The sequence below is a fragment of the Taudactylus pleione genome, unplaced genomic scaffold (genome assembly GCF_031769625.1).
Source record: "Taudactylus pleione unplaced genomic scaffold, aTauple2 ptg000191l, whole genome shotgun sequence".
Lineage (NCBI taxonomy): Eukaryota > Metazoa > Chordata > Amphibia > Anura > Myobatrachidae > Taudactylus > Taudactylus pleione.
In genome coordinates, this window is record NW_028284593.1 from 1,775,935 (window position 1) to 1,836,882 (window position 60,948).

At 40.9% G+C, this 60,948-nt stretch overlaps 1 protein-coding gene across 2 annotated transcripts; it reads right to left on the reverse strand.

Annotated features, from left to right (window-relative positions):
• Window positions 1–10,886: 10,886 nt before the first annotated feature.
• On the reverse strand, window positions 10,887–44,500 carry GNB1L (G protein subunit beta 1 like). 2 transcript variants are annotated; one of them, XM_088476665.1, is made up of 6 exons: window positions 44,051–44,500; window positions 42,404–42,529; window positions 28,663–28,819; window positions 23,127–23,222; window positions 17,086–17,301; window positions 10,887–14,779 (listed from the first exon to the last, which is right to left on the reverse strand). In XM_088476665.1, exons 1-6 carry the CDS (start codon window positions 44,206–44,208, stop codon window positions 14,513–14,515), a joined length of 1,020 nt encoding a protein of 339 aa, XP_088332791.1. In that variant the 5' UTR covers window positions 44,209–44,500; the 3' UTR covers window positions 10,887–14,512. The 2 variants fall into 2 exon arrangements, with proteins under 2 accessions (XP_088332791.1, XP_088332792.1); XM_088476666.1 differs by lacking the exon at window positions 10,887–14,779 and adding an exon at window positions 14,845–15,254.
• Window positions 44,501–60,948: the final 16,448 nt, after the last annotated feature.

Below are 60,948 nucleotides of genomic sequence, written 5' to 3' on the forward strand. Positions count from 1 at the left end.
AACAAAAATCCGTCCAAGCCATTTTAGAATATATTTGGGCAGTGAGTATTTGTTAAACTCTTTTCAGAGTTTTTTTACTTTATTCTATGATATAGCAAAGGCATGCAGGTATAAATGAGACAATAGCTTATAATATCATCACTTTTCAGCATGAAATAGATCAATAGATCTTTTAAGAGTGTAATGATTAGCTATTTTGCCATCATTATTGTACTTATATGTAAGTTGATTAACTGTAGTCCTTTTGTTAGTGACACAAGCTTTCATAATTCATTAGCTCCTTTCATCAATGTTTTTTTTTCTTTCTTGGAGACAGAACTGCTGCTGACTGGTTGGTATGGGGTGGTGGCACACTTAACATTATTGTGTATGAAAACATAAACAGTGTTGCTATTCCTAATAAACTTATACCAATAAAGTTGATTCTGATAAGTATACAAATATATACAAGGAATTGGACTCCGGTAGCTAGTGGCCAAGTACTCACTTCGCACATCAGACATACACACAATATACAAAACCATAATAATTTACACAATAAAAACATTTAAATAGACCAATATTGCACAGTATGACCTTAGATTTTATAATTAGAAATTTAGCAGCTAAATCGCCTGTGGAAAAAAAACTCGAGATGTCTGGGGGTCTTAAGAGGACGTGATCTATATTGCCTTCACGACTGGAGCAGTTGAAACAGATCATGACCAGGATGAGCTTCATCCACCACAATGTTAGCATTTTAATTATTTTACATTTCATTAACACTTATTGATTTATCTTTACACATCTATCCTTTTACACTTCACCATCACCTTTTTTCCCCTTTTCGTGTGATGCTCTGGGGATGGTCCTTGGCTGGAATTTTTTGGGGTGCCTTGCTTCTCGGACGTGAACCCCTTAATGTTAGGGACGCTGATATAGAGGAGCCTTGACGTCGGCCCAGCGCTTATTCATATATTTGCAAATGTATGTAATCCAATACCTCTGAATTTCTATTATCATGTAGGATTCAAGTATTTTTGATTTATCTGCAGTGTGCTGGGGGGCAATTTTCTTTTCTTTTTTCTGTGTCCACCACAATGTTACCAGACCGCTTCCTAACCCTAGACAGCATAAACTTATGCAAGCTATATTGAGCTTGCCAACATAACATTTCTCTTTAAAAAATGTCTCCATTCTATCACTGAATTATGTTTATACAATTCACTGGTATCTGCCTACCTGCTTTAAATAGCAGTATAGATACACAATTATAATTATCCTTTATTTATTTGGCGCCACAAGGTTTCTCCAGCACCTTACAAAGTACATGAACAAGTGAGCGAACAAGAAAACAGTGACTAACAGTACAAAACAGTGCAGGACAAGGACATGGTTTATAAACATTGCTGCAGTAGCGATCATAATACTCAACAAGCAGCAGGGTTTAAGCAACCAAGTGTTAGGTGCCCATGTGGGGAGTTAATAGTAGATTGTAATATGAGTAAGGGAAGGAGAAGCACATGAGGGAAGAGGGTCATGCTCATCCGAGCTTACATTCTAAACGGGAGGGGCAGATAGACAGGGGTGACACAGATGGGTAGACAGCGAGCAAGGACCATACAGCAGGGGGTTAGGATGAGAGTAATTAGTCTTGAGAGCCTGATTGAAGATTTGTAGAGAGGTGGCGTCTGATAGGAAGAGAGTTCCAGAGGTAGGGAGTAGCATGGGCAAAATCTTGGAGACGGGAGTGGGAGGAAGTATCAGGTGGCAGGAGAGGCGACGACCGATTGTTGAGTGAAGTGGGCGGGCAAAACTGTGAAGGGAGATGAGTTCTGAGATGTAAAAGGGAGAGGATAGGGTGAGGGCTTCGTAAGTGAGTGTAAGAACCTTGGTGAGGCAAATGTAGAAATTTTAGAGGAAGATGAGCCAAGCAGCAGCATTGAAGACAGATTGGAGTGGCGAGAGGGGGGAATCGAGGAGGCCAGATAGGAGGTGGTTACAGTAGTCCAATCTGGAGATAACTAGAGAGTGGATGAGGGTCTTAGTGGCATCCAGGGTGAGAAAGGGTCTGATCCTGGAAATATTTTTGAGATGGAAATGGCAGAGATGAGAGAGGTACTGAATGTGTGGCTGTGCCGTCAATAGATAATGAAAATGTGGGAAGTGAGGAAATGAGCGTGAGAAGATGATCACCTCAAACTTAGACATGTTAAGTTTCTGAAAGCGCTGGAACTTACAGGAAGAGATGGCAGAGAGACAGTTGGAGATATGGGTGAGGAGAGTGGAAGATCTGAGTATCAGCAGCATATTGGAGGCCAAAAGAGCTGATGAATTCACCTAAAGATGATTCATAGAGGGAGAATAGAAGAGGTCCAAGAACAAAACCGTGGGGAACACCTACCTTTAGTGGAAGTGAGGGGGAAGAAGAGTCATGAGAGGAGACAGAGAAGGAATAGTCAGAGAGGTTGGAGGTCAGGCAGGAGAGGACAGTATCACGTAGACAAGGAAGTTAAGGATTTGCAGGAGGAGAGGGTGGTCCACAGTAGTGGAGTGGGGAGAATGAAAACCAAACTGAAATGGGTCAAGCAGGAAGTGGGAGGAAAGAAAGGCAGTTGCAAACAATACACTCAAGGAATTTAAAGGCAAAAAGGGAGGAGAGAGACAGGACGGTAGTTGGAAAAAGTGTTAGGATCAAGGGTGGATTTTTTTAAGAATGGGAGAGACAAGAGCATGCTTGAATTCAGAAGGGACAATACTGTCACAGTCTGAGTATTCTGTAGAGTCGGTTCGGGACCCTTGGACTGAACGGAGGTGCAGACAAAACGAGGAGGCTTAATGTAACTCTTACTCACGAGTATAACCAGGAATACAGATACACTAGTGCCAGTGTAGGAACCACAGACTTGTGATATGCACTGGGCAACCCCTTGTCTAGTGACCTGTGAAGGCCAGCAAGACCAGGCATATACTCCAGTGATAAGGGTGACCCCGGAACTCAGAATTGCATAGTACTGGTAGATAGAAACTCAGAACTCAATCAAGGAATCAGAGTCTTATGTATTCAGAATACAACTTGAGGAAGTTGCGACCCTGGTACAGATCTGACACAATATCTAGAACTGGAACCAGTGAGGGACTCAAAACTGTGAGTAAGGATAGGTAATACAGCTAATGAACACCTCAGTGTACAGACTGTATATTGCACACTGAACCATAGCCCTGGAACCAGCACCCTCCTCTGAACCAGCCCAAGACAATAGCACACAGTGAAGGGAAGCCAATACAAAACAGCACAATAGTATAACCTTATGACCTGGACAACCATTCAGCATAGAGTATAACAGCATAAGAAACTTACATACAATGTCCCAGCGGTATGATGGAATGAGACCGCAACTGAGAACACCGGCTCAGTACTGATAGATGATGAGACAAGGGCAAATGGAAGTGATATACTTGCGAGCTGAGATGAGATGGCAATGCAGACTTGTATGCAGTATAGGCACTGCAGTGCTGACAGGTAACAATACACAGTGGCAGATGGAACTCAGGGCTTGATTCAAACCCGCTCGCTAGATGCATATGCAAATTCGGCAAGGCAAGCAATCGCACGCCAAGGCATTAGAATGCCCACTATGTCTTAGCGTTTGATCGGATTGTGTATGCAGATACCCACCAGCCTGTCTTAAGATGCCCACTTGCGCACGTCATCTCCAGGAAGTGTATGCAACCATCGGTAACATCGAGTACCATCGGAACCGATTGCAGCACTTGTGGTTGACCATACCCTGCTGCAAGCACTGCGAGAGCTTCAGTGTAGATTTCAGCCAAGTGACATGTACTATGACGCTGCCTCTTAATTATGCACGCCTCTGTTTCTAGCGGCCAGCTCATCACCACCCACAAACGGCTTCTCCTGTCACTCATCCAGCTGGGCTGTCTATGCGCAGCGAGAGAACGCTTCCCGAACATTCGCACTGGTTCACGCACGCACATTGCGATGCGCACGTATGCGCAGAATGCAATCGGCTGGCTGCGTGCGAACGCATCCTAGCGAGCGGGTCTGAATCAAGCCCTCAGGTCGGTAAGCAGTGTAAATGCTGAGACACTGACAGGTAATGAAAACACAGCGGCAGATGGAACTCTGTATGAACGATAGCATAGATTGTGAATAGCCAGAACCCACAAAGTAGCAACGAAGTCACGGAGCACACAAATGCAGAATACAAAGTAAGCCTGGAGCCTTGAACTCTCCGAGGTAGGAACACATTGTTCAGGCAATAGGTTGAACACAGGAACTGGTTTAAATAGGGTGTGGTGAATAGTCATTGGTCTGGCTGACCAGGTGAGCACACAGGTGCACCAGGTAATTGCCAAGGAATGTTTCTGCACAGACATGGATACAGCAAGGAAGGAGTTTGTGACAAATACCTCATGAGGGGGAGAGACTGAGGAGGTGGGCAAGATGGGAACAGGCAGAAGAAAAGTGGTGGAGGAGGCCATGACTTCTTCTCATACGTGGGACAGAAACTTCAGAGTTTGTAAAATGGATGGGTGGTGGTCAGGGAAAGGAGGGGGGGGATGCTGAGGGTCTGTTGGGCTACAATATCCTGACCAATGGTTTCAATATTAGATGTGACGTAGGTGGCAAAGTCAAGGGCAGAGACTGAGTAGGGGAGGCAAAGTGGGGATTGGCAGAGTAGAGAGTTGGAAATGGTGAAATGAGGCTCGGGGTTTGAGGACTGGGAGGACATGAGATTCTTAAAATATGACTGTTTAGAGAGGGAAAGGGCAGCACTGTAGGATGAGAGAATAAACTTAAAATGGAGGAAGTCTGCTTTAGAGCAAGATTTCCTTTACTGTTGCTTGGTGATACGTAAACATTTTTGTAGGTATTTGGTGCATTTGGAATAGCAGGGTTGAGGTGTGGGTCTGTGAGGGTGAGTATTGATTGTCGGAGCAACAGAATCAAGAGCAGAAGAAAGTCCGGCATTGTATAGGGAACCGGCTTGTCCGGGGTAGGAGAGAGCATAGGGGAGAGAAGCGAGTCATGCTGTTGTAACTGACTGAGCAGAAAATAACATTGGAAAAGCAGCTGAACCCAATCAACTGATCATTTAATGTATATAGCTACATTTTCCATAACATACATCAAACTTGGGGATATCCATGTGTTTTTTTCAGGTAAATAAAAATTAAAGTGACAATTCACAACAATAATAATAATAATAATTATTATTATCTGTGCAATGATTGCCTAAGTAAAGGTATTGTTACTAATAGTTATTTAATTCTATGCTCAGCCACCTAGCATGGTTTAAGTTTCAAATTTGTCACTAGCACAAAACTCTACTGTGGCATTTAATTTTTTAAGTGAGTAAGTATTTCAGTGATTAAATCTTTAGAAAATTAAAGATGAACCTAGCATGGGTGCAATAAGAGCATTACAACAGTTAGTCCATGTGGGTTTGCAATGCATAGTAGTACACAAATCACCAACTGTAAAACAAACAAAAAACACAGCAAAAAGAAAACCACTGGACACAAAAAATATCAACAGCAAGACTTAGTCACAAATCTGTAGCTGATGACCTAATGGTTAAATATTAAAAATAATCTATTCCTTTAAAATGTCTTTTTACAAAATATGAAATCAAGCTAGAAAATAAGTGTAATTTATAAAATATTGCATAACTCATATGAACACTTTTTCTAGTCAGTTTTTAGAGATGCAAAAATGTAATTTATTTATGAATTTGAGTACTACAAAGTAGTAGTCATTTACATCAGTTTAACATCATTAAAATAAAACTAACTATACATAGATATATGTAAATGCATGTGTCATTTTTAAAGTATTTACAATATTCAGCTTCCTGTGTTAGTGGATGATGGGAAGGCACCCTCTACAGGGCATTTATATATATCACAGCTTTCTATAATATTTCATATCATTTTGCACTACTATTAAATAAATTAAATGAAAAATGAATCTATTTCACTTAAAATGGTTATATTACAAGGTTTATAACAAATAACCATATTAACAGACTGATAACATCTTAAAATGGTTTCAGTAAAAAGTGTGTTGACTATGTTTGTAAATACTTTTCTTAAATACATTTCTTATGAAGCAACGGTATACAAGTAAGCACATACATACTTGTTTTACAAAGGTCTGAAGAATTACTTAAATGTTAGATTTCTGTTTAGACAACATGGTAAAAATACTTGATTATAACGTTAAATATAAGATTAGTTAGGGCATGTAAACACATTAATGAATACTCCAGAGAATTGACTCTTCCTTGTTGATAAATGTCCTGACTATAATTACTGTATTGTCATCTAGGTGGTAATATTTTGTCTACAACCCTCACTGGAAAAGCAATTTATTAAAAGGAAATTATAAACAATCAGTAGAACTATCATAGCTATATGTGTAAAGTTGCATTCATTTTAAATATACTAAATATCTTTATATCAATTGACTCTGCAAAAGACAATGAAAATATGCAATATTTTTACAAACATTAGTGCCAATACATACATAAATTGTGCCACACTTTTTTACCTAGATCTTGGTCGTTCAAAGTGAATAGTTACACTGAGAATACATTCTAAAAGCTGTAGCACTCTTCATAGATTAACATGCCAAAATCCATACACAAATATCAAAATCCTATTGAAAATGAATTGTGGAGGCCTGTGGTTCTCAAACTCAGTACAGGTCAAGTTTTAAGGATATCCATGGCTGAGCACAGACGTTTAAATCAAACTGACCAAGGTACTAATTAAGCCACTTGTACTCAAGAATGGATATCCTTAAAACTTGGACTGTTGGAATGTGTTGAGGACCTCGTTTGGGTACCACTAGGGTAGTAGGCCATTTACAAATCAAAATATAAGGGAGTATCGATTCTTCTGCCAATGTGTGACCAGTGTGCGGTAGAGAAGATCTCAAAACACGTGCAAAAATGGTCTCCGAGAGCTTTTTCTTTATAAACATGCAGCTATTCTCTGCTACTGGGCCTCTACATTTACTATTACAGTTACCTGTGCTAAAACAATACACGTGATTTTTTTTTCATTTTCTGATCAATTAATATAGCAAATATAATTGCAATAGTAGTTTAAAAGGAAAATTCAGGAGCAAAACATTTTGCACCCATCGGAAGGGTTCGTATCGAAGGGTTTGTTAAATATTGTTTATCAAGGCTCACAAGTCTCAGCAAAAGAAGAGGCAAGCGGCATTATGTAAGGAAACATTAAGACACTGCCATATACTGGCACTCGCTCACACGTTTCTTTTATTTCAGCACAAAATTTCTAAATTCAATTCCCTTTCCTGCTCATTGGAGAATGATAGTTCAAAACAGATGCACTCTTGAGATAACACAGGCACAATTCAATGTCTTCATTTAGTGTGATGCCAAGTCTGCATGTCATCAAAACCCATGGAAAAAGGCTTCATCTGGGATCAGAACAGGACAAAGGGCAGTATTCTGAAAGTAGTCTAGATGAAGATGAGCCGTTCAATATAGAGAGAAATTAATTGTTTAGATAATCAGAAATCTGAATTACTTGATATGACAGGAACGTCAAATTCAAACCCTGGATAGTTTGACATGATCCTACTTCAAATTACCATCAAAGTACCAAATGAACATCAAAATTGATCGTATACTGTATGAACCATGAACGTAAAATGCATTATTGTTTTGTGTTAACCAACATTCAACTGCAGCACTATAAAAGGTGGAGTGTTACCTCACCACTACATCAGACAGATAAAGCTCCTCCCACAATTTCAAGTTTCCTAATGTGATCTGGAACAGTCTAAAAAAATAGTGTAGTTATCTGAGCAACTTTGACATCACTGCCCTGCTCCTCTGTATGAATCAAACAATGCATGCAGCGCATTACTGCCAAACTGTCAGTTCTTCTATAATAGAAGTACTTACCTCCTATAATGACAAGCTGCTGCAGTAGATTGCATGAGGAAGTTACTCTTTTAAAAGAGGAAAAAATATATAAAATAATTATGGTAGATCAAATAGCCAATGGATTAAAAATAGAATGCAAACATTAAGGCTTCCGTATTAGGTAGGCATAGAAAAGCAAATTAGAAATCGTATGAAAAATAATTCTAATTTATAGAATGACCATATAATGAAAAATATATCATTAAAGATACACCAGTCACCTCTGTACCACATGCACTATTCTCAGCAGATCTGTACTTGTATGAATTAAACATACAGTATAGAACCATATCATACAATTATTTTCATAAATGGTGTTCCATATTTAGTATTGCTGAGTTGTGAGCAGATCAGCACAGATATATTTTATCAATGAGACAATTATATGAATGAAGCTTAGAATATGTTATACAAACAAGTAGTTTTTTTTTCTTTTATTCTATATGCTAATAGTTTATATCAATGTATAAAATAGGATTGAATGAGAACCAGCAGTTCACATGTTAATGTGGCTGTTCCCAATGCATGAAAGTTATTTAGTGATTCTTTATATTATGGGGAATATTCAATTTGGTGCGAAAAGGCCGTTTCTGCGGAAAAGTATCGCCGGTGACGTCATTTCACCAGGCGAAAACTTATCCCCGTATTCAATTCCAAAGACTTTTCGCCAGTGCGTAAAAGACAATGCATTGGAATAGGCGAAAAAGATTTGCCTATGAAAGCTGTCAAAAAAAAGTGCAGAATTGGGGTTTTGGGGTGCAAACTTGCGGGAACCACCCTGCTCCCTTGGGACAGCCCCCCAAAAGGTAAACTGTCAAAAAAAGGTTTAAAAAAACCACCCAAAAAATTATTTTGAAAAAGGGGGCGAAAAAGTCCAAAGTTGGGGGACAAATTTAAAAACTAGCGAAATAGACTCTAGGTGGGTCCCCAAGTATGCCTCAGGTGTTTGTTTTAAGTTTTTTAAAAGTTCATTTTAGCCACTTCAAAATATGCTAGCACCCATTTTCATGAACCCCAAATTTGCTGGGACTAGTTATTTTCTGCAAAAAATACTGCTAAATGCTATTCTTCAACACTTCTGCAAAGACGCTAATCAGTAACTATTGAGATCATTTAAGTACCCCAAATAGTTTCAGCAGGCCTATTCGGGGGGATCTGTAGTTATCCCCAATGTTAGTGTATCTTTTGGGGGGTGTCAGGCTGATTTCCCCAAATCTGACAGTGCTTTTCGCATGTTACAGTTTTGCCAGGTCGTTTTAGCTGATTTCTAATTGAATATGGGGATAAGTGGGGACGAGCGCAAAACTTTTTCACAAAGAAAACCAGCGATGCCGCCAAAAAGACCGGCATGCGAAAAGTACGGGACTTTTCGCTCCAAATTGAATATTCCCCTATGTCTCAGTTAACATAATATCAATCTTCTCATGTATGAAAGAAAGACAAAATTATTTTTTTTCATAATCAATGAGATTATAGGGGATTAGACAACCCCTGGCTATTCACTTAAAGTTCCCATTCTGCCACTTCTACATTTACACTTTGACCTGTTTGTATGTATATGTTATATATTAGCACAGCATATATCTAAGCTGAGCTTTACCAATACTGTTTAACATTGATGCACTTCCTTTCTAAACTAGGTTTTGTGCTATACTGTTGTTTTTATATCTTCCCAAGTGTGTTTGCGTCACCCTTTCTCTGTGCAAAAGGAATAGGTTTGCATAGGACAGGAACCCTTAGAACAGTGGTTCTCATCCTTTCTTGATATCACAGCGCCCTAGAGTATCAGCATTTTTCTTTACAGCACCCTTAGGCCATACATTTCTTAAAGACAAATTTAGACAAAAAAAAAACCCATTAAAGTACATTTTGCTTACATATCATCCTTAGGTTCAGCCAGGTGGTGGTGGGCAGGGTTGTGCTTCTGCTTATCCACATATGCTATGATTGGCAGCCAGCAGCACAGGTTTTGCCCATCATGTAATTAGATTTGGTCCTGGACCACCAACTAGAGGCACCTCTGCAAGTGCCCTGAGGCACCCAGTTTGGGAACCACTGCCTTAGAAGCAGTTCCTAACTGCTAGGTCACCCACAAGATTTACTGATTTACTATTAGGAAAGAGCATTTGTAGGTCTAATACGCATTTTACCATAATTCACAGTGCACTTAATATTTGTGCATGTGCCAACATTATGCCAGATCTCCCATGGAAAGCCCTGGTTTTCCTATACTCATGGAAATCTTTAATGACATCACTCCCGTGAAGCTGCAGGATTTTGTTTCATCAATGCAGAATTGTCGGTATCTGCTCTGAACTGTACATAGTGTTCATATTAGACAGTGGTCTCTTCAGTTGGGAGCAGCAATAGCTAAATACTAACAGGCATTAATAGCGCTGCAATGAGAGCATAGTTATTCTAACACTTGGGTGTGTCATATATATATATATATATATATATATATATATATATATAGATAGATAGATAGATAGATATAAGGTAATACAGTTTTCAGTCCCCCTACAGCAATTAAAACAGGTTATGCACTGTGTGGCTCCAAATTAACCGTAATGCCTAATTATGACCTGCCTAAAATCAACCTCATCATTATCAGTCAATCATGTCCAGAAGATGATCACTACTGGTTTGTGTAAGCAGTCATCTCCAGAGAGATCACTATGTGGCCCAGAAGTAGTTGAACCCTACTTCTGGGCCATATAATATAGATCTGACAGATTGCCATTTTGCGATAATTCTTATTTATGGTTATGTAATAGCCATCAGCGATGGGGCGCTAAAGCATTCTACAACAGTAAGGTTAACGCAGTGGAAATTAAGTGTGTTCAAAAGATGTATTCCACATAAAGCCAAATAAAACACCATCCAGCAAGTATATTTAATTAAAAAGTGATACAATTTATAAACCGAGCAAGGCCAGCCAAATGTTTTGGAAGCAAATGTACGCTCCTTCTCAGTAGCTCAGCAGAGCAAGTTTGCAGTTCACAAAGGAATATTGATGTTGCCATCTGGTCTGGGAACTGCACACTGCTTGGTTGGCAGTACGCCCAAAGAACTGGAGTTTTATACACAGATTACATTTTTTTACACTTGGTTTCCAAGGACCTATTTTACCTTGTTATTGGTCTTGGAAAAGGAAAGCAGCTGAAAATGGCCTCTGAGCAAAAAGAGAGAAAAGTAAATAAATATATAGCACATAATTTGTTGATGGTAACGCAGGAGTGAATCCCTGTGAAAGCTGTAACATTGACCAAAAAAATCCCACATACTAGTAACAAGCACACCATCGCTGGCCACAATGATACAAACATTGTTTTAGATTTATGGTGCTCCCTTCTGAAATCCAACTAACGCATAAGGCTTCTTCACAGATATCATTTGCAACATCCCATAAATGTTCAAAGACGACCAACATGAGAGAGACCGTCACAGAATGATCCTGGAAAAATGTTAGTAAAATGAGACCAGGCTGATACATAAAGCACAGATGATGCTTCCTCTCAGCAGATAGATCAGAATCCATTTTTGGCTATCCCTTACGGTCATATTTAAAAGCTTCACAGGAACCTCTTGATTTCCAATATAGATTTTCAATAAACAGGAACATTGTCCATCTGAAACTTGGCGGCAGAGGTAGGTGACTTGTATAAACAGCAGGGAAGAAATACTGCTAATGCATTTACAGAGGATGAAACTACTGGTCAATTCAAAACATTGGTAGCTTTTAATGTTGAAGATTTGAAGCAAAATTATCTAAATTAACTTAAATCATTAAGATTGGCAGATATATCATATAATATATAATTTCCTGCAACGCTTTATAAAATGTAGGAAAGCTTTTATATCTTTAGAAATATGACATTATATTCACTAAGACTGCCATGGAGAAGTAATTTTACATCACCCATCAAAAGGTTTCAATGCTGTGTATTTTCTTATCACATCAACAAGGGAAAAGTCAGGCATTATATTTAGTTTTTTACATATCCTATCAAGTTTTGGAAAGTTTTTAAAATGTTAACATTTTAGAAAAAAAAAAACATGTCTTTCCAACATTAACACCTCATTATTTTATACCTGGGAGCTTCAAGTATACAGAAAAGTAACTAAAAGTACATGGTCACTTCATACAAAAGTATGTAACAATTATGGACATAATAAACAAAAATTCATTACTTCTTTATTTGCACATTACTTGGAGAGCCCAACTTGTGTTGTTTATAGGCTATATTGTATAGGTGTGTTTTGCGCCTCTTTTATTTTGCAAATTGGCAGTCCAATATCTCATGCCTCCTTATAGTTGGCTTTGTAAACATGCAGACTATGGTATTTGCTTATATAATATATAGGTATCTTCACAAAGCTTATGAGGAAAATTGGATCTTTGCTGATGTCCATTTTTCAGCTACAATGATACTGAAGTTTCAAAGTAACATCTTGAATAATCACAGATCATAAATCTGCTCAAGTTCTCAATAATTTTTAATTATTTTTTTTAGAATAATTATTTTGACTTTTAGAAAGAGGAATGTGTTGTACAAATCATGATTTTATTTTGAAAGGCAACATTAAACCACTGGAAAGAAGTCTGGCCAAGCTTACATAATATTGTAATTTCAGAAATACTCCTTGAAAATATAATTACAAAACAAGATTTTATTAAAAATGTGCTATCTTAAAACAAATTATTGAAAAGTATGTTATTCAATAAAAAAGTATATCCTCTGCAGCGAATGACGAGCATGACATATATACAGTAGTTTGTGATGTATTATGAATGATGTCAGAGTATGTTGACAGCTTTAATTTAAAGTGTGCTTTGTCCACTAAAACTAACTTTAAAGAGAACAGACATCAATTAAAATATATCATTATGTACGTTGGCTTATGAGGGGAACTCTCTAAACTTTAAAAATAGACATCACTAAGGGAAGAATTCAATTAGCCCCTGATAACTTACCAGATGTAAAATAGAGTGAAATAGAGTGGTAGCCTCGGGCTTTAACGCCCACAACTATTCTATTAGAGCCCCTTTTTCTCGCCCATTAAATTAACTGGGAGAGACATTAACAAATAGAATCCAGTATAAGTTCCCGGACCTATGCGTTAACATGGTTGCTGCACCCAAAAACAGGATATTTATCAGGCATTCTTTTCAATCCTGAGCTTGAAAAAAAAATCCCTGTTAACTGCAGCCTGTTGGCTGCCTTCAGGGCTAATTGAAGAGTCCTGGGGATCAATTAGCCCACAGTAAATAACTGCGGCTAATTGAAATCCCCCAGAAATCTGACGGGTGTGGATTAAAAGATAGACCGTAAAAACGTTGACAGTCAATAGGCCGATAGGGACAAAAGGTAGATACACTAAAGGGCAGGTCGACATTTACTAATGGTCGACATGGTCAAAAGGTCGACACAAAAATTGGTCAACATGTTTTTTTGTTTTCTAACCCTAATCTTCACCCTAACCCTCCCAACCATAACCGTCCCTTCTAGTGTCTAACCCGAACCCTCCCTCCTGGTGCCTAACCGTAACCGTCGGGTAAGTGCCTAACCCTAACTGTCTGGGAAAGTGGTTAAACCTAACCCTAAAAAAATGTCGACCTATTGACTGGTGTCTATCTAGACATTGTAGACCTTTTTACCATCTATCTATAGGCCAGATCCCAAATCTGACATATTATCTCACTTGTTCAAATAATCTGTGGAAAGATATCACTAGAACTAGGAGAGCCAATCTATGCTATAAATTGTAAAATGGCAGAACCATGCATGATTCTTAGTGCCATTGAAAAGAAAAAAAAAAACTCAATGACAAAAGTTGCCATACCATACTTTGCCATATACTGTATGTCATTTTTTTTCAACCAGCAGTCACTTCTTTAAAGATAACTTTAGCCTTAGATCTGTAATTTTTAAAATATAAATTTAGCCTACAGGAGAATGCAGTATTTCTATAGAGCTTGTGAGACTATAGTTATATGGAGTCTGTAAAATCATTGAGGCCTGTAAATATTTCAGAGCATGTGGACCTGAAACCTGCAGACTGGTGGTAACAGATTGGTTTAATGAGCTTTCCTCTAATATCACTTCCTTTGTGTATGTTGGCTGAGTAATCATGGTAAGTATGCATACACAGAAGCAATGTGAACTCCTCAGTGTGTGACAAAATGTAAAAAGTTAAAGGCAGACTGACATGTGCACAGTTTGATAGCAGTTGGAGCAGACACACACGGTACTGACACCTGACACTCTACATGCTGTCACGTACAGGGATGAATGAGAGAAGTTCTACACATTTCTTACATACAGTTAAAAACACAAGAGGCAAGCTGGCATGAATGTCCCTGTTTAATCTTGACAGGGTTCTCAAAGCAGTTGCAAAGATTTGGAGATTGCATTTGTAACTGCTGCTTGCTTTAATAAAGTTGATTTTTCTTCCTAGTTTAAAAAAAAAAACATGTAGATTTGTAAAAAAAAAAAAAAATTAAAACCAACAAATTATTTTGTGTTAAAACAGCTGCTTTTCTAGGTTTGTGGATATATTGACCATAAGCTAATTCGTTGATCTTTAGATCCAGCAGCCAGCAATCTTTCTTCAGGAATAATGTGATCTGAAAAGCACACACAGTGCACAGATGCAGAATGGTATTGTAGGACTGCTAATGGTTTCATCTTCTTCCACCCAAACACACGAACACGATAGTCCCAGCCACCTGTAGCCAAAATCTTCTTGTCCTGCCGTATTGTGACGTCAGCAATCCCTGGGTTGACCAGCTCTTGTACTTTGTAATTCTCAAGAAATAGAACAAAACCATTAGACTCAAACTTCATCCCAATGATATTGTTTCTAAATGGAGAGTGTTTTGTGTTACCTCTAACCAATACAGAAAAGTAAAACATGTATTCTGTCAGATCTTACAGCTATTGACAGATGCTCTAGTTAACATTAACAATACAATTCCAGAGCCTTATTATGTTTATCATTTATCTCATATGCAACTACATTAAATTTAATACATTATTTACACAAGCCTACAAGCTTAGCAGCACATCAACTTCTATTTTTTTATAACTCTTTAACGTGTTACTTAGTAATTACAATAGCATGCTCTGAAAACTGACCTGTGCAGAAAAGTGATCTATACATAACACAGATAAGCAGATGCTGTCAGTATATCCTGATGCATTGTCGTCTTATTGCTTGCTGGAACTGCAATTGAACTGAAGCCCAGGGTTCTACTATCGGAGAAACTGCACAAAACCTTGCCTATTGGAACAGAAGACTAGCAAGCCACTGTGTTCATTTCTACATGATGTCATTAGCTCAGGTACCTGGAATGTAGCATTCCCACATCTGCTTTGAATTATTAATGGATGAGTGGGAAAGGAAAACTGAAATCATTCACTATCCCTATCATTTATGTGGGAGGCACATATATTTATTTTATTAATGCTCACTAAAAACCATTTAAAAAACCTGCATGGAATTGATCAAATGGAAAGAATTGTCTTATAAATGAGTTGAAGTACACTTCTTACAGGACTGAATAGATCTGCTGCTAACGTCTTGGTGCCAGATACCACAGGACACCTTCAGAGGTCTTATGGAGTCCATGCATCAATGGGTTAGTGCTGTTTTGGTGGCACAAGGGAAACCTACACAATATTAGGCAGGTGGTTTTAATATTAAGGCTGATTGGTGTATATCTATGGCCGACGACCAATTATTGTGCAATATGTCAATTCTTTTTAATGCAACTTTTAAAAGCAGATTATATTTAAAAGTTGTATTAAAAGGCTATATATAGTGCACAATGATTAGCTGTGGGCCTTATTTTTTGGGTGCATCTGGTTGAAGGGTAAACCTACAGGTGCACTGGCTCACATCATTAATGAGGAACCGAGACCCACTGAGGACATAGGGCCTGATTCAGAGTTGTACTTAATGCCGATGTTTACGCAGTTGAGTGATCAGTAAAACGCGCATGCGTCTAATGCTGGGCATAACTTATACTGTACTGTGTGTGCGGTTGACCGATGCTAAAATAGCGATTGGTCGGGCATGACTGATCGTTCAGCATGTTCTTCCAATGCAATATTTTGTAAGTTAAAAGTCTGCCGCATTGGGCAGTGTATGCCCAGTATAAGTCGCACAGTGCATGCATCAAGATACATCGCCATGGTCGCTCACAGCAACAATTTACTCGCAGTGTGATTGACAGTCAGGCAACGTTTGGGGGAGGTAATTGGGAGTGGCGGCAAAGAAGGCTGGCGTGTTGCGACCATTTCGGGGGCATGCCATATCTTGCGACCCTGTACGCAATATGGCTCCGGCGTCTTAGTTATCACGACCATTCTGTGGGACCTATAAGCTTACTCAGGACTGCTACAATCAAATGACCGATGCTGCAACATGTTACTCAGATGCCTGGATTTGCAAAGCCACAGGTGGGCGTCTCAATACATCCCTCGGCGGATGCGACATTTGCATATTTTCGCATAGCAGCTGCGTACACATACTAATCTCAAAAGTGATCTACTACACAGCATAAGCACCCTTTTGGTGTTTTGTTCGCATGGGATTCATTGTCGGATCGGATAGGCAGCGGCATACACCAGAGGGAGCAGCTGTGTCATAATCAAACTAATATTCTCAAACAAGGACATTTTTTATAAATCTTTAGCACTGAATAAGTGTTTACGTTTGTCATATACACACTTATTGTATATCTATATTAAACACACGCACACACTTCGATGGAGTGATGTACAAACATCAAAGCAGAGGAAGCCTGTGTCCTACAGAGTGTTGTATATAAACATAATCAGTGCAGTAGTTACACTGGTGACAATGGAATGGTGATTTTTGCACTGGAAACTATGAAATGTATGTAAATTTCCTAGAGAGCCAATGCTTACACATTACATGGGAGTTTAATGAATAACTAAAAGCAGACATAATCCAGATAGAAAACTCTGCCATACACCAAGGAACTCATCCCTGGCCCTTACTATGCTTGCTATAATTTCTTTTCAAGCTCCAGAACAGCTAATGCAAAAGCTGAATGGGAAAGCTAGAAGGGGTTGGAGTTTCTTACCTTGAGGTTCTGCTGTTCATCAAGATTCCAGGCACTCAATATTTTCTCAGCAGATCCCGAGACCCCTCTGTCGTTCACGCAGTCAAAGTCAAGGCTTATAACAGGTTCCTTGTGGCACAGGAGCCTACTCATCATTCTGTGCTCTAAGACATTCCACAGGGCCACTGACCCATCCTCATAGCCAACAATAAGCAAAGGACTAGATCCTGATTTAGGCTGTCAAGAGGAAAAAAAAGACATTCTCAAACCTGCATAGGAAACAATAAAACAAATGTCTTACACATGGAAATGAAGGAGGCGCATGCATTTATTTGGTTAATGGTCAAAAAAGACCATTAAGGTAATTTATGACAGATAAATTGAGTGGAACTGATCAATAGTCAGTTCTACCTTAAAAATATAAATACATATACAATTAGAGGAGAGGAGACAGGACATATACTTTCATAAACTTACTTCTAAGAAGAACCATCCATTAAATAAGTTAAAAAAGCACAAAGTAAGAATTTGAACATAATAAAAATATCAGTGACTTAATTGAAGAACTACAAAAACAGTAAAAGCTAATTTCAAATGAAATACTGGTAATAAACCATCTATTACAGAGAGCTACATTTATATTGTTACTGCACTAATTAAAGTTGTAGAATTGCATGCTCTGAAGTATAGAACGACACCAATATATACCCACCAAGACTATTTTAACATCATCTTTCCAAAATTTGGATTGTTTGTGCATTTAATGTTAAGTAATAATTTTATTTTAAATACATGCTTGTATTTAAGAATGACCATAGTCTGACCATTACTGTAACCAATCAGATATTCTTTGATTAATGATGCCAGAGGTCAAAGGGTATGACACTCTGACCAGACACCTCATTTATTTTAGCCTCTGAAATAACTCAGAGGAGATGGAACTTCAGTGGATAATGTGTCACTTTTCAGAGAAAGGATTCATCATCTCACCAGAGTGAATTATAGTAACCAGTCAGACAGGAACCAGTCAACCCAGGATAAATATCCCAGGGGAATGTCAGGTTTAAAGCCGTAGCGTGTTATGTTGTAGACATCGTGCACGCAGTAAAACGACTAAATGAATTTGTTCTCTTGATGCATAAATGCTGTTGTCATTCTTTTACTATGCTATAAATACAAAATAAATGGAAAATGTCTAAGCATTCACGTGCCACAGTGTCCAACTGGAAACATCTCACTTATAAAATAACAAAGCTTGTGAAATCAAGGTTTGAATCTACGTTTCAGTGCTCACAAGTAGGAGAGATTGTGAAAAAGAAAAAAGGTTGAGAAGGAAATTGATTTAAAAAACAGGACTAACATGCAGTTTAATGTTGGTAAAGTTTTTAAATATAAGCTTTACATGGGAAATAGTATTTTTGAACTTACTTTAAATACTCTTCTCCAATTTCATGTAGGACACTGGAGACACTTGGTATAGTGAGTAGAAAAAGGAGCCTTGACAATTTAAAAGGTGGTGCTTTAACTCATGCTCTTCCCTCTGTATACCCAGATTAGCTGCCTCTCAATCCATTTTTTTATTTTTACTATCAAAGCCAAAAGAATAGAGGCGGAATATAAGGGGGAGAGGAGAAAGGACACTGTCCTGACAAACACAAACACCACTGAGTAGAATAAACCAAATAAATGTGTGCAAGGGAGGAGGCCGAGCGTCCACGATAGAAAAAAGTATTTAATGAAAGTACAAAAATCCTATTTTCTCCTTAATGACTGGGAACACGGATGACGTGCCAAAGCTGTCCCTTAGGGTGGGAGTGCTCCTGGGCAGTGTGCTGCATATTTCACCGAAAAAAATTGCGATTTATAGAAGCAAAAGTGTCAAAACAATAGAATTTAGTAAACGTGTGCATCGAAGACCAGGTTACCACTCTGAACCAACTCACCTGCACCAATTTAAGCCCTGCAAACTACAATCATGATCCAACAAGCAATGGTCTGCTTAGAGGGTGGCCAACCTCTTTTGCGTTAACCATAAATGAACGAGATCTGTCCAGCACACCTCTTCTGTCCTACGTACGCAAGTCCTAAGAGACCTGAGCATGTCCAAGGAGTGAAGAGAATTCTCCTCTTCCCCAGAACCAACCTGGCAAATAGCTGGGACAACAATCTCTTGAATGAAATTGAATCTTCATACTACCATGGAAATTAGGGTTTAGTTCACCATGGACAATAAGAAAAGGAGATCGGCATGAGAGGGCAGCCAATTGTGACAGCTTACGTGCTGAGGAGATGACCAAGAGAAACACAGTCTACAAGTAAGCCCCTTCAAGTCCACTAAAGCTAGAGGCTCAAAAGGTGAATATCGGCTTATGCACTAAGCTGAAATCCCAAGGGAACTACCATAGGAACAGTGCCCACATGGGCCTGGATCTGAAGGGCCTATTTGTGTGCTGCTGCAGGGGTTGTGACTAGTGATGTGGGAGCATGACCAGTGGTGTGGGTATTGTCTAAACAGGGGATGTGGCTATCTCCATGGAGGGCATAGTGCCTACCTTCAACCACTTTATAGTGGAGCTATAACAATAAAAATAACTATTTTAAACTGTTATTGCCATCCTGAGGTAGTTCAAACAGAATAGGTAATGCCATGACATGGGAACCACTGGTTTATGGCAAAGCGAAAGTATGCCTTTGAAAAATCAACCCCATGTATCTTGAAATCCCACTCTCTGGAACTGCTCTTAATTTTCATCCTTTGTATGATTAAATGTTTAGTATCTACAACCTACATATTTATTTATTTATTTATTATTACCAGTTATTTATATAGCGCATATCTATTCCGCAGCGCTTTACAGAGAATATTTGGGCATTCACATCAGTCCCTGCCCCAGGGGAACTTACAACCTATATTCCCTTCCACGTACTCACACATATACACGAGGGTTAAGTTTTGTTGGGAGCCAATTAGCCTACCAGTATATTTTTGGAGTGTGGGAGGAAACCCACGCAAATACAGGGAGAATATACAAACTCCACACAGTTAGGGCCGTGGTGGGAATCGAACCCACGACCTCAGTGCTGTGAGGCAGTAATGCTAACCATTACGTCTGTGCTGCCCTGATACATATAAATTTTTTTCTGTACTGCCCCAAACACAGCATAGCACCATGTTCACAACTAGCGACATATTTATTAAAGTATATTTGCGGAATACACCCCAAACACCTGTTTTTGGGGGGACCCTGGAATATTAACATCCCTGGGATCAAGAAGAAGGGACCACAGCGAATATCGGAGATATCTGCCACGATCCCTCTAATTCCGACTGCAAGGCAAGCCCCTAAGGTTTCTATGGGGGCTGCTATGCTATAGGATTCACCAAGCTCCAGAAGGTAAAGCCTCTAGTAATCCTCAGTCTGCCCCTGATGACGCATGCACAGGCCAAAGACTGCGCATGTGCAGTACACGCAGAGACGGAGCTCATCTTTTGGCAAGAAATTCTTTCTAAGTCCACGTGGAAATGTAAATTTTCAAGTTGTGAATTTAGGCAAAATGATCATAAGCTATCTACATTTAACATGCTGTTAGACAGTTGTCACTGAAATCTAATGTCATCTAGATATCCCAAGATTCCTACTCTTATGCTCCATATCGTCCAGGACCAGCTACACGTCATGTGACTTTCTTTGTATTCATTTTTTTCAGAATATTTGCTTTGTTCCTTATTGTGATTGGATTGTCATATTCATTCTTTGTTAGAAAGTTAGGCGTAATTGCGGCCCTCAACACGTTACTGAAATTTATTAAGTGACCCCCAAGCTCACATACTGTAATTGCGCACACCTGATCTAGCCCATACTGCAAAACATCACATTTATTAAGCATTATCTCTGTACTTGAGCCACATAGAAATTGAGATACAGATTGATTTCTTGCTTTGGCTTCAACATTAGAGTAAGATTTTTCTTGCATAAAATGTGAAGGTATTACATGTAATGAAATTGTTTAATAACAGACTTACAAAAAAAATAAAACAAAGAAATACCCAATAAAGTGGCCTGATGCCATCTCATAGCACTTCTATTTTTTTGGTTTGCTGTTTCTGTCCCCAGATGTGCAGGAACTTTTTGCATTGTCTGCTTCCCCTTTTAATCATGTTTAAACAATTTGATGGGCAACCATCTGGAACTGCAATAGCAGGGATGAGCACAAAAAGGACTAGGGGGTCCCTGACAATCCGGAGCCTGCAGATAAATTAGTTAGGAAAGGGGCAGTTGTTTGATTGAAAAAATAAAGTGTAAATCTAAACAATTTCCATACTCTTTGTTTATTATTTTCCATTTCTTTTACCCGTTTTTGTTCATTACTTCTATTACACTTCACTTCGAATAGTAGGGGGTTTGGAGTGGCGGGACAATTTTGTTTATACTATTTTAAATGCCTTAGTAAATTTGATTTAAAAAAAAAAAAAAAACTTCAGAAATTATTTTAATCCCTGTATTACTTATTGCCACCTGATTCTTTTCTACAACTGACAATTATGCAAAAAAAAAACCTGGAGGCTATATAGCTTTCAACACCACATTTACAAAACATCATGTACTTTCCAGTTAGCTAATCAAAATCTGTGATTATTCACAGGCTTTCTTTATCTGAAAAATTACGTAGTCTGTTAAACAATAAATCAGATACACAAACTAAATTAAAAAAAAAACATATCAACGCATGTAAAGCTGAATTACTCAACCATACTATACATGTGATACATTCTTGTAAATACATCTAGATTTTATTAGGGGGTTAAATAAAACCATTGTATATAAGTAATTTAAAATGAAAAATTTTATTTTTCTTTAAAAAAATAGCAAAATAAAATTAAAGTTTTAGGAGCTGATGTAAAGTTTAATGCAAGTCGACCCTAATTGCTTCCACATTGCATGCTTGGAACTAAATACATGTATGCGTCCACATGCAGATTTGTGGGTACTTGCACCAGTCCTAACTTTGGCGCAAAAGATCCATCTGAAAAGAGGCAGGACTACGAGTACGCACAACTGTACATAGCTTGCAATTCCATAAACACCCACAACTGATGTTTGTCTTCATAGGAACCCCCCCATAGCCAGGTTACACCTCTTCAGCTGTAAATGGAGTGGTGACTGAGTTGTGTATGAGACTGCACCCTGCGAAAAACACTCAAGACATGTTTGCTTTGTGTTCAAATCTGCATCAGCCCCTTAGGATCGGATCCAATTAGCCGCGTGAGAATAAGGGTGGTATCCTCTGGCAATTAACACGCCTATTTTATGCCTGAGGTTATTTAATTACCACCCCTTTTCCTCACATTGTAAAATTGCAGCCAACGTACGTTGACGCATAGGATCCGGGATAAGTAGCCGAAGCAATGGGTCACCGCATTCGCATCATCCACGCTAAGAGCGCTTACCGCAGATTTCTGTTCAAGCCTCAAACAGAAATCCATGTTAAGTGCAGCCTGCAGGCTGTGACTGAATAGCCCTAGTAGTGCAATTAGCCCGCGGCTGACTGTGCCCGGCCCTTAGTGCTGAAAGTATAGAAAATACTTTCATTTAAATTTATTGTGTACTTTGTAATACGGGATATTTATTTAGATGCTCGACAATATTAAGATGTAGTGTCATATTTTATAAAAAATCTTCTTTATGATAGAGGAACCTTGGGTACACTGGGGGCATAAAAGTCGTCCAGACTCTTGAAATTAATAATTTTTGTGTTCTGACATTCAAAACTGGTCTCTAGGCAAAGGTATATAGTACTGACTATTCCGCAAAAATAGGGAAATAATGCTAACAATGCTGGTAATGTGTTATCTCTATTTCCATTTCTCTACTATGGCTATTTCCTTATGTGGGATAAACATTTGAACAATGAACATGGTTCACATACTCTATATACAGTATCGTGTGTACACCTCAGTTGTATGAACGATTTATCGTCAAGTGTGTATCCAGAGTAATATAGGTGGTCTCTAACTCTAGTTAGAATTTTGAACAGATCATTTATTGCACTAGAAGGCTAACCTGCCAGAGCTTCATGCACATTGCCATCCCCCATCTATCTGCAGCAGGATCCATACAGCTCATTATCTTTTTTGATGACAGGTCCAAAATTTTAACCTGTGATAGAAAATAAGAAAAACATGTCCATTACTTCTTACACATAAAAATGACAAAGCTTGTTTGTTTGAGAAGTTCAGATATTCAAAAAGAATAGGCAAAAACCATCTTAGAGTACACCACATCTGCAGCAGAGATGCAACATATGGTGATGAGAAATCCAGATGACTGATCAGAAATCCTGATATACATATATTTCTCTTGTGCACTCTATTATTGACCAGCAAATATACCCATGTCCAGAAAGGAGTCCTAGTTCAAATTCTTACTACTAGCATAACAAAATACAATTATTTATATACCACTCAGTGGCCACTTTCTTAGGGACACCTGTACACCAGCACATTAAGGAACATATCTTAGTGTTACTGCTAGGCTGCCACGTCCTGCCCATTTGGAGATGAAAGAATGTGCTCCAACTTTTTAAGGAGTGCTGATGTGGACACTCCACTGATGTTGAGCGTGGCCATCACCCACCTGCTCCATGCATTTCTGAACCCTCAAAACAGTAACATCAATACGCAGAAAGCCACACTGCAGGAGAGGGGGTTGAAGCTGATTGAAGAACTGCAGCGAGTGTACAGGTGTAATCGGACTGCGAGCAAGCAGAGTAGTCCTTCACCGGAAGGATTTTGTGCATCAAGCACTGGGTGGACCCGGAGTCACTGGCAGCAGCGGGATTAGTGACAGAAAGAGATTGGAATGAACAGACTCTTGTGTGGCTGGTGGAAAGCTGTGGGCCCCGAGGAGAGATTGGGCCATCACTTGGTGGCTCTCCAACTGGCGGGCTGCCTTAGTTTGCAGGGACTGCATAACCCCACTGATGCCACAACTGCTTCCCTGTCCCTGCAGCCTACATGTCTGATCTCTGGTGACCAGTGTTTTTTCTCCCTCTCTGCTGGAGCCCTGCACAGAGATCTGTCCAGTTACTTTGTGGGGCACTAAAGGGGCATGAGTTGTGGTATGATGACATGTGGGGAAAACTGAGGGGCCCTGGAGAGGTGTGTCTTATGGTCTTGATAGGCATTGAAGGGGCATTGATGCTAGAACCAAGTGGGCTAAAGGACCTCTGATGTTACAACCATGTGACCCACGATGGCAGGGGGCAAGGTCGGTGGGCTAGCAGTTTTACTATTCATGTGGACATCTATCGGGAATAGTACATGTAGCGAGCCACCTTGCCCGAACCGTAGCGAGCAAAGCCAGGCCATGAGGGTACACGTCTGATGGCATGTGGGGAGGACTGAAGGGCATTGAAGGGGCATTTGGCAGGGATGAATGGGAAAGATTTAAACATTACATATAAATACGTGTTCTTTATGTTATTTCGACATTCATCATGTCGACATGGTCATAATCTCATCATGTCGACACTATTGAAACGTCAATATGATTAGTGTCGACATAGCAGGACACCACTGGGACTACTATGTGTCTTCTGGTCTGGCAATGCAGAGGTGTCTTCTGGGTGTCAGCTGATGTGAAGTACCGGTGATGAGTATGCTACTATTATCCCTAAACACACACCCCAACATCTTACAGCCTAACCCTAATGTTGGCATTCTGCAGAATGTCGAAATTTCAGATGTCGGTGTTCTGCAAATGTTGACATGTACCATGACGACTTTTAAACAATGTCGACATTGTGATAGTTGGCCTGTTGACTGCATCCCATAAATACCGTGTTCATTCTAGCACCCTGCACCTGTCACAACCTGTGCAGTTCCTCTTTCGTGTCTGGGGTGTTGCTCTCTTCTCTGGTGCTTCGAAAACATTAAGCTAATTCAACAAACTGCTGAGCTACAGACCAGAGTGTGCTAGAAGCACCAGACCAAAGAGCGACACCACAGGCAGGAAAGAGGAACTGCACGGGTTATGACAGGTGCAGAGTGCTAGAATGAACACTAAATACTATTCCAACACATTTAGTGGGCACAATTCATAATACGCCACACAGCTATTGGCCATCAAGATTAAAACGTGCCCTTCTCAGTGATCAGTATTTTACCCAAAAAATCCTACAGTGAACATTATATCTAATCAGACAATCATGTGGCAGCAACTCAATGCATAAAAGATACACAGACACCAGAATGAAAGAGGAGAGAAATGTGAACTACAGTAAGTGACTTTGATCGTGGAATGATTGCTGTAGCCAGACATATGGGTTTGAGTATTCCAGAAACTGTTGATTTCTTGGGCTCTTCACACACAACAATTCAGGCTGCTGGTGGAGAAATGGTATGGGGAATGTGTTTTCTTAGCACACATTAGGCCCCTTAACATTAATTAAGCATCATTTATATGTTTCAGCCTCAGTATTGTTGCTGACCACATGCATCCGTTTATGGTCATAGTTTTCTCATCTTCTAATGACAAGTGGATAGCCCATAGTAACTAAACAGATTATAGCTATAATTTATCTTGCACACTCTTCACTTGTCATATTTAGAAGGTTTGAGACATCTGCCCTTATGTCACAAAGCACATGATTTCAATCAGGTCCCACAACTGTATGATACTATCATGTCAACATAAACAATAATATTGAAATAAAGTTTCCTGCATCGTGTTGAAACCATATCACGTCTAGTACTACCCAGTACTAAAAAGGTGTACATAATAAAGTGGGCACTGAGGGAATTGTATAGGCATGCTTCTCATATTGTATCTCTCGTAACATAATTACTCCATGTAGCAGAAAGTATTACTATGGGACTTACAAGCAAGATGTTCTATTTACAATACATGTTAACTACTCACCTGTGTTTGACACTTTTCTATTTTTGGGTTTTGTAATGTTTTTGTACAGCTTCTTAATAATGGGAATTTTTCGGTCTGGTCTTTATTAATGGTATTTTTTTCTGTCTGGCCGAACATTATTCAGGCGCTAATAGATTCCCCGGGGCTATCCAATTAGTGTTTCACCTGCCTGTGGCAGGCGAAAAACAAAATTCTTGAAAACAGCCCAGTGTCGACTATTGCGAAAAACACAAAGGTTTCATGGACCCAGTGTGTTTTATCACTTAAACGGTACATATCTCTCACAAAAAACAGGCTCTAATTGGAAGGCAAAAACCGCAATAACAGCCCCTTTTCTGGTGAGAAAAATGATTGGAGCTAATGGGATATCAGCCAAAGGAGTTATTGTACAAAGCGTTGGGCTGTAAAACCCGGCGCTTCTGATAGGGTTTATGCTCGATATATAAAAGGGCAATGCTTTTACTAGCCGTGTCTTGCAAGTAGAAGCATTGCCCTATAAATATCGGGCATAAACATGCTTCATAAATAAACCCAAAAGTATATGAATGCCTAAAGATCCATTTTATCAGTAAAATAAGCTACATTCATTAGAAACACGATTATTCAATGCATGTATTCATACACATTAGTGCAAGATAGACAATTTAACAATCTAAAATAAAAATCTTATCTCATCTTTTGTGTCTCTACAGATCAGACAGGAGCCAGACTGCTTAATTTTAAAAGAAACCTGAATTTGTATGCTTATATGAGTGCTACTAATTAAGAAAAATAATTGCTAGCTTTGCCAGAGGCCTCTAGTGTTCCTGTATGGCTACAGTAGTATAAAATAAAGGGCACTCCCTTTCATTAATTTCACTAATTAATAACCATTATAAATACATTTGGCGCCATAAATAGAGGACAATGTGTAACTCCTAAATGTAGCCATAAAAAATAAACTCCTGCCCATAATGCAACAGCTGACATAAAGACTTCCCGAGAACAAATCTATATTTCAGAAGTAAATGATAGAACAAGGGATAGTGACAGAAAGCACAAATCACAATTAAAGTGTTAGACTTTTTTTTTAACAAAGTTAAAGTACAAAAAGTAAAGTACATATGGGCCATGTAATAAATGGGTTATCATTATTATCTGGTGAGCCCAGCAGTGCAATGCCCTACCAATATAGCACCCTCTATTTACTAACACTTGCAGCATCATGCCACTTGCACGAGATTGTCTGTTTGTGCTAAAATTGAAATAAGTGAATAAGACAGCAGGTCTATAATAAATAAAAAGTGCATTCCCAAAGATAAACAACTCTATTATTACAAAAATGAAAGAAAACCCGAGCAGACAGAATTATAGTCTCTGCAAAGATTACATTTTCAAGATGCAATCATAATTCTTCTCTTTGTTTTATTTATAATGCTTGTACTTAGTACAGCATGTGGTAGCCTTAATATATCTTTATATCTGCCTATGTGATACAGCAGCTGGCCAATATGTCAATGAACTTTAAGTACATTGGCTTATCCTGAATGGGATATTTAAGACTGAGCAGAATACGTTACACTTTCCCTTTCTTCAAACCAGATGCATTATTAGAGAAGAAAAGGAATAAAAAGTTGTTAATGAGAAAATGACTAGGAGACATACACATCATTTGCAGTACTACTGTCCACCACTAGTGCTGACTTGGTCTCACAATGTAAGCAGTAAGGCGCAGAGACAGCTACTTTGTTTTTAATATGGACAAGTTTGAAATGAAAGCAATGTCATGTGTTCAGGACACATATACACACACAGAGAGACAGCCTGTCTTCAATGCTTCTTTGGACACCAGGAGAACTTGATTAAGTCTTGAGACTTAAATGTTCTTCCCAGGTGCATAAAAAAGCACCTACACTATTATTGTTATCCTTTATTTATATGGCGCCACACAGGGTCCGCAGCACCATACAAGGCACATTTTCAAAATTTATGAACAAAACAAGAACAAAGTCACTTACAGTACAGAACATAGCAGGACATGGTTTATAAACATTGCTGCATCAGCAATCATAATACCCAAGGTAAAGATGTCATTCTAGGCAGTGAGGAGGAGATTATGGTATACGTGAGGGATGGCAAAATACATGAGGGAAGAAGGCCCTGCTCGTTAGAGCTTACAGTCTACACACTGGGGGCAATTCATTTGTTTTAGACACCCCGCCGCTGGGCGTCTATACGATTAGGCAGATGACGGAGCAGTTCAATTGCTGCTCCATTCAGAAGCCTAAAGCTGCAGAGGGACACATTTCTTCTCACAGACTCCTCAGATGCAAAAAGAATGTGTGCCAAGTCCATTTTTTGGGGGGGCCCTAATGGTGGTTTGGGTACTCAAACGGTTGTTTGGTTGCACTAACTACTTCTTTAGACGGGATTAGCCTGTAGTTGCAATAGCTACTACTGGGTGCCCGAACGGTGAAACAATTGAATTGCTCTGTTCGGGCGCTTATTCATATAGTTGCCCAGCAGGGGGCGTCGAAACAACCGAATCACAGCCTATGATAGACAGATTGTCTGCACTTCAAGAAGTCTACTGTGAGAATACAATTTGTTGAACACTAAATAGTGCCATATTGAAAAGAATGATTTTAAAATAATTCAAATTCAACAAATGCAGCAACTAATATGGATTATTTCTTACCTGTGAGGTCTCTCTTCCTGGCATTGCTAGTAGACAATGTTCTCTATTTAACACAGAACATTTACAGAAGCCAACACTATCTAGAGCAATGGAGTCTGTCACTTTATTCCTTCCTTCTGATAAATTCCATTTACATATCTGTAGATCTCTGCCTTGGCTGACGGAGAAAAAAAGATACATAAAAATTAAAATTTTGTTTGTACAATTTTTAAAAAGGACCAAAAAAATATATATATTTTGTCAGGAACGTGGCATATCCAATAAATAGATTACATACAGAAATGTGTTCAGTAGAAAGTGTTCTGGATAACTCACTGGGCACGATTCAATTCAACGCTAATTGAATAGCTCCCGAAGCTATTCTATTCAGTGTGCTGTTATGTCGGAGAATGCTCGTTCTCGCCCCTTAAATATGGTGTTTAGTCGTTAGAACCGTCATTCTCCAACCCAAGTGCCTGCTACGATGCTGTTTCTGTCGCACTAAGGGCAGAAAACTGCATTGCGCCAGGAGTTTTGTCGGACTTCTGCTCGCACCACAGGAGGGGTGTGAGAAAAAATTCTTAGTCGGGCTTAACAGTGCGCTGAATTGAAAAGCTTTGGGAGCTCCTTCCCGGCGCTATTCAATTCGCGTTGAATTGAATCGAGTCCATTGCTACTGCCTGCCACAAAGCAAATCTATCATAATTCTGTAAAAGTGCTATATATGTTATTCTAACTACAGTGCCAAATGTATTATTTTCTTATGTTTTAACAATCAGGAAATATCTCGTTTTATGAAACTACTTTATCTCTGCTCATTAATTAAAATGTGAGATCAAACGAAAATAATTTTTTACCTAAAGAGAGACTTTTAAGCCTACAGTTTTGCAATATATATATATATATATATATATATATATATATATATAAGCACTGATCCATGGCACTCACTATTCCTAGATTTGGGGTGCAACATGGTATGTGACCACATTGTTTAAATAGAAATCACAGGGGCTCTGCACTCACAATAATAACTAACAATAATAATAAACAAATAAACAGTGGGGTTTTGGTTCATGCATTGATCAATGCATTTAAGCTTGCAGCCCGCGGCACGGGACCCCACTTTACTGCAAGTCCCTACTCTATTTTTGTGATCACATTTTCTCATGCACCCATTTTAACTAGTTTAATCTAACTGGTGTCAGCTGTTTTCCTAGGTGCTTTGCAACAGGTGTGCTTGGTAACTGTCTCACGTTTAAAAGCAAAGTTGCTGTGAGCTTTAAACCTTGATAGCATATCCTGAGTTTAACACTAATGTGATGGCTATGTCCATGTTATAATTCTGAGCAATAGAGTAGGGACTTGCAGTAAAGTGGGGTCCCGTGACGGGGGCTGCAAGCTTAAATGCATTGATCAATTCATGAACCAAAACCCCACTGTTTATTTTGTGTATTATTATAGTCAGTTATTATTGTGAGTGCAGAGCCCCTGTGATATATATATATATATATATATATATATATATGCACATTAGGCTTTGTTCCTATGTGAGTACAGGTAAAACATGTGCGGCCTTTAACCTCAGGGTAAGCAGTATGAACCGTTTTCCTATTTCCACCAAGGTAGAAAGCAGAAAATGACAACAGTTCTGGAAGGCTTAATATTTAGTTTTTCAAATCTGCTATTGAAATTTCAAATTAACTTGCCAAATAACTTTGTAAGAACACATATGAAGAGTACTGTAACTACAATAATATATAGTCTGAAATTATAGATATCAAAACAATAAACTCACCAAAACCTTAAACATTCTTTTCTAAATAATGGATCAAATAAACTTGTTGTATATGACCTGCAGCTAAAAACTAAGTCAATATTACAAATGGAATATTATTTTAGTTGAAAAGCAAATTGGAATAGGTGCCCATCTAGCTAAAAGATAATTGTCACTGCCTCTTATTAATAATTTGATTTCTTAGCAGTCCGTGTTATCCCTTAGCAGTGTTGTTCTTAGGCAAATGAAAGATTGGAGTTTAAACAAGAAACAGATAAGTATCCACAGGAAAGCAATAACTTCTGTTAATTATCTTCAGGGCAAAATTACAAAGTACAGTATACATCTAGCCAATGTTTCTCATTAATCAGATTCAATGATTTCTCTGTAATTGCCCTAGAGGAGTCATTTGCTAAAAGGAGACATGAAATTACTTTAAACAATCCACTTATAAAGAACACTTTCCTTAAAACTATATACACATAAAAGGGGATGGCTACTTATCAATAAATACTTTTCTTTGAGGCCAATAGGGAGTTACAGACTTATTTATGAGCGTTAAATCTCACTATAAGGAGGCAATCTCTTAAAGGAATTGCAATAATGTTCCATCCGGCCATGCACCAAGATAAAGAAACAATTAAAGAAAGACATCCCGGAGAAAGCAAGATGGTTTTCTCTATTGGTCTCTGATAGTGATATCTCCACACCAACAAGTTGGGGCGGTGGGGACCTTCTACTCAGAACATGGTTTATCTTAAATCTGCACAAAATCAAAATTATTGTGTGCAAAGACAACTGTAGTAGGCTTTGCAAAGCCGCTGGGCCCAAGCCACGTGCTTTCCAGCCAATAAATAGCCCACGGGGCCCAAGCTGATTTGCAATGGCAGCAGTCTGACACATAATACAAAGACACCAAACGATAGACTGTTTAGAAGAAGAGAGATTCTTTTTAGGACCCACAGAGTACCAGTAGAAAGCAAGAGCAGAAAAGATAGATAGATGCAAATTGCATAACACATTTAGAGAACGGAGTATGGTACCTTCCACAATGGTGGTATAGGGTAGAAAAAGGCGTGGAGTAAGAATGAGCGGACAGTCAGACGGACCAACTTGCCTTTGTAAAAGATGGCTAAAGGGAGAAAGGTGAGACATCAACACCAGTGCTGAGACTTTCTGAGCCACAGTACTGACCAGGGAAGAACAGACAAGCATCTGATAGCAACTGAAACAGGTAACATCCACCTGTATAAGCTTTGGGTCCCAAACCATGGTCTGAGTACAGGATTGCAAAAGTTCTTTGTATCACAAGATTAAGACTGATATTCATGCCATATAAGCAGCAAACCTTGTAGCTTGTTTTTTTCCCTTTAAATAATACGTTAAGTATCTTTAAACATGCATCTTTCCATTTTTCTTAGCTATTCTTTTACAAACCATTACCTCCTTTTCAAAGCATCTCTAGAGCAGTGGTTCTCAAACTCGGTCCTCAGGACCCCAAACAGTTCACGTTTTCCAGGTCAACCAGCAGGTGCACAGGTGTATTCATTAGGTGGAGCTAATTATTTTACTTGTGATTCTGTGAAGGGACATGGAAAACATGCACTATTTGGGGTCCTGAGGACCGAGTTTGAGAACCTGCTATACAGACACAGGCTCTCAGCATGTCATGTGATAGCAGAGGATGGTAAAGGACAGAGAGGATGTCACAGTGTATCACAGAGGGGTCTTCCAAAGCCTCCTTGCTCACTCTATTCTATGCTAGAGTTCCCAAACTCGAAATCACCAAATAGAAATTCCATTGATGAAACTATGGATCAGATTGAGTACAAAAGCAAGACAAAACCATAGTGTCTTATAGTAGCAGTCTTAAAAGCTCTGGAATTTTGTTGTTTGAAAGAAAGACTCTGAACATATGAATCAAAGATTAGGCCTTGGAATAACATAAGTGTGTCTCTCTCTGATTCACCAACTCTTGTACAGTCATTTCCACGTGAACTGCAGACCAGCAGACTCTGACCACTGAAGGGGAGCTTCCAGATGTGTTCATGGAGCAGAGGTTAGTCCAGAGGTTCCCAAATGCAGCCATCAAGGCACGTCAACAGTTAAGGTATTAGAGATATCCATGGTTGAAAACAGTTGGTTAAATCAAATTGACTGAGGTACTGATTAAGTCACCTGTGGTCAAGCATGGATATCCTCAAAACCTAAACTGTTAGGGTGCTTTGAGAAACGAGTTTGGGAACCTCTATTAGTTAGTCCAAGTAGCGGTACTCAGAAGTTATACTGGTCCTTGCCAACCATGAAACACAGGAAATTGTTGTGCCCCTTCATACGAAAACTTGTCTAATGAGAGCACATAGTCCCCTTTGGTGACATCACTGACACACAGGATTCCACCTTGAAACACTTTGGTTTGAAGAACATGTTTAGGCCCCTGAGCCTATAATCAAGCACAAAATGATACTGAAATAGAAGCCATTAAAAAAAAAAAAGTGATTTGGTCCGCATAGGCTAATTCATAAAATGTGGAAAGGTTCTTCACTGCTGTGCCAGCAATATAAACTAGAAGCCAACACGCTGGTTGGCTTCACACTCGGAAAAACATTAAAATGTGTACTAAGAACTCTACTTCATTCCAGATATTATATAGCAATATGTTTAGTGCCTTAAGTGTACGTCTACATTTGGCCCAGAAAAAAGACAAACAAAACATTTCCTGACAGTGAAGCAGTTGACTCCCAGCCTTTCAGGGACGTTAGGAAAAAATATTATGTATCAAAGAATGGAAATAAAGAGTGGAAGCCAGTAAAACTGAAACCTGGTGTCCAGCTAAAGCAGTGGATGCGAATCCTGGTAAACCATCAACTCAGAGAATCAGCTTTAGGTGTATTAGCCAGGCAAGTATATTAGATATACAATAATGGTAGTGGGGTATTGCGCTGGAAAGGAGCAGCCCAGGGTTCTGTCCAGTGTTATCAAGCCTGGACTAATATAATACACAAAAGAGATAAGTAATAGAAACCTAGCGCTCCACTGTAGGGTACAGCTCAAAATAACATCCTATTCATATACAGGAAAATTTGCAGTACAAAAATGGGGTACTTATGTTATCCAATTCTTTAGATTGTCCCGTAGTCCGAAAATTCTCTCCAGTCAATGATACGTATATAAAAAAAAAGAGAAAGAAAATACAAAATAGTGTTCCCTGTTTTTCAAAACAGATATATTTCACTTTTTAAAAGAAAATAGGGCAGAAAGTCCCAGACGAAATTTCCTTGAACCAATATCACAGCCGACAGCCAGGGCCAGGAACCGGATTGGGGCCCCTTTGTTGGTTTCATACCGATTTAGAGCAAGTTTTTGCCTAACAGCATTCTGGTTTAAGGAATTTTTTTCATTTTTTGTACATTTGTTTTTTTTACGTTTAAATAAAACACTCTTTAACACAAATGTGAAGTGAGATTGTCATCAGTGATTGGAAGATTTCCGTAAAGAAACCTTTATATGAACACACAGCGTTTTCTATATGTAAGCATACATGTAAGCTTCTGTTTTTATACATCACAATGGATATATGATAAGTGTGACACTTACATCGTGAAGGGGATGAAAGATACCTTTATAGGATTGTCATATACCTTTTGATGTAAGCTTTGGATGTAAGCAATACTTATTGTGAAATCTCACTTCGGGTGTTCTTCTCATCTTTGTATCTGGACACGTGGCTGTGATATTGGTTCAAGGAAATTTCGTCTGGGACTTTCTGCCCTATTTCTTTTTAAAAGTGAAATATATCTGTTTTGAAAAACAGGGAACACTATTTTGTATTTTCTTTCTTTTTTTTTTTTTATATACGTATCATTGACTGGAGAGAATTTTCGGACTAAAGAATTGGATAACATAAGTACCCCATTTTTGTACTGCAAATTTTCCTGTATATGAATAGGATGTTATTTTGAGCTGTACCCTACAGTGGAGCACTAGGTTTCTATTACTTATCTCTTAAGTATATTAGATGATAGTTAAACATTATAAAGAATGAAGTCCACCTCATATGATGAGCTTTGAATCTTTAAATAAACTAAATTGATGTATTTAACTGCGACTCTGTATGAACACAACACACGGTGCGACTTAGACCCATACGCAGTAAAAACATTTTTTCAAATTGGCACAACTGTCTGATATGTAACTCCGAATCAGGCCCACAATGTGTTATTACTGCCTGATGGTGCAATTACACATGAAGGCAGGAATCTAACCACCAGCTTGTAAATGATGATAGAGAATGTTGCAATTAACATTATAAGCAAATTAAAAATAAGCAATAAATATGCCAAAAGCCATATTAGTGTAGATATTGATTGTAAACTAAGATAAGTGCAGAAAAGATACAGAAAAAGTAGCTCCTAAAAATGTTACTGCTACAGAGTTGCAAATATCTGGAAAGAGCAAAGATGCACATGTCTACATTTGGCAATATAAAATAAGTATGCTCTGTAGGGGTTGGGTATGGGATGCCGGCTGTCAGAATACCGACAGCACCAACCCGACTGCCAGAATCCTGACACTAAAATGTAAGTCTCCTACCGCTAACCCCTCCCTGGTTCCTAACCATAACCTCCCCCCATAGTGCCTAAACTCCTCTTCCCTGCAACCTAAACCTAATCCTCCTCCATTAGTGCCTAACCCTAACCCTCCCCCTAGTGCCTTACCCTAACCCCCGATACTTACCTTCGGGATGCTGGCAGTCGGTATACTGGAGCCGGGATCCCGACTGCTGTATAGCGGGATGCTGTCTACATCACGTTCTGTAGTTCTCTATATCAATTCAGAGCAACCTGGAATTTAAAGCACTACATTCTTGGAACCAGAAGTACCATACTACATTATAAGGATAGGGTCATTTAGATATCTGCTTCACAACATCGCAAGGTAAGAGTCTGTGTTCAAACTAATCAGTAAGCAAAGTCCATAAATCCCTATGACGAAGAGTATATAGAATGATAGAGAATGCACCAATTCCCAAATTAAAAGTCTTGGTAACTACAGTAAAAAACCATGCTGCTATTCAGGTATAGACTATATGCTAGGCCCTCCAACAAAAGAAATATAACATGGTTTATCAGCTGTGTTGAGAATGCACAGTATAAACCTGATGTACTCTGCATGGTTCTAAAATGCGTTACCACTATATAGAGCATTAACTTAGGGAATAGGTGACTGCCACAGCCATCATTCCTGTTTCACACTGCAGTTGAATTCTCACTCTACCAAATGAGCACCAAAAAGTATCAACTGTGGGAGAGGGATGCATACTGGCATTTGCTAAGCAGAGGGATGCATACTGGCATTTGCTAAGCAGAGGGATGCATACTGGCATTTGCTAAGCACCATCATGAGTCGAGGTAAAAGCAGGAAGGGCCAACCTGCATCTTAAAGACTGCAACAGCCACCTGTATCCTCCTACTAAGGACAGGTAAGGCAGAGCCTATCTGACCAGCAATCCTAACATGGGGCCTGATTCAGACCCACTCGCGAGCGGCTGTCCGCTCGCAAGTGGGTCGATGTTATGCACTGGAGCATGCGCACGACGGAGGGAGCTCCGTCGTGCGCATGCGCCAGACGCAACGAGCGAAGGAAAGTCCTTCGCTCGTTGTGTCCGATCAAAGGGGGCGTGCTGTCAATGTTGATTGACAGCACGCCCCCTTTGGTGGGCGTGCCGGGGGCGTGCCTCCCTGACGGGGGCGTTCCCACGGGAACGCCTCCCGTCAGAAGCCGGCCCACTGACATCACTAGTGATGTCAGTGGGAGTGATTTTGGCTCTGATAGAGCCAAAATCACTCCAGAGCTTGCGGTTGAAAACCTCAACCTCAGGCTCCGGCTCGCAATTTCGATGGTCGCGATGGTCTCGACCATCGCGGCCATCACAAAGCACGCTCGTATAGCCTGTGGGTGGTGACCCACAGCTATACGAGCGTCCCGGAGGACGCTCCATGAAAATGGAGCCCGGCCCTCATTCAGAGCGTGCGCTCTGCTCAGAGCGTACGGCTCTGAATGAGGGCCATGGTTTCCTGGCTACTTTGTAACAGCTGGAAGGGGTGTCTCAAAAAGCTACCATCTTCCTGAATCATATATATTTTAAGCTATTATGGTCATGCTTGTGGTTTTATTGGCTGTTTACAATAGCATTTTTTTATTTTGTGTTTTTTTTCACACTTGCCCTATATTTTATCTAGCCATTTTGGATGCTTAAATAGTTATAGGGGGAACTCAATTCTGCACAATGGCCTCAGAAACAGTTAGACAGAGCACATTACAACTAGCAGTTTTGCTAATTTTTTCTCAAACCACATAGGAGTTCAGGAAAAATAGTGAGGATTGTCTGTCATAGCAGATAGTAATGTGCAGAGCCGGACATAGTGATGAATCGTATTTACCTTATATGTCAGAAGGGGATTGTATTACTATGAGACTAAGGCCCTCATTCAGAGCCGTACGCTCTGAGCAGAGCGCACGCTCTGAATGAGGGCCGGGCTCCATTTTCATGGAGCGTCCTCCTGGACATCGTATAGCAGTGGGTCACCACCCACAGGCTATACAAACGTGCATTATGATGGTCGCGATGGTCGAGACCATCGCGACCATCGAATTTGCGAGCCGGAGCCTGCGGTTGAGGTTTTCAACCGCAAGCTCCGGAGTGATTTTGGCTTTATCAGAGCCAAAATCACTCCCACTGACATCACTAGTGATGTCAGTGGGCCGGCTTCTGACGGGAGGCGTTCCCGTGGGAACGCCCCCCGTCAGGGAGGCACGACCCCGGCACGCCCACCAAAGGGGGCGTGCTGTCAATCAACATTGACAGCACGCCCCCTTTGATCGGACACAACGAGCGAAGGACTTTCCTTCGCTCGTCGCGTCTGGCGCATGCGCACGACGGAGCTCCCTCCGTCGTGCGCATGCTCAGTCCATAACATCGACCCACTTGCGAGCGGACAGCCGCTCGCGAGTGGGTCTGAATCAGGCCCTAAGTGCCATATTCAATTTGAGGCAAAATGTCAGAGGTCGGACTTTTCGCCATCATTGCCGTTTTTAGAAGGGATAAAGTATCGGGCGCATGCCCGCTTAACCCCGTATTCAATTAGGATCCGGCGAAAACGGGACCCGGCGGAAAGGTATCGAAAAGTACTGTCAGTTTTTGGGGAAATTATGCTGTCACCCCGAAATAAATGTCCAGACATGGGGGATCACTATGGGTACCCCCGATTTGGCCTGTTGAAGGTAGTCGGGGTTTTTAAATAGCCGCGGCAGGTGCATAAATAAGGCTATGGAAGAAGTAGTGAAGAATAGCACTTAGGTCTTTTTTTTTTGGTAAAAATAACTAGTCCCATCAAATTTGGGGTACATGAGAATGGGTGTAAGCATATTTTTAAGTCCCTAAAGTAATTTTTTTTTTAAATTCTTCAAAAATGCACCTGCTGCTACCACCCGCATTCCAGAAAACACCTGCCGCATACTTGGGGACCCCTCTGGGAATTTTTTCATACCACCCAAAATGAAAGTACCTTTTTTAGAGTGTTCAGGGGACAATTTTTTTTAAATTTTGGATACAGAAAACCTTTGTGGGACATTACAAGGGGTGCAGGCTACTTTTTTAAAGTCTGCACCCCAAACCTGCACTTTTTTTCGCCACCTAAACAGTGGTGAAAACTTATCCCCGTTTTTTTACAAAGACTTTTCGCACCTGCGAAAAGTCTTTGTAATTGAATATGGGGATAAGTGAAACTGGCGAAAATTACGTAATCGGCGATAAATTATTGCCAATAACGGACTTTTCGCCCCATATTGTATATGGCCCTTAGACTGAGGAAACACTGGAGCGACGGGCATTCGTTCAGACATGGGAACGAATGCCCATGAACAGTGATTTTGTGTACATACTGGACGACTTTAATGAACGGTACAACGATCACTGTTACGTCATTCATTAACAATGCAGTGGATGCTAGCGATATCGCTAGCTTTAATGTGCAGCACATCAAATCTGGCGACCGTCGCTAGCAACCGCGCAATCATGCGTACACACTGAGCGATGTAGGCAATATGTTGTTACGAAAATGCATATAGGCCCAATATCACTCCAGTGTGTGCCCGGCTTTACATATGTTTTTGGAGTGTCCCCCTCTAATGACTCCCAAGGCAGGGGAAAGGGAGAATGAAGTAACAGCCAGGATAAGTGTAAGGGCAAGGTGCAGACGTCTCAATCAGGCATTCGCCAGGTCTACTATATTATTAATGTAATATTCAATTTTAGCTATCCAGAAAATCAGTGATTACATTCAGGTTAAATATTCGAAAAAGGAAGGTGCCTATAAGCCTATATCGGACATAAAAAAATTTGCTGATCTAATAAATTGTGTTTAATATATAAAGAATGGTTAATTACATTAATCCCTTCGGATAAAAAGTTGTCACTTTAAATAACACATATAGAATAAAATAATCCCTTTGTACAATTGATAAACGTACACAACAAATCCACATCTCTCAGCCATCCTGTTATCAGTCAGAATATCTGTCAATAAAATGTTAACTCCATTAGCTACTTCTGTAAATATGATCTACACATTGGCATTATAACAGGCTAATATTCAAGGCAAAGTTCATTAGTTACTTAGTAGCTTGTTACTTAGTAGCATATGTATCAATTCGTAACTTCTTGTTAGACAAAAGTGTCCACACATTGCCAGTTCATATAATAGACTCCAGTAGAGATTATTTGAATAACAAGCTGCTGCTTCATAGTAAAAAGTTCCAACATGTCTAACATGCGGCTGTACAATCTGCCTCTAATGTCTCCACAGTTCAACAGATCAAGGTAGCCTACTAACTAGCCACCGCAGCGATCCGCGGTTAGTGTTAGTAATAAACCGGCTATTTGCAGATACAGCGGGTAAAATAAGTACTGAACACATCAACATTTTTCTCAGTAAATATATTTGTAATGGGGCTATTGTAATGAAATTTTCACCAAATGTCAGCAACAACCCATGCAATCTACACATGAAAAGAAAGCAAACCTTAGATGTCCGTACATTAAGTTATGTGTAATAATGTGAAATGACAGGTAAAAAGTATTGAACACGCATACTGAAATTTAATACTTTGTACAAAAGCCTTTGTTGGTAATGACAGCTTCAAGGCGCCTTCTGTATGGAGAAACTAGTCACATGCATTGTTCACGTGTGATTTTGGCCCATTCTTCCAAATAAACAGTCTTCAAATCTTGAAGGTTCTGTGGGCCTCTTCTATGAACTCTGATATTTAGTACTTTCCATAGATTTTCAATTGGATTCAAGTCAGGTGACTGGCTGGGCCATTCTAGCAGCTTTATTTTCTTTCTCTGAAACCAACTGAGAGTGTCCTTGGCTGTGTGTTTGGGATCATTGTCTTACTGAAATGTCCAACCTTGTTTCATCTTCAGCATCCTGGTAGTTGGCAGCAGATTTTTATCAAGAATGTCTCAGTATATTTTTCCATTCATCCTTCCTTTAACAATATGAAGTATAACAGTACCGTATGCTGAAAAACAACACCACACCATGATGTTCCCACCTCCAAACTTCACTGTTGGTAGGGTGTTATTGGGGTGATGTACAGTGTCATTTCTCCTCCAAACATGGTGTGTATTATTATGGCATCCAAAGAGTTACATTTTGGTCTCATCTGTATTCCCCCAGTATTTCACAGGCTTTTCCAAATGTTGTGCAGCAAACTTTAAACGAGCTTCAACATGCTTTTTCTTCAGTAATGGAGTCTTGCGTGGTGAGCGTGCATAGAGGCCATGGCAGTTGAGGGCATTACTTATTGCCTTATTTGAAAACAATTGTACCTGCTAATTCCAGGTCTTTCTGAAGCTCTCCGCAAGTGGTCCTTGGCTCTTGGACAACTCTTCTGAAAATTCTTTTCACTCCCGTCAGAAATCTTGCGAGGAGCACCTGGTCGTGGCCGGTTTATGATGAAATCATGTTCTTTCCACTTCAGGATTATGACCCCAACAGTGCTCACTGGAACATTCAGAAGTTTAGAAATCCTTCTGTAACCAATGTCCTCAGTATGTTTTGCAACAATAAGATTGCGAAGGTATTGAGAGAGCTCTTTGCTTTTACCCATCATGAGATGTTTCTGGTGTGACAACTTGGTAATGAGACACCTTTTTATAGGCCATCAATTGGGACTGAACCAGCTTATATTAATTTGCACTGACAGGATTGCTTTCTAATTACTGATAGATTTCAGCTGGTGTATTGGCTTTCCATGCCGTTATGCACTTCCCTTTCTTCATGTGTTCAATACTTTTTCCCTGTATCATTTCACATTATTACATATAACTTAATTTATGGACATCTTTGGTTTGATTTCTTTGCATGTGCGGATTGCATGGGTTGTTGTTGACATTTGGTAAAAATGTAATTACAATAGCCCCATTACAAATATATTTACTGAGAAAAATATTGATGTGTTCAAAACTTATTTTACCCGCTGTATGACTGCTCGCCTGATGTGACCGTCAACAGTGGGAGCCTTGCTTCGTGGGAGACCGGGCACAGATTCAGAGCCGGACGCTCTGACAAGAGCGCTCGCTCTGAATCAGGGCACTCCTACCTAAAATTGGAGCGACCTCCAATTTTAGGCTGTGGGTGGGTGTGACCACCCACAGCTTATGCGAGCGGCAAAAAGATGGTCACGATGGTCAGGACCATCGCGACCATCGGGCTTGTGACGAGACCCTGCGGTAGGGTCTCGCTGCCGCTAGACCAGGAGTGCTTTTGGCTCTATCAGAGCCAAAAGCACTCCCACTGACATCACTAGTGATATCAGTGGGGCCGGACCCAGACGGTAGGCGTTCCCATGGGAACGCCTCCGTCTGGGCAGCCATGCCCCCAGCACACCCACCAAAGGGGGCGTGCTGTCAATCAACATCGACAGCACGCCCCCTTTGGTGTGAGACCCATAACGACGGCTTGGCCGTTGTTATTCGGGTCTTGTGCATGCGCACGACGGAGGCGCCTCCGTCGTGCGCATGCGCACTTGGGCACCATCGACCCGCTTGCGAGCGGGTCAGAATCAGGCCCAGAGTCCGATGTAGACAGCCAAATAGTTGATGTCCCGGAGACAGCAGCAGTAGTTTATATGTAGATTAGGAGCCTGCAACATCCGGGCAGTAAATTCCCAGTAGTGGAGTGCCAAGAATGTTGAAAGTAAAAAGCTATACAAGGTCTCTTCTCCTGCAGTGTTTAGAGCAAGTGTGCAGATTGGTCCGGGGACACCCTTAGATTCAGATGTCCAAAAAGCTAGATGAAATCTTGAATTAACTGCATTACTAAACAAATTCCCTAACATACCAGAGAGTAGTACATTAAAACAGTAATGCTCCCAGTGACATAACGGGGGGGTATCCATTATTTCTGCTCTGCCTCTCCTGAGGTGGACCAGCTGAAATTGTCAAAAAAGACCATAATTTGGGTGCCCAAATGGCATTTTCTTTGTCGGGGCCCAGTAGTGCATTTGGGTGCTATAAGTATTAGGTGCCCCGCGGCAGTCACGATCATCGGCATAATAATTGAATACCGGCCGATGGGCGCCCATAGACAATTGAATCTGCCCCTTAGAAGCGTATGGGAATTTATCCATACAAAATTAAGCAGAAATATTTAAAGAAAAAGGTCCCGGTCCGCCAGAAGAAAATGTGTAGTAGTGGCTGTCATCGTCTTTGTGTGGTTAAAAACAAAAATACCAAAATTATTGTAAACTTGATAACATTAAAGGCTATTAGTATTATATTGGTTATAATAGTTTTGGAGGTAAAATTAAAAAAAAAAAAAAGTCCCACAAAAGGTGCCCAAGTACACCTGCAATTTAAAGGAAAGATGGACAGGAGAAAGTAAAGTGACAGCTTCAGTGTATGTGTGGCTTGATTACCTCATGAGACTTTCCCCACTATGAAGAGTATGGATCCAGTAGACCGATTTGCCATCATGTCCATTTAGCACGGCCTCTGCTCTACGTGTATTTAGATTCCACACATGAATCTGTCCACTGGAGGTTCTGGGTATAACAAGTTAGACAAAAAAATATATATTTAATCGGTCTTGCTGTTCAGCCCAACAACCAATGACAGCACGACTGAATTGCAGTGGTAATTATTTTTCAAATATAAAATAAAAGCAAATTACTTAATTCAATTGTTTTAGCATGCCCAAACTCCCGTCTAAAACGACGGGAGATTGCAGGGCGCTATTCAAATGATGCCGATCTTCGCGTCGATTGCACCCAATGGGGTCGGGTTTATCCGCGTAAACCGGCTACACCCGATCAAAGTGCTGGCCACGATTACGAAGAGTGCAATTTGAGCAACCAAACAGGTCACTTTTCGCGCATTTCAGCTTACCACCCCCAGGGAGCGAGCTGAAATGCCAGCGTCGGCAGCTGTTCGCGCCCGACAGGAGCAACCATTGCATAGCTAGGTCGGGCGCGAGGAGGGGCAAAAACAATTGAATTGTGCCCTTAGTGGGGAGATGTACTAAGCTCTGGAAACTGAAAAGCTACCAGCCACTCAGCTCCTAACGGTCATCTTACAGGCTGTTTGAAAAATTACAGTTAGGAGCTGATTGGTCAGTAGTTTATCACTCTCCAAAGCTTAGTACATCTGCCCCTTAGTGTTCATTCTATCACTCTGCACCTGTCACAACCCATGCAGTTCCTCTTTCATACATGGGGTGTCGCTCTCTGCTCTGGTGCTTCTAGCACACTCCGCTGATGCTACAAACTGCTGAAATACAGACCAGAGTGTACCTGAAGCACCAGAGTAGAGAGCGACACCACAGGTTGTGACAGGTGCAGGGTGCTAGAATGAACACTAAAATTACTTATAAGTTATAAAACATATTGCTGTCCTAAATTGTATTTATGTGGTAATAAGCTCTACAAAGCTGTTCTGTTGTTACCTTCACTAATTTAATTTAAATGCGGTCAGTGGATGAGTGCAAACACAGGTCAACAGTAAACATCTTTCAAAATAATTTACAGACATCATAAATTACTAAATTGTGTTTAATTGGATCAGAACAATTTGCAGAATCTGTGAGTATGGCGACCATAACTTCTCTAAACCTTATACAGTATGGTTGATTACAGAGAACAATAGTTTGCAGCAAGTTAAGCGAAGTGTCATACAAAAGTTATTTATTAACATTGCTGAAAAGTGGAAACCTGCATTAAAACAGAGCAACTGGCCAGCAATTAGCAACTACCTGACTAGAAAATGACACTTGCAGATATATATATATATACATATATATATATATATATATATATATATATATATATATAGTAAAGCGCAACGGAATATGTTGTGCTATATAAGAAACGGTTAATAATATATATATTTATTTGATTGTACAGGCAATTTTTATCATACTCTCCTAACACAAATACATATGTAATAACTTTTAAGTTGAAAAAAAAAAACTAAAAGCTTAATATTTTGGAATATTCATTTTCCTGCACATGCATTTTGGTGACAGTTGCTCTGTAATAAAATCCATCTGTAAGTTTATTATTACTCACCCTGAAAACAGAAGTGGAGGACATGGTTTACCAACGTTACAACTGAAATGCAGGCAATTGATTTCCCCACTAGCACCTCTCAGATCAAATTTTGGATCTGGGGGTGGAAGAGACATCTTCAAAGTGGTAACCTCAATAGAAAATAAAAGGGACAGCATAAGGGGACTACATGGGGAATAGGTACAGAGCCCATGGATTATAAACTATCTCTGGCAAATAATATATATGTAGCACTGTGTAAAACTACTGGTGTGACACCCGAGCGCACGAATAACCGGGTTGCAGCAAATGTAAATGAGAGTCCTCCTGCAGTGTAAGCATGCTACATGCGTCCGGACGGAAATGACGCTGTTATACGGCGTTATGCCCGCCCGCAGTGATATTTCCGACTCATCACCGTTATCTTATTAAACCATGAGAGCCGCAGAAAAACTGTGTATAATACTAATAATGCTGATGTTGTGTGCTAGCATATATATATATATATATAGATATATATACACTACACACCGGAAGCTACCAGTTTCTTTCCTGTCACATTCACACACCCGCCCGGCCTGAGCCAATCGCATTCGCTACTAATTACGCTGCCGTCATAACCGTGATGACGGCTACCGGGCGGCAGATTGATAGGCGAATACTAGATAGTGATTGGCGGTGGGCGGGTCTGCACTGCAGAATGATTCACCTGTAGACATTTTGGCTGTGTCTGTGTGTGACGGATCAATGTTATTAGATCAGTTCGCTGTGGGAAGAGAATGATGCACAAGCTAAGACCTAAGCATAGAAATTTAATTATTTGACTTCTGGTTTGGTCTTTGTACAATAATTATGTGAAAATATTCTGCACATGCCACTGATAAAGTACTATAGTTATCTATGCTATGACCCAGAAGTTCCCAAACTTTGTCCTCAAGGCACCCAAACGATCCAGGTTTTAAGGATAACCGAGCTTGGGCAGAAGTGACAATTAGTAAATTTTATTTAACCATTTGTGCTCAGCCATGGATATCCTTAAAACCTGGACTGTTAGGGTTCCTTACAGGGGTGTTTTTAGTGAGGAGGGGCCCCATGTGCAGTCTCCGTCACAGCCCCCCTCCTCTCCATTCGGTTGTGCGTCTAGTTCATTTATCAGTTCACAAATTGGGTGGCTGTTGCCAAGGATTCAGTATATAATGCCAGCAGCTGAATAGCCGCCAGATCAAATACCGACTGTGGAACCCCGACGGACCTAATTCCCGACTGAGGCTGGTAAGTAACCTAACCCTAACCTCCCTCCGTTAGTGCCTAAACCTAACCCCCCTCCCCACACCCTAAACCTAACCCAGGTGGGTGCCTAACCCCCCCCTAGTGGTGTCTAACCCCCCCTTTTCTTACCCTAAGTCCCCTCCGGGGGTCCCTAAACCTAACCCCCGGCGCGGCTAGATGCAATGACACCCGGCTTACCTTCGTTTGGTATGCTGGGTGTCGGGATTTTGTAGTGGGGCTAATGAGAGGCGTCTGGATTTCGACGCCTGTCTTTAGTCCCCTGTCAGGCTGTCAGTGTCGGGATATCGGCGGACGGGGATAGCGCCCACCGGTATCCTGACTGCATCCTGCTGCCAAGGTAGGTGCTGTTTATTTAATCACAATGGAAATTTTTGTGGTATATTGATTAATGTACTGGTGTTTGAGATACCCCACGGTGTGCTAGAGATTTATTGCCGTTCAGTGATGTAGCATATCGTATCCATGGTACACATCAGATTGATGTTATGAAGGACGGAACGATCTGTCGTTTTGTCCTTCGTTAACATGCACAGAGCTGCATGCGATATCGTCCGGTGGGCTGTGCAGCACGGCCAACCGAAAGATATCGCTAATGACTGTGGGAATGCGCAGATTGGACGTACACATTCAACACTCCAGCCAATATGTCGTTCCAATTCGGAAACTACATATAGGGCCGATATTGCTCCAGTTGTGAAAACTTATTATATACAGTTGCAAGATGCAATACTAGAGCATACAAACAACTAATCTGCAAGTACCGCTCCAAGCTACCGGAAGGGAGATGAAGGATGTAACAACATGGGCTATCAACAGGCACGGTTCAGAAGTTGAATGCTGAAATGCCAGGGCCACAGCAAAGGTAATCCAAGCAGGATATGTTATATACAGAATATAATCTCAGCAAAAGGGAATAGGGCAGCATAGTGGTTAGCATTACTGCTTCACAGCACTGAGCTCAGTTCCTGACCAATAACTGTGTAGAGTTTGTATGTTAACTTTGTGTTTCTTTTCTCAGGGTGCTCTGGTTTCTTACCACACTCCAAATCACAAAAGACGTGAATAAAAAGAGCCCTGTTTATCTGAAAACAGGGCTCTTCTCAGCTTTGTGCAATTCATAGAGCAAGTTACCATGGATAAGCTTATTACTTGTCCAGTGGTGTACGCGCTCCATACCTGCATCGTATCATCATATTTTTGTATGAGGTTGGGTATGGGTTCCCAGCAGTCGTGATGCCGCCGGTCAGAATACTGACAGCGGCATCTCGACAGCCAGAATCCTGACCTGTAGGTAAGTATACTACCACTAACCCCTACCCTAACCCTCCCTGGTGCCTAAACCTGACCTCCCCCCCTCATGCCTAAACCTAACCTCCTCCTCTCCACACCCTAAACCTATCCCTCTTCCCTTAGTGCCTAAACCTAACCCCCAATTCTTACCTTAGGGATACCGGCAGTCGGGACACTGGAGCCGGGATTCTGACACTGTCGGGATTCCAGCACCGGTGTTTAGACCGTCGGCATCCCGCACGCCGTTTTTTTTGCTTGCTTCGCATTTGCCATCTCATGATGGTGTACGGAGGCTTGTTAGGGGAGAAGAGCAGAGACAGCTGTCCCTGCCTTCTCCCTGTTCTCTCCGACCCCTTACTGGACAGGAGCCAATCAGAGGAGCCCAGGGCATATGCCAGGTCCTTGTCCTGGCTTTCCACCCCCCACCCCGCCCCCCCACCCACTCTGCTCCTACCCCCGCTTAGGACAGACCTCCTCCGTCCCGGCTGCCTGCTGCCGGGTCTTCTCTGTCCTGACTGCCTGCTCCCCCCGCACCCCACCGCTCTACTTCTACCCCTGCCGCCGCTAGGGTGACCCAGCATATGCCGGGTCACGTCCATCCAGACTACCGGCTGCCCCCACGCATTCCCCCCCCCCCCCCGTTCCTTCTCCTGACACCGTTATTGTAAGGTGACCCGGCATATGTCAGTTTATCTAATCCCTACTGCCCAGTGCCCCTCCACTCCGCCCCTACCTACCCCCTACCACTGCTGCAGCCACCGCCTTTATGACCCGGCACATGAGCTCAAAGTCCAGCAGCCACATAAACGACGGAGCATGTGCAGAACAATAAAGAAAAAAAAACAAGACACAGAAAAAAAAAAAGAGAAGACTGGACCACCGAACCTGGGTATACCACTTCGCTTTGCTAACACAGGTAAGTGTACATGAATTGCTACATGTCAAAACTATAGATCGAATCGAAGTGATGCGATCTATAGTGATAAATAATAATTCTATACTGCAGATCTTCATGAATAGACCCCCCAAGTGTCTAGATGCATATGATAACAATATAGAAAAGCCAGCAGTGAGAGGCAACCACTTACAGCAGTGACTCCCAACTGGGTTTCCATCCTCAGTGGTTCCATTAAATATTTAGAATAAAAATAATTTTCAGTCATTCTCTAACCCTGAGTTACAGTATAGTTTATAGCATGGGATTAGAATGATCAATAAAAATAATTTCTGGTGGCATATCTTGGGCAAGCGACTTGGAGGACATGCAACCTCTGACACAGAAGATTTTTGTGGATGTGACTTTGTGGTCATTGTCTGTGGAAGTATAACAGCTGAGCTCCATAAGCAGCAGAAAAAGGCCTATAATCGCTCAGATACCATCTGTTAAGCCTGTCATTATGGACCTGTTGGTGGGACCTTTACATATTACATAAGCCGTTGACTAATTAAGGCTTGATACATTGACCTGTAGTTCTACTATCTGCTTCATGGATGCAGCTCCTAATGCAAACCCTGGCATATTTACTAAAGAGTGGGTTTATAGAATTGGAGATGTTGCCCATAGCATCTAATCAGATTCTAGCTACTATCATCTAGAAGGTGCTAGGTAAATCTTAAGTAGAATCTGATTGGTTGCTATGGGCAACACCTCCACTTCTATAAACCCGCACTTTAGTAAATATACCTCTAATAGTGAACTCCCTTCCACTTCTCATAGATGAAGCCAAAGTCAATATATAGATAAACAAAATAAGACTTGAAGCACCAGCAAAGAAACAACTTCCAACTTTGCTTGTGCAGAGATTGGTGTAAGTGAGGCTGCAAAAATGAGAGGTCACTTAGTTCTAATAACTTGACCATAAGCAAAGTGCTAATTGCAGTGAACTGTCACATGTTCTCTGTATCTGGAATTGCAACAGGGCATTCTGCATGTTTATTGGTTTTAATTTTTAATTTTTTTTATTACACAGGACACTGTACAAATTACTGTTTTATTACAGTTGGTGCACTTTAAAAAGCTTATAAATTTTGGCCTTCAGCAGTGATGTGAATTTCTACGCACAGTCTGAGCCAGTGACGTGCGATGAGGTACACATGGAGATGGATCTGAGTGCTGGGAGCCTGTCTCACCCCCTATTCACTGTAACTCCCCTCACTACACTAAGCTCCAAGGTCCATTGATTCTCCTACCTGTGTCTTCTCTTGCTTCTGACTGAGCTCCGATCTCTAAACACTACAGTGCACTTCCTGGTCCCATGACACATCCAAGGTGTCCATCAGTGAATGGCACACGCCCCATACTCGAGGCATGCCTCTATTTGCTCTCTTTCTGTGAAGCTTACTGCCTGTGGTGTGGCCCTGCTCCCAGCTCTGCAAGCAGTGTCTGACTATACAGAAGCGAGGCTAAGCTGTTGCTGCCTTATCTCGCATCTCCCTGCAGTCCTAGGGAGCTCCACAAAGCTGGTGAGTGCGTAGCGTTCCCTCTAGGCTGTTTTAGAGGGACACCGCACCCTGCCCTATTTCTAAATGGCAAAAAGCCACTAGCCCTCCGGCACGGCGCCCCACTGACACAGCCTGCAGGTGCCATCCCCACCCGCTGGTCGCAGTGTCCCTTGAGTGGGGAAAACTGCGGTGTAGCGGTCACCGCCGGTGAATGGATGCCGGGCGCATGCACCCAGCATCCATTCACATTGACAGCAGCGCTTGGCAGCACGGCATGTCCGTAAGTGCCGGGCACGCCCCCAAGAGTCACCAAAAGGGATGCGTCTTAAAGACATGCTCCTTTTCCTTGGATACGCCCCCTTTTCAGGCGTGCACCCAGATGTGCCCTACCTCTAGGACCTACAATGAACACTTAAGTGCTAACTATAAAAATGATTACAATATACAAAGAAGATGTTTATTATATAATTTTTATATCAAATCTCAGAAGTATGACAGGAGAGGCCCTGCCTACTCTAACTGCACGTCCCTGCTCTGAGCAAATTAATAAATTAATAAAAGGCTTCATTCACACAAAATTCTACATGTAATTAATACATGCCTGATGTCTCCTTACGTGTAGTTGAGTAGTAAACTTGATGTTCACTGTGTGGACCTTCAAAGTGCACTAGTGCAAAATGACAGTGTTCTGTGGTGAGCTTTGTAAATGAAGGCCATGGGGTATATTTACTAAAGGTCGATTTTGATTGATTTAAAATTGATCAACATCAATGTTGTGTTTCTGTGACTAAATCACACATACTTACAAAAAATAAAAAAAAATCTGTTAGTAAATGTGTGATTTAGCCCCCAAAACACAATATAAATATTGATACATTTTTATTGATTTAAAATAGACCTTTAGTAAATTTACCCTACATGTTCACTGCGCTGGGGTTTTATCTCATGTGGCAGCAAACTCTATGCCATCAAATTGAGTTGCTAGCTGCTGTGATGAAGGGACCCTACTGAGGAGGATCCCTGAAAAGATCCACAGTTCTTCCAGAATCATTAACCATAGCAGAAGAAACCCGACTATGTATGGCTAATAAATTATAAGCACAATCGTCTCTATCAATTCTATGTGAAAATTCTCTGTATTAATCAGCAAAGTTATATTTACAGTTTTGAGTAAATTAAAAGAAAAAAAGTGATTATATACTTGTATCTGAACCGAAAAAATGCAGCTACCACATACAGAAAAGCTCCGCGCTAGAAGGAAACTACGTAGTTGTCAGTGCACCAAGTGTGTGTAAATCTAGAAATCAAATATAATTAATAAAGCTATATACTATTACGCAGGGGCAAAAGAAAAATGACATCTAATAAGATAAAATGAAGGGCCTGATTCGGACCCGGACGCTAAGCCGCGGACGCACGCTATGGCTGATAATCGCCCGTTTGTGCATGCGTTTGTATCAATATGTGCATGCGCGAGTCACTCACTGTGCTTGGGAATTGTGTGCTCGTAGTACACAGACTGGACGCTAATTTGAGTGACAGTGCCGTTTGTGGGTGGTAACGGAAGGTGCTTGTTAACGGGGCAGTGGATTTACGAACGCAAGTGTGTTTGGGCGTCTAAACGGCGTTTTATGAGTGTGCATAATTAGCAAAGAAGCGTCATTGTACACGTCACTTGGTTGTATTTTAGACAGCACTGATCGCAGTGCTTGCGGTGGGGTAGGGTCTACCTCAAGCGCTGCGTGCAGCTCCAATTAATCACACATTTCCTGAGGATGACATGTGCTCAGAAAGAAAGGTGGGCGTCTTTATACTGGCGTGCGTTCCCTCTGCCGTCGCTCTCTAATGCATAGAGGGCGTCCTTCCACCAGACAGTGCAATAGCGGCATTTGTATACCCAGCACCTTTTGGCTCCGTGAGAGCGCAGCTTAGCGTCCAGGTCTGAATCGACCCCGAAGTCTTTAATGAAGTGCAATTGCATATAATTAACTAGTATTTTAGCCATTTGCAGCTAGCTATTGTGACTGGCATGGCAGGCGTCTCCCTTCCGCCAGTTCTTTGTCTTCCCACACACCCCCTGTACTTTCTCTCTTCCTGTTGAAATAAAATCCATATTGGGGATATCAGAATTAGTTTTTGGATAAAAACAGTCACTTCCCACAAAAAAAAAATTGTATTCAGAAAAAATGGTGCACTTGATCTATACACATAAATAGTCTCCCACTTGGATTAGTAGACAAATCCTGGGATAGAATATCTTTGCTGGATCTTGTTATTTATTATTCCAGTTTGAAATCTTTAGGAAGCCAATGTATTTTCCCAGCGGCGGAACTTGTGAGTGGTGGGCGCAGGTGCAAAACTTTGCTTTGGGCCCCCCTCATCCGCCCTACTCCAAGTTCAAAGTGCGGTAGGTGACAGAGGGAGGTAGAGGGTGACAGGGAAAGGCAAGAAGGTGACAAGGAGAGGGAAGAGGCAGTGGGTGACGGAGAGGTGACAGGCCGTGGGTTACAGGGAGGGAGAAGAGGCAGTGGGTGACGGGAGAGGGTGAGTGTTGATGGAGAAGCAGTGGGTGACAGGCAATTTGTGAAAGGGAGATGGGATAGGCAGTGGGTGACAGGGAGATGCAGTGGGCGCCCCACACATTATACCACACTGTAGTACCCCCACATTGTCACACTGTAGTGTCCCAAAACATGCTTCACTGTAGTACCCCCCACTTTATGCCACCTGTAGTGCCCACACATTATGCTACACTGTAGTCCCCACACATGCCACCTATAGTGCCCACACAGTACTCACCAGCAGCATCCACAGGCAGTCAACAGAGTAGCAGTCACAGCTTCACAATGAGTCACATCCATGAGACTGCGCTGCTGCTGGGTCAGAGGAGCATGTGATGGGCTCCTCCAAAGAGAGCTCAGCACATGCTCCTCTGACCCCACTGCAGAGACTATTGGGATTTTTTACCCAGTAGTGCACTGCAGAGCTGAGCCTGACTGCACTGTGCTCCGGTCCCCTGCGTGTAGCTGCCGGCCGTGTCAGTCACAACCTTGATTACTGCCCGGGAAGCAGCTGCACTGCAGCCTGCCATACAGGCAGTGTGGACCCCTATATTGCGGCGGGCCCCGGTGCAGTGCACCGCCAGTAGTTTCGCCCCTGTATTTTCCTGACATTCTCCCAATAGTCTTAACCAGTGAATTACAGCGCTGCTGTGAAAGGTGCTGTCCGTATAGGTGCAAGTTATTTCAGCCCAGAGCCGCTGCCCAGAGCTGTCAATTAGCATGCAGCAGAATCGGCTGTGTGAGCATACAGTGTAGTCATTTAGTGCATCACGGAGGTGGCTCCTGATGTACAGCTTGAAGAAATTGTAGCCCTTGTTTGTCCTCTCAATGTATCGGCGGTTTCTTCAGATGGAATAACCTGCCTGTCAATGAAGGCGGCTCACTAGCCTGATTACCACCAGACACAAGGTAAAAACCTGGGACATACATAGCTACCATCCACAATTTCCTCAGTGCTTTTGTCACATATACCCCCCACCTCATGTTTCAACCTGTGGGGTGGAACACCTGTAGCTCCAAAACAGAAGTTATGGGACAAAGTATCTGCATTGGCTTCCTGGCTATGATCTACTGAAAATGTTAAACTTAGCAATGCCAAGGACCATCTTGTTATTGTTCCATTGCGCTCTTTATTTTCAGACATCCATTTTAACAGAGCACAATCAGTAATTACCTGAACTTTCTTTCCAAGAGTTAGTACCTGAGGGTTTATAATGCCCACTTAATTGCCAAAGTTTCAATAGTGGCATAGTTTCTCTTGTGTATGTTGAGCTTTCTACTCAAATAAATAAGAGGATGTTCTTCACCATATATGTTCTGAGACAGAACAGCATCAATCCCTACATCTGACGCATCTGTTGCAACAAAAAATTCTTTTTTAAAGTCTGGTGTCATCAACATGTGTTTGGTGTGCAGCAATACCTTTAATGCCTGAAAAGCCTTCTCTGCACCAGGATTCCACTTCACCATAACTGACTGTTTACCATTGGTAAGGTCAGCCAAGGGAACAACAATGGTGGCAAAATTGGGTCTAAATCTTCTGTAATACCCCGTTATTGCCAAGAAAGCTCTCTCCTCACCTGCTTCTTATTTAAAGATCATGACCACCTTTGTATTGCCTCAATTTTGCTGGAGCTTTATTAAACCACTACCTATGATGTATACAAGATACTTCACCTCTTCCATCCCTAAACAACACTTTTTTGTTTTGGCTGTCAATTCTGCCTTACAGATAGTCAACACTGCTGCTATCGTGGGTAATTGAGACTGCCAATCAGGACTATAGATGACTACATCATCAAGATAAGCAGCAGCATACTGTCTATGAGGCCTTAGGATCCTATCCATCATCCTCTGAATTGAGGATGATACACTGTCAATGGCACTTGCCAGTACCCTTTGGTTAAATCTATAGTGGTCAAGTACTGTGCTGTTCACAGCACTTCAATCTGATCATCCACACGAGGCATTGGGTAGACATCAAACTTAGACGCACTATTCAAAAAGTAATTCCGTCAGATTTTGGAATGAGTACAATGGGCGGTATTCAATTGTTTTAGCGCACCCGATCTCACGTCTAAAGTGATGCCGATCTTCAGTTCGATCGCACCTGCCCAACCAAAGTGATGGGCCTTTGGAGGCTGGGGAGCTATGGTGAGAGCCGTCCCGGGCCCAATTACTAACGGTGGCGTGGCTGAATCGCGGGAGCCCAGCATAAATCAAGGGGGGGCGTGATCAGTGTGATCGCTCCCGTAGGCAGAGCAGTCTCCCACAGCAGACCAGCACACAGCAGCATGTTCTGGGCTGCTGACAGGTAAGAGGGGGGCAGCATCGGGCCTCCGCCGGGTCCTTTGCAACAAAGCCCAGGCTAGGTTAATCAGTCCCCCTCCTCTCTGCACCCCTGATTACATGAGAGGTTCAGGAACTCAGTTCATACTTGTTCCTGCTGAAAAACAGCACTTCCTGTTCCAAGTGCTCTCTATTGGCACCACTGCAGGTAATCTTTCTTGCATCTGAGAACACGTTCAATAATCATTCTATATGGATTGGGTTGCCCCTCCCATGTCTCTTTCACAATATCCAGCAATCCCAATGGGTGTCTCTCTCATATAACAAATCAAAAGACTAGAACACCGTGGAGGATTGTGGAACTTCTCATGGCCAGCAATAAATAGGGTAATAAATAGTCCCAATCTTTCCCATCTTTATACACTATTTTCTTTAGCATATTCTTTAGAGTTTTGTTTAACCTCTCCACCAAATCATCAGTCTGAGGGTGATACACAGAGGTCTTTGGCTGAGTAACCTTAAACGTTTTGGATTTATTCTTTAGGAACATTGTCACCCCTAGGGCTTAATGAATGTATGGAACTTAATAACATATGATGATTGGTGTACCATATATATCTAGGATTTGTTTTTCTACTGTATTTTTGTATGGTTACCGACCAATTTACTAATTATTGTCAATTGGTTGATCATTAGCTTATTAATTGTTTGTATTTCTGTTTTTGTTTCTGCTTTCTGGATGTACATCTATATGTCCACATTTATGTTTCTTGACTTCTATATTTCTATTTTGTATTTTTGCATTTCCCCCCTGTTACTTGTTCAGGATCATTAAAATATATTAGTGGATGAAGATTCTGTGCAAGGAGGAAGAATATCTATTATAATATCGTTTAAGCACTTTAAATTAGTGATTACAGGTTGAGTCTCCCATATCCAAATATTCCGAAATACAGAATATTTTTAGCATGACTGAGATAGTGAAACCTTTGCTTTCTGATGGTTCATTGTACACAAACTTTTTTTAAAGCACAAAATTATTAAAATACAGTATATAATAACCTTCAGGCTGTGTGTATAAGGTGTATATGAAACATAAATGAATTTCATGTATGTACACAAACTTTTTTTGATGGTCAAAATTATAAAAAATATTGTATAAAATGACCTGCAGGCTGTGTGTATAAGGTGTATATAGAACATAAATGCATTCTGTTTAGATTTGGGTCCCGTTCCCAAGATATCTCATTATGGTATGTAATTATTTCAAAATACGGAATATTCCGATATCCGAAATACCCCTGGTCCCAAGCATTTTGGATATGGGAGACTCAACCTGTATTAAGCTATGAAGGTTATTAAAAATTAAGTGGTTAATATTGTTATAACTAATATTGAATTAGTAATAAAAATTATGACCTATTTAAAACATTGTTTAGATAAAAATTGTAGGTTTCTTCCCTGCTTAGGCTGGAACCGGTGGCTTTGTGGGACCTGGCTTGCGGCCCTGACCCGCTGAGCTATAGAAGCTCAATAATTACAAGAGGAACTTCTTGATATACTTATAATCTAATGTTACAGCATTTAATTGTAGTGAAAAAACTAATTTCCCTAGATTCAACTGGTCAGAGATATTTACTGTTTATTATATATGTATACTTCTTGCTCCATAAGAATATTAATATAAATGTGTTCTAATTGTTTTTTTAGGCTATTAAACGATCACTTAAGTGTTTAATATTGTTATAATTAACATTAAATTGAAAATAATAATATGATCTAGTTAAAATAATATTTAGACAAAAAAAAAATTCCCTACCTGGACTAGAACCAGGAACCTCATAAGAGTTAGTATGTTGCCTTAGTCTGCTGAGCCATAGAAGCTCAGTGATTACAAGAGAGATATTTTGGCATACTTATGATTTAATGTTAAAAAATAAATTCAATTGAAGTAAATGATTTTATTATTTTTCCTAGATACCATTTGTCAGAGATACTTTACTGTTTATTATTTATTATATGTGGATACTTTTTGCTCTATAAGAGTACTAATACAAATGTGTTTTAATTATAATTATTTTGAGTTTTAAAGCAAATTAATTTCGTTTGTATGTACTAATTACCTGATCACAGGTGTGTCTAATCACTGGAACATTTGGATTGGATATGAGTCCTTTAAATACCTTTATAGGAATATCACAGTGACTACACCTATTTTCTTGCCTTCTGAGGAAACCGCTACCCTAAACAGCAGAGAAATGCGTTAAGGTACAGGGACGCTCTGTCCGTATAAGACGATCTATTGCCAGAATACCAGGTCACTTGACCAGAAGCTGGCTAAGTGTACTTTTTCATTCTACTCCCTCCTGTGAAGTGTGCCATTCCTCTCCACTGTCAGCCTGCATCCTGGAACAGCGGCAGCAGATTAAGCAGAGCTTTACTGCCTTCATGAGCAGCAGTTTATACTCTATAGAACAGTGGAGATTGATTAAGCAGAACTCTCACTGCTTCCAAAAGCAGCAGTGGTAAGATTGACTTAATCTTTTGTCATCTATGGGCTGCTAATATGGATTAATTTATGGACACTAAATATAAAGAGAGTGGAGATCTAACACTACTGGTGAAATAATTTTCTCTGGAGAGAAGGATAAGACTATCCATATAAAGGCAACTAAACATCATTTTGTCTAAAAAGCACATTAGTTGACTGTTCCCAAAATTGAGCTTTCATTAGACGGAGTTCATTAATTTCTCAGCACATTTTATTAACTACTTCTGAGGATATAACTATTATGTCTTTTAATGTATACTAATATTTATTGTGCAAATTGTTATTTTATGAATTTGTTTATTGATATATGTTTTGCTTATTAAATATCTTTTTTGATATCTTGACATTTTTTGCGCTCCTTATTATTGTATAATAATAGTTTTTGCTTCTTTAGAGTTTTGTTTAACCTCTTCACCAAATCATCAGTCTAAGGGTGATACACAGAGGTCTTTAGCTGAGTAACCTTAAGCAGGTGGCACAACTCTGTCATAGTTTTTGCATAAATGGTGTATCCTGAGCCTTTGTGGACTTATTGAGCAAAGGTATCACTTCTGGATATCTGGTAGCGTAATCCATTATTCATAAAATGTATTGATGAAACTGGGCAGACTGTACTAGAGCTCCAACCAAACCCATAGCTATTCTCTCAAACGGGACCTCAATATTAGTGGGACAAGCAGACTTCTATAATATGATCTGGGAGCATGGTACTGACACTCAGGGCAGGATGGACAGTAATCAGATACATGGGCTCCAGGCCAATAAAACCGCTGTCAAATTATTTACAGTCATTTTCTCTGCCCCTAGATGTTCCACAGTTATTTGTCCATGAGCCAAGTCCAACACCATTCTTCTATATGCCTTAGGAACATCCAATTGTTCCACAATATCATAGGGACACTTAGTACAACAAATCGTGCCGTACTGCCATGTGAGGGTATGACAACTTACTATCAGGCTCTACTGGATTTCCATCAATCACTTTACCAGAGTAGAGTCTTTTAACTGTTATAAAGCAAAGATATATCTTCTTAATTCAAAATCAGACATTTAGTAGACTGGTTTAACAACATTTCCAACTTCAGTAGGAGGTACATCATTATTTTACCCCCTTGTTAGTCTCATTAATCTCAGACTCCCCAATCATGCTTGGAAAAAGGAACACTTCAGAATCGAAAGACACTGCCACTGTATCAGTTACATTATTATACGGGTCTAGGTTGTTTACTTCTGTAAATACCCACAGTGACTACATTGGGACCACACTATGTTCTATGTTTACTTCCGCAGTAACATAGTACCGAGTATCCCAGTGTATATAGGTTACATCAACATCCTCTGCTACTTTGAGGGGTTAACCAGCTCACCTGTTAAAAAAGTAACCAGGCTACCAGAATCTAAGAGAGCCTCTACCTGCTTGTCTTCTACAGTGATTATAAACATTTGTTTGTCTGGCTCAGCCTTTCCCTCTTGCAGTGCAGGCTAGCAGAGCAAAGCAAGTTACTCTGCAGTTTACATAAGTTTGATCATATTGTATGGGTTCATAGGTAAGTGGACATTTAGCAGCAGTTTGGCCCAGGCCAAGTTTTTTACAAGGTGGGTACCTTCCTGGCAGAACTGGCCAATCTCCAGGTTCCAAACCTACAGTCTTAAGTTCATTCCACCAACCAGCACCCTACTCCAGTCTTACCAGGATTTTCTGGAGATCGCCATTGTGGGACTAGGGGCTGTTGGCATACACACAACAGTTTCTCAGCCACAACATACCCTTCCACCATTTACACCAGTTAATCTGCTGTTTTAGGGTCCCCGTGGCTCACCCACTTGCACAGAACTGAATGTAGGAGTCATAAATATCAGTCCATAATAATCCTTTCCATGATCTGTGGCCCTGCTAGAGACTTTCAAATAAAACTTATTTTATGGAAGATAATCTGTTGGGCTGTAGGCGTTTCTTGGTGAGATGGATGAGGTCTTCTATTTGATAGTGGGGAGGTTGTTTCACTTTGTATCCCCAGCAATGAACTCATTGTGCACGTACACAAACCATGGCACCCACATGAGTTAGAAGTTTTATTTTTAGTTTATGATAGACTTTAGCATCATCAAGGCTCAAATCAAAGTATACTTTTTGCGGTTCACCTGACAGGAAGGATGCTGAAAGGCCTGCCCACTGATATTTAGGCAAACTTTCTCAGCAGTTCTTTCAAAAGTTGGCAATTAGGCCTCAATGTCATCAGTCTTTGTCATCTTTAGGAGGAAATGACTGGCTGAATGGAGCTGGTTGGGACATCAATGGGGCAACACATCGAAAGAGGTATAGCTGCAATACTCAGAGAGAGGTAGCTACGGAAAACCCTGAGGTGTTTAACACAATAGGCACAAATGCTGAAGGTACAGCTGTGTACATAGAGTATGGGATTTTGGTAGTGTACCACAAGGTACATTGATGTATTGGCACTGTTTGTACAGCACGTAGAGTGCAATAGAGTATACAGAAGTGTTGTTATAAATAAAAACATTTTATAGGGTGCCACAAGTTATTTGCTTGCCATACAGAGGGATAAACAATAAGACAGTTCAGCGTAAAACAGTACAGTACAATACAGTAGACAAGTAATAGCACTATAAATCTCAACTCAGCTGCTGATGCAAGGGGTGCAATGGAAATATTCACTGTAAGCTGAAACCTGTAGCTATTAGTGTGGATACAGATGACGGGTTTAGGTCATCTGAAGAAACAAAAACAACAGGGCAGGGGAGTCCAGGAGCAGATAGCCCAAAGAGGAGATGTAGAGTGTAGCTCTGGGGTTCCCAACCATGGTCCTCAAGGCACACTAACAGTCCAGGTTTTAAGGATAGCTATACTTGAGTACAGGCGACTTAATTAGTACCTCAGTTATTTTGATTAAACCATCTGTGCTTTAGCATGGATATCACTAAAACCAGGACTGTTAATGTGCCTTGAGGACCGAGGTTGGGAATCACTGGTGTAGCTGGTATGCAAGAGAAGTAGGAAATGAGAACAGGAGGGGGGAATTGTTTAGACAGCACAGAGCGTATAATTAGTTACACGTATGTGCCAGCACTGTGGAAACAGCGCGTAGCGTGCAGTGAAAGGCACGGATGTATTAGCACAGAGCACAGCATGCAAAGATGTACACAGTATATTGCAATAACGCTGGAGTTCAGACAGCAAGTGTAAAGGTGTGTACACCCCTGAAAGATATATCTGCAGATCGAGTGATCTGCAGATGATGGTCGTTCCTACGCACTGAACGGCCATCATCTGCTTGGGTCCCGGGGGCGGGACCCGATGGCCGGTGGGCATGCCAGGGGCGTGTCCCGCCCCCCTCTTTGCGGCTGCCGCTGTGTGTGTCCAGGCGGTCTGCAGACTGCCTGTTCACACTTGCCGATGGACAGATATGTCTGCAGACATATCTGTCCATCAGCTGTGCAGCACAACCAATGCGATATGTCGGTGAACGGCAACGTTCACCGACCTATCGCGTGTACACACTGGCCGACAGACAGCAGATACATTGGCCAATCAATTGATCGGCCAATGTATCTGTCAGTGTGTACCCAGCTTAACAGTACACACACAGCAGATAAATCTAAACAGGCGCAACCAAATACCCTGGAGCAGAGTCTAAAGCTGGGTACACATCAGATGAGACGATTAAATGAAGGACACGGTTTAGTTACATGCAGCATGTAATGCTAACTCACGCCGTCATATGCCAGATTGTGCAGTTTCTATGGCACACGTTATATTGTTACATAGCCTGCCGCACCAAGCTTAAGACTCCCACCAGACTTCACCAGGATTCCCTGCAAGAGAATATGGACTTTACTCAGTGAGGGCCCAGGTCACGGGCCAGTGTTGTTGGTTTCCACCGTGAAAGCAACAAAGTAATTATGTGCTATGATGGCTCTGCCTGGATACACAGCCGATGGAAATGCGAGTAAGTATGTGCTGCTGTCAAGGAAACTGAACACCCCAGCTTAGACAACACTGGAAAAAAAACTACTGGAGAGTTTAGGTAGAGCTAGAGCACCTATGTAGAACACAATTGATACTCAGGCACTGCTGAAGCTCATAGAGCAGGTCCTTATAGTGGCTGGCTGATGGATGATTCCCAGCATGAGTCATCTGTGCTGAAGGTTAGTGGTAACACCAGAGAGAGGTGTTCCGTAATCACTAGCCTAAGGCTGAGCCCAGCTGGGTTCCGTTAAATATTGTATTTGGAAAGGCCATTAATCTGCTGAGTGTTGGAGGCTAGGCAGTGGTATCCATGACCGCTGGTACTGCAATTCCAGATAATGCTGCACCACATCTTTTAAGGCCTCACGGTCTTGGTGCTGCAGCCTCCGGATTTCCTCAGCATCCATTTGTTGTAGCCTCTGACTTTATCAATGGCCAAATGCTGTTGCCTCTGGATCACCTAAACATCCAATTGCTGTTGCCCCCAGGCCTCCTCAATGGCTAATTG

What these genes read in the sequence shown, in the direction of transcription:
- GNB1L (XM_088476665.1), bottom strand. Translation starts at nt 44,208, where the DNA reads ATGCTGTCCCTTTTATTTTCTATTGAGGTTACCACTTTGAAGATGTCT. An exon ending in CAGGAAGAGAGACCTCACAG is followed by an intron (nt 23,223 to 28,662) that starts GTAAGAAATAAT and finishes TTTCTATCACAG; the next exon opens with GTTAAAATTTTGGACCTGTC. An exon ending in ATGAACAGCAGAACCTCAAG is followed by an intron (nt 14,780 to 17,085) that starts GTAAGAAACTCC and finishes CTATTTCTTGAG; the next exon opens with AATTACAAAGTACAAGAGCT.